The sequence below is a fragment of the Marmota flaviventris genome, chromosome 9 (genome assembly GCF_047511675.1).
Source record: "Marmota flaviventris isolate mMarFla1 chromosome 9, mMarFla1.hap1, whole genome shotgun sequence".
Lineage (NCBI taxonomy): Eukaryota > Metazoa > Chordata > Mammalia > Rodentia > Sciuridae > Marmota > Marmota flaviventris.
Window position 1 is genome coordinate 44931428 of NC_092506.1, and position 72089 is coordinate 45003516.

The 72089-nt window shown below is 40.2% G+C and overlaps 3 protein-coding genes and 1 pseudogene across 3 annotated transcripts in view; 3 read left to right on the forward strand and 1 right to left on the reverse strand.

Moving 5' to 3' along the window:
* The first annotated feature begins 12233 nt into the window (after positions 1-12233).
* On the forward strand, positions 12234-26862 carry LOC114098217 (mas-related G-protein coupled receptor member X1-like). Its single transcript, XM_027942355.2, has 2 exons — positions 12234-12394; positions 24257-26862. Exons 1-2 carry the CDS (start codon positions 12384-12386, stop codon positions 25269-25271), a joined length of 1026 nt encoding a protein of 341 aa, XP_027798156.2. The 5' UTR covers positions 12234-12383; the 3' UTR covers positions 25272-26862.
* Positions 26863-28985: 2123 nt separating this feature from the next.
* Positions 28986-35691, reverse strand: LOC114098144 (large ribosomal subunit protein eL32-like). The gene is made up of 2 exons (XM_034636611.2): positions 35593-35691; positions 28986-29369 (listed from the first exon to the last, which is right to left on the reverse strand). The coding sequence occupies exons 1-2, from the start codon at positions 35689-35691 to the stop codon at positions 28986-28988; spliced, it is 483 nt and encodes a 160-aa protein (XP_034492502.2).
* Positions 35692-35709: 18 nt separating this feature from the next.
* LOC114098145 (rho GTPase-activating protein 29 pseudogene) lies at positions 35710-37761 on the forward strand (annotated as a pseudogene).
* A 33597-nt stretch (positions 37762-71358) lies between these two features.
* Positions 71359-72089, forward strand: part of LOC114098146 (mas-related G-protein coupled receptor member X2-like) — a 984-nt gene continuing 253 nt past the window's right edge. Inside the window, exon 1 of the mRNA XM_027942264.2 lies at positions 71359-72089. This exon is cut by the window's right edge and continues 253 nt beyond it. Coding sequence (XP_027798065.1) covers positions 71359-72089 — 731 coding nt within the window.

Below are 72089 nucleotides of genomic sequence, written 5' to 3' on the forward strand. Positions count from 1 at the left end.
AACTTTTGGTAATATCGCCATTTTGATGATGTTAGTTCTGCCTATCCATGAACAGGGTATATTTTTCCATCTTCTAAGATCTTCTTCTACTTCTCTTTTTAGGGTTTTGTAGTTTTCATTGTATAAGTCCTTCACTTCTTTTGTTAGGTTGATTCCCAAGTATTTTATTTTTTTTGAAGATATTGTGAATGGAGTGTTTTTCCTCATTTCCGTTTCAGAAGTTTTGTCGCTGATATACAGAAATGCCTTTGATTTATGCGTGTTGATTTTATATCCTGCCACTTTGCTGAATTCATTTATTAGTTCTAGTAGTTTTTTTGTAGACCCTTTTGGGTCTTCTAGGTATAGAATCATGTCATCTGCAAATAGTGATAATTTAAGTTCTTCTTTTCCTATTTTTATGCCTTTAATTTCTTTCGTCTGTCTAATTGCTCTGGCCAGTGTTTCAAGAACTATATTGAATAGAAGTGGTGATAGAGGGCATCCCTGTCTTGTTCCAGATTTTAGGGGGAATGCCTTCAATTTTTCTCCATTGAGAATGATGCTAGCCTGAGGCTTAGCATAGATTGCTTTTACTATGTCGAGGTAAGTTCCTGTTATTCCTAGTTTTTCTAATGTTTTGAACATAAAGGGATGCTGTACTTTGTCGAATGCTTTTTCTGCATCTATTGAGATGATCATATGGTTCTTATCTTTAAGTCTATTGATGTGGTGAATAACATTTATTGATTTCCGTATATTGAACCATCCTTGCATCCCAGGGATGAATCCTACTTGATCATGGTGCACAATTTTTTTGATGTGCCTTTGTATCCGATTCACCAGAATTTTATTGAGGATTTTTGCATCTAGGTTCATCAGAGATATTAGTCTGTAGTTTTCTTTCTTTGAGGTGTCTTTGTCTGGTTTCGGAATCAGGGTGATGTTGGCCTCATAGAATGAATTTGGCAGAGCTCGCTCCCTCTTTTTCTATTTCCTGAAATAGCTTGAAAAGTATTGGTATTAATTCTTCCTTAAAGGTTTTGTAAAACTCCACTGTATACCCATCCGTCCTGGGCTTTTCTTGGTTGGAAGTCTTTTGATTGCTTCTTCTATTTCATCTATTGATATTGGTCTGTTTAAATTGTGAGTATCCTCCTGACTCAGTCTGGGCAAATCATATGACTTAAGGAATTTATCGATGTCTTCACTATCTTCTATTTTATTGGAATGTAGGTTTTCAAAATAATTTCTAATTGTCTTCTGTATTTCTGTAGCGTCTGTTGTGATATTGCCTTTTTCATCCCGTATGTTAGTAATTTGAGTTCTCTCTCTTCTTCTCTTCGTTAGCATGGCTAAGGGTCTGTCGATCTTATTTATTTTTTCAAAGAACCAACTTTTAGTTGATTTAATTTTTTCAATAGTTTCTTTTGTTTCAATTTCATTGATTTCCGCTCTGATTTTAATTATTTCTTGCCTTCTGCTACATTTGCTGTTGTTTTGCTCTTCCTTTTCTAGGGCTTTGAGATGAAGTGTGAGATCATTTATTTGTTGGTTTTTCCTTTTTTTGAGGAATGACCTCCAGGCGATGAATTTCCCTCTTAAAACTGCTTTCATTGTGTCCCATAGATTCCGATATGTTATGTCTGTATTTTCATTTATCTCTAAGAATTTTTTTATTTCCTCCTTTATGTCTTCTGTAACCCATTGATCATTCAGTAACATATTGTTCATTTTCCATGTGATGTAGGATTTTTCCTTCCTTCTTTTATCATTGATTTCCAGTTTCATTCCATTATGATCAGATAAAATGCATGGGATTATCTCCACCCCTGTATATTTACTGAGGGTTGCCCTATGGCATAATATATGGTCTATTTTTGAGAAGGATCCATGTGCTGCTGAGAAAAAAGTATATCCACTTGATGATGGTTGATATATTCTATATATGTCAGTTAAGTCTAGGTTGTTGATTGTGATATTGAGTTTTATAGTTTCTTTATTCAACTTTTGTTTGTAGGATCTGTCAAATGGTGAGAGAGGTGTGTTGAAGTCACCCATAATTATTGTGTTGTGGTCTATTTGATTCTTGAACTTGAGGAGAATTTGTTTTATGAACGTCGCAGCACCATTATTTGGTGCATAAATATTGATAATTGTTATGTCTTGTTGGTGAATGGTTCCTTTTAACAGTATATAATGTCCTTCCTTATCCCTTTTGATTAACTTAGTCTTGAAGTTGATTTTATTCGATATGAGGATGGCCACCCCTGCTTGCTTACGAGGACCGTGTGCGTGGTATATTTTTTCCCAACCTTTCACCTTCAGCCTGTGTATGTCTTTTGCAATCAGATGTGTCTCCTGGAGGCAGCATATTGTTGGATTTGTTTTTTTAATCCATGTTACCAGCCTATGTCGCTTTATTGGAGAGTTTAAGCCAATAACTTTTAGAGTTACTATTGATATATGGTTTGTACTTCCAGCCATGTTTGATTATTTATCTTCTTTTTTTTTTATTTAATTTAGTTTGTTTCTCCATGGTTAGCTTTCCCCTCGCCCTCTGTTTTTATAGAGGCACTTTCCACTGATGGTTTTGGTTATTGTTTTTCATTTCTTCCTCGTGTAGTGTTTTGCTCAAGATGCTTTGCAATGCTGGTTTTCTGGCTGCAAATTCTTTTAGCTTTTGTTTATCATGAAAGATTTTTATTTCGTTGGCGTACCTGAAGCTTAATTTTGCTGGATACAGAATTCTTGGTTGGCATCCATTGTCTTTCAGTGTTTGAAATATGTTGTTCCAGGATCTTCTCGCTTTCAGCGTCTGTGATGAAAAATCTGTTGTTAACCTTATTGGTTTACCCCTGAATGTAATCTGCCTCCTTTCTCTTGTAGCTTTTAATATTTTCTCTTTGTTCTGTATATTGGATATCTTCATAACAATGTGTCTTGGCGTTGGTCTACTGTGATTTTGTGTGCTCGGTGTCCTGTATGCATCTAAAATTTGTATATCCGTTCCCTTTTTTATTTCTGGAAAGTTTTCTGTAATTATTTCATTCAGCAGGCTACTCATTCCCTTGGTTTGAATCTCTGTACCTTCTTCTATCCCGATGACTCGTAGGTTTGGTTTTTTTATGTTATCCCATATCTCTTGGATGTTTCTCTCGTGATTTTTAACCAGCCTTTCTGAGTTGGCTATGCTCTTTTCAAGATGTTATATTTTGTCTTCATTATCTGACGTTCTGGCTTCTACTTGCTCCACTCTGTTAGTGATACTCTCAATTGAGTTTTTAATTTGGTTTATCGTTTCCTTCATTTCTAGAATTATTGTTTGATTTTTTTATAATCTCTATCTCCTGATAAAGATGCTTAACTTCTTCTTTTATCTATTTATGTAATTGATTTTCAAAGTGTTCTTTCACTGTTTGGATTTGCTGTCTCGTATCCTCTTTAAGGTTCCATTCCATCTGTCTAAGGTGTTCCTTGAGTTCTTTATATGACCATTTTTCTGCTGACTCTAGGTCCTCCTGAGTATTTAGGCTGTCCTTCATTGTTTGTACCCCTTTTCTTCCTTGCTTTTTTATGCTGCTCATGTTACTTCTTGTTCTGCTTGACTGCTGAGTTACTGTTTACTCTTATAAATTTATTTGATGCTTGGGAGGAAAGATATTAGAAGGGAAGGGAAGAAGTCACTAAAGAGAATGAGAGTAGGCAGGTAGAATTCAAGGAAGGGGGAATAAGAAAATTGAAAAGAAATGAAAAGACAAAAGAAACAAAAACAAAACACACACAAAAAAGTTAGAAAAGAAAGAAAGAAAAGAAAAAAAATTTTTTTTACAAAAATAATAATGATAATAAAAATAATGAAAATTAAAATTTAAAAATTATAATAATAATAATAAAATTTAAAAAAAGTTAAAGAACAACAACAATAAAAAATTGAAAATGAAAGAAAAAAAAGAAAAAGAAAAAAAATGATAATAATAATAATAATAAATGCAGTCATAGAGTTCTATTAATTTCTCTTCCAGTAGGTGGAGCTGTGCCCACTGGGTCAAGCTTCTCCTCTCACTAAGTGGGAACCAATCACTGTGTAGCAGCTCTTCCTCACAGACTGGGTGGGTCTCCAATCCTAAGTGCCTAGGGCCTTCTCTTGTGTTTCCTCAAGCCAGGCTGTGCTCACCTGTGACGCTCACCACAATACTGGCTACACGCCATGTCTGCTGCTCCTGGGAGCCCTGTTGCGCTGGTTTCAATGCAGTTATCTCCTCCGCCCGTGATGTCAGTTCTCTGCCAAGGTGGTATCACATGTAAATGGTGACCGTTCGTTCCCTTTGCCGGGTGACCAGTGCAACGGGTGGGTCCTGACTGTCTCTCCCAATCCCCGTTTCAATTCTGTGGCCACTGCCTATGAAGGCTCGGTTGGTTTTTACCTCTGAAAGTTCCTAAGGGCCAACCAGTTATTTCAGCGGGATTGTTAGTGCTGAGTCACGAGAAGCAGGCGAACCGGAACTTGGATGCAGCCGATCCGGGCTCGGTGTGTGTGTTCTGAGGGGCCCAGACTGTACACCCCAGATCCACGTCAGCTCAGCATTGCCTAGTGATCCTGGGCAAACAGCATTTATACAGTTTACAGCTCCCTATGCCCGCGCAGTTGAAGAGGTCAGAGACTTGATCTCTCCCCGCCCGCTGCCATGTTAGATCTCCTCAATGATATTCATGTTGCCCTTACAGCTTCCTGGCATAGGCAAGTTCTTGGGATTATACAAACTGCTGCTTCTGTTTCTAGTCCAGATTTCTAGAAATTAAACCCTGCCGCCTTCGCCTCTTCCCCGGGGCCACGCTCAGGGGCGCCGCTCTCGTCCGCGACCGTAGCTGCGCCAAAGAACCGGTGCCCAGCCCCCAGGGCCCAAGCGGCTGCCGCGGCTCTCCGGCTCCCTCCTCTGAAGCACGGGTCCCCTCGCAGGGGCATGCAGAACGACCCCAGAGCAGGCTCTGCCCGAGGGTGCAGCGGCCAACAGGCGACCCAGGCGCTCAAGGCTGCGGTCCAGCCTTTGGAGGACAGGGCTCGGCACGCAGCCCAGCTCTAACCTCTAGGTGCGGCTGCCAGACAATGTAGCCATAGCCATCAAGACAGCCGGCAGAAAGCAAATGGCGGCTCCCGCGGAGTGGATTTTCGGCACAGAAACCGCAGCCCAGCCAATGATCCCAATCCACAAACTCTCCCTGTATAAAAAATATTCAAAAAAAAAAAAAAGGCAGGGCGCACTGAGCTTTCTTTGCCTAGGGTACTTACAATCAACTGCTGATTACACATTCACCTTTTCTGCCCGGAGCAAAGCGAAAAAGGAAGCAGATGGGAGCAAAGCGCCCGCGGCTTTGGGCGGCAAAGCGTCCGGGAGCCAAGCGTCTCTTTTTCGATCTCTTTGTTCTTCCTGCTGCTTGGCAAAGTGGTCTGCTACAGATTAACGGTGAAAGGGGTTCTTACACGCTGTGCGAAATCTCGATTAAAGCCGCTGCTCTGAGCACCACGCTCAGCACTTCAGCAACCCCCGTGCACAGCGGCCATCTTCTTCTAAATTCTTTTCAAATGTGTTTTTTATGCAACTTGATTTTTAGTTGCTTGTTTTTCTAACATCATGCTACACATGTAAGAAATGCACACTGATTTCAGAATCTAAGCAAAGCCACAGACAGAGAGGTGTTATAAGGCTGGGTCATTAGTTGTATCCGTAGTTTTATATATTTTTGTTTAAAGAAAAATTGGTAGCAAGTATAAAAAACTATATGCTTAATGTCACTGGTGGGTATATAACTATATTATTTCATAGTCTAAATGTCTAATTTAATGATTTTTCCAGAATCAAACTTGTCTTTCTGTATGGTATCACCAATATCCACCAAGATGGTCAATCCAACATCCTAACCTCTCTATCTTCTAGATACCTCCTTCCTTTAACCTTACCATCCACTCCATTCTAACTATCCAGTTCTGCATTTTGTCATTGCCCACATTGGTGGGACCTCCAACGTCTCAGCTTTGAGATCACCCTCCCTGACCCTTATCCCTAATCTGGACCATGATTTTCCTGAGACACTCCAAAGACTTTCCCACTCCATCCACATTGGATCCAATCTTTTGACACTATTGGCTGTCTCATTAATAGTCTCTCCTTCACTTTCATCCTTGCCAGCTTTAGATTCCAAACCTGCTGTTACAATGGCTACCTTGCTCACACACATTCTTCATCTTCTCACCATAGTCCACACTGAAAATTTACTAAACAAAACCCCATCTGGTTAAACCCATCTCTCACTCTCTGTGAGCCTGTTCACATGACTCCACCTTCTTTATACCTCACAGGAGGAATCTGTTTATACACTTGTTGTAATAATCAATTTGAATTGTCAACTTGGTTGGATTAAGAGATGGCAAGGATTAAGAGGATTATGGGTGTATTGGTGAGGGTGTGTTTAGAAATGACTGGCATGTGGGAGAGCCAACTGAAATGATCTGTCAATGCCCTCCTATGGGTGGGCAGCACTGACCAATAGGATGATGGCTTGGATAGAATAAAAGTTGGTAGAACAAAGAAGCAACAATTGATGCAAGCTTGATTCTTCTTGATCGGGTTCTTGATTCCTGCTGTTCTCATTTGAGGATATTGGTCTCTTGCTTCTTCACTCTTCCAAAGAGTACTCTGACAATGATTCTTCAGAAGACTTAGGTCTCAGACTAGGGCAACACCATTAGTCCCTCTTTTTCTGGGGTTTCAGCCTCTTGGACTGTGCAGCTACTGGTTCTTCCAGCTCTCCAGCATGCAGATGGCCCTTGTTGCCCTCCAGTAAAAGAATGATCTTATTGAGGCCAGGTAATCAATGGAGTTTTGGCCAAAGTCCTATTCATAGTTGGTCCAGTGGGCCCCTGAACACATCCTGTGGTTATTTCCCCAGTCCCAGAATGTATAATTGAGATAGATATACTTAGCACTTGGCAAAACTCCCACATTGGTTTTCTAACCTGTGGAGTGAGGGCTATTATAGTGGGAAAGGCTAAATGGAAGCCTCTGGAGTTGTCTATACCTGGAAAAACAATAAATCAAAAGCAATATCCACCAAGATGGTCAATCCAACATCCTAACCTCTCTATCTTCTAGATACCTCCTTCCTTTAACTTTACCATCCACTCCATTCTAACTATTCAGTTCTGCATTTTGTCATTGCAAAATGCTCTTCCCTAGAGGAAGAGCAGAGATTAATGCCACTATCAAGGACTTGAAGTTTGCAGGGGTGGTGAGTCCCACAACATCTCCATTTAACTCTCCCATTTGGCCTGTGCAGAAGACAGATGGCTCTTGGAGAGTGACAGTTGATTATCATTAGCTTATCAGGTGGTGACTCCAATTGCAGCTGCTGTACCAGATGTGGTTTCTTTGCTTGAGCAGATTAATACATCTCCTGATACCTGGTATGAGGCTATTGATTTTGCAAATGCTTTTTTCTCCATCCCAGTGCATAAGGAACTCCAGAAACAATTTGCTTTTAGCTGGCAAGTCCAGCATATCCATTCACTGTCCTTCCTCGAGGGTATGTCAACTCTCCAGCACTGTGTCACAGCTTAGATACCTTGATTGTTGTTCTCTTCCATAGGGCATTACATTGGTCTATTATATTGATGACATTATGTTGATTGTACCAACGGAGCAAGAGGTAGCAACCACTTTGAACTTGCTAGTGGAACATTTGCATATCAGAGGGTGGGAAATAAATACCACCAAAATTCAAGGGCCTTCAACTTCAGTAAAGTTTTTAGGAGTCCAGTGATATGGAGCCTGCTGCTATTCCTTCTAAGGTGAAGGTAAGTTGTTGCACTTGGCCCCTTCTACAAATAAGAAAGAAGCACAATGCCTGGTGGCATTATTTGGATTTTGAAGGCAGCACATTCCTCACTTGGGTGTGTTACTTCAGCCCATCTACCCAGTGACTAGAAAAGCTTCTTGTTTTGAGAGGAGTCCAGAACAGGAGAAGGCTCTGTAACAGGTCCAGGCTGCTGTGCAGGCTGCTCTGCCACTTGAGCCATATGACCCGGCAGAGCCAATGTCAGTGTCAGTGGCTCAGAGGGATGCTGTCTGGAGATTTTGGTGAATCACAGAGGAGGCAATTGGGATTTTGGAGCAAGGTCCTGCCATCATCTGCAGACAACTACTCCCCCTTTGAGAAACAGCTCTTGGCCTCCTACTGTGCCTTAGTGGAAACTTAACCATGGACCACCAGGTTACTGCCTATTAGGACTGGATATTATCTGACTCACCAAGCCATAAAGTTAGATGTGCTCAGCAGCACTCTGTCATTAGTGGAAATGGTATATAGGCAATCAGGCATGGGCAGGACCCAAAGGCACAAGTAAATTTCATGAAGAAGTGGCTCAATTGCTCATGGCTCCTATTCCTGCTGCAGTACCTTCTGTCCCTCAACATGAATCTATAGTTTCATGGGCTGTGTCTTATGATCAATTAACAGAGGAAGAGAAGACTAGGGCCTGGTTCATAGACAGTTCTGCAGGATATGCAGGTACCACCCAGAAGTGGACAGCTTCAGCACTGTTGATCCTTTCTGGAATGACCTTGAAGGACAGTTGTGGAGAGCAGTGACAGAGAATGGGAGAGCAGTGTCTGAGATTGGGGTCTCTGATGACCTCATGGCTGTGGCAAGCCTAGTGCCTGGGAATATTCTTGTGCAGGGGTGCAGGATACCTAGCTGCTGTGGCAATGCCCTGCATAAGAAGGCTCTGCAGAAGAGTCTTAGCCTAAACCTTGATCACAGGCACATAGTTCCTGAGAATAAAGGAACTCTCCTGCTAGACAACCACAATGTTTCACCAGCTTCACTACTTCTGAAGCTTCCCACTTAACCGTAACTTTAAACAATGAACTTTTTGAGAGCTACACAAAGCTTCTAACACTTACATTGCAACTGTAAACTGCACCTACAGAAAAGCTACATAAATGTTTCCAGCCCTATAACTTTCTTACAAAGAATAGTCTTTAACCTGATAATAAGACATATATAAATTAAGATTGCTGGTGTAACTCTGTAGACCTTCTTCTCCATCAGAGAGCAGCACTCCACCTGACCTCAACTAAATAGGTAAATTCTTCAAAACCCTCATCTGAGAGTCTTTATTTTTCTAATGCCCCCATAACCCTTTGCTGAAACCTGCGAGTTTGGCCAGGCTGGTCATGGCAGACAGTAGTGAAGGGAAATCTTCACAATAGGCAGAACTTTTGGCAGTACATCTGGTGCCTGGGGGGGAAAATTGCCAGATGTGCAACTGTAAACTGACTGATTTATGAGCCATCAAAAACAGGTTGGCTAGCTTGTCAGAGAACTGGAAAAAAACATACTTGGAGAATCAGTGACAAAAACATTTGGGGAAGAGGTATGTGGATAGACCTCTCTGAATGGGCAAAAGATGTGAAGATATTTGTGTCTCATGTAAATGCTCACCAAAAGGTGACCTCAGTCGAGGAGGATTTTGATAATCAGGTAGATAGGATGACCTGATCTGTGGATAGCAGTCAACTTCTTTCCCCAGGCACCCTTGTCATTGTCCAATGGGCTCATGGAAAAAGTGGTCATGGTGGCAGGGATGGTGGTTATGCATGGGTCAGCAGCATGGACTTCCACTCAGCAAGGCTGATTTGGCTACAGTCACTGCTGAGTGCCCAATTTGCCAGCAGCAGAGACTGACACCAAGCCCCTGATATGGTCTCATTCCCCAGAGAAATCATCCAGCAACCTGGTGGCAGGTTGATTATATTGGACCACTTCCATCATGGAAGGGGCAGTTTTTTTTTTTTTTTCCTTACTGGAATACACTTATTCTGGATGTGGATTTGCCTTCCCTGCACATAGTACTTCAGCAACCACCATTCATAGACTTACAGAATGTCTTATCCAGCATCATGGGATTCTGCACAGCATTGCTTCAGACCAAGGAAATCACTTCACAGCCAAAGAAGTGAGGCAATGGGCTCATGCTCATGGCGTTCACTGGTCTTACCATGTTCCTCACCATCCTGAAGCAGCTGTTTTGATAAAATGATGAAATGGATTCTTGAAGATGCAGTTACAGCACAGTTAGTTGGCAATGCATTGCAGAGCTGGGGCAAGGTTCTTCAGAAGGCTGTCTATACTCTGAATCAGCATCTACTTATTGGTACTATCTCTCTTATTGCTAGAATTCATGGGCCCAGGAATGAAGGGATGGAGACAGGAATGGTGCACTCATCATTATCCCTAGTAACTCACTAGCAAAGTTTTTGCTTCCTGTTCCTGCAAGCTATGCTCTAAAGTCCTATTAGCCTTAGTTCCAAAAGGAGGAATGCTTCTGCCTAGAGATACAATAATGATTTCATTAAACTGGAAGTTAAGAATTCCTCCTTGGGCTCCTCATGCCTCTGAGTCAGCAGGCTAAGAAGGGAGTTATGGTGCTGGCAGGGGTGATTGATCCAGATTACCAAGCAAACATTGGACTGTTATTCCACAATGCAGGTAAGGACACACATTCTCCTGGAATGCAGGAGATCTTTTAGGGTGCCTCTTGGTATTACCTTGTCCCATTATTAAGGTCAATGAGAAACTACAACAACCCAATCAGACAAGATGACAAATGTCTCAGACTCTTCAGGAATGAAGGTGTGGGACACACATCCAGATAAAGAGCCAAGACCTGCTGAGGTGCTTGCTGAAGGTAGAGGGCATACAAAGGCACAAGTAAATTGCATGAAAAACTGGCTCAATTGAAGAAGTTTGTATCATAAATACAAACTACAGCCACATGACCAGTTATAGAAATGAGGATTATAATTGCCATTGATAATTCTTCCCTATTCCATTAAGAATATGTTTGGGCAAACTTTCACATGCACTAAGAGGAAATAATTGTTACTCTCCTGTTATTCATCATGTAATGTAATATTGACTGATTTAACATCAGTAATGTTTTTGTTTTTGTTTTTTTTATTCTTGGGAAAGAACTAGTGCATTCTGTTGTAGCAAGGACAGTCATGTTAGGTGGAATTATAACCTTGTTATTGTGTTTATTTGGAGACTGAGTATGATGTAAAGAGTCATATTTGGATATCAAGTTGACAAAGGGTGTAACTGTAATGGTTAATTTGAATTGTCAACTTGATTGAATTAACAGATGCCAAGATTAAAGAGGGTTATGGGTGTGTCAATGAGGGTGTGTATAGGAATGACTGGCATGTGGGAGAGCCAACTGAAATGGAGACCCTCCTAGGTATGGGCAGCACTGACCAATTGGGTGATGGCTTGAATGGAATAAAAGAAGCAGCAGTTGATGCAAGCTTGATTCTTCTTGAACCGGTTCTTGATTGCTGCACATTCATCTGAGGATATCGAACTCTTGCTTCTTCGCTCTTCCAAAGTGGACTCTGATAGTGATTCTCTAGAAGACTTAAGTCTCAGACTATGGTAGCACTGTTGGTCCTTCTTGTTCTGGGGTTTCCACCTTTTGGACTGTGCAGCTACTGATTCTTCCAGCTCTCCAGCCTGCAGACAGACATTGTGAACTATCCAGCTTCTGATCACCTAAGCCACCCTAATAAGTCCTCTTTTTATAATTATATTTCTTGTTCATTATGTTCCCATAGAGAACCCTGATTAATAAACTTGTTAACACAGTCCAATTTAAAAATAGAAACAAAAAATTTACTCTTCAAAAATGTAATCTTTCTTTCATTCTTTTTGTGGTGCTGGGAATAACCCAAGCTCCACACATGCTAGGCAAGTACTTTAACACTGAGTTACAACCAGGCCCCTAAAATAAAATCTAAACTAATAAAAGATAAAATAACAAAACTAACACTAACACAATGTTGCTTCTAACAAATAGAGCTTAGGAAGCCATTCACCTTTTATTTGATATACTCTGTGGCATGGAGAAAGGAGTTGGAAACATGCACATATTAGTGATTTAACAAAGCAGTTTCCTAGTTGGAAGCCTTCCAACATGGCTCATATTGCTTGGCATTGCTTGGCAGGTGGCAGCTAGACTCCAACACAGCAATCATTTAAAGGAAGGAGGGCAGGAAGTGGTGGGCACAGGCAAGAGTTGGGTAGATAGGAGTAGTGCCACATCAAGTGTTGAGAAACCACTCATGATGAACCTGATGCAACAGACTTCACACTCTCACTGCCCAGCAGGTCTCTGCACAGGAAAAACTGGGCTGTCCAGTATCTCGATAAGACTTACGCAGGCAGCAAACTTCCCTCCAGCTCCAGAAGGCACTTCTTCTCCAGCCAGAGAGCTATCCTGTAGCAACTGTCCATCCTGGAGGCTCTTCCTTTCAACACAGGCCAACTTGCCACATCCAGCAAGAAGAATGGAGGAAAGGTAAGACTGCTGTGTCTTTCCTCTCTGTCCATGTCCTCATTGGGTGGAGTGTTCATGGAGCCGTAAGGCCCACAGGAGAAAAGCACATGAAGCTTTCCTCCTGGTGGCTTTGGTGCTTTCAAGCTTTACTGTGGAGAATTCAAAGCTGCTAACCAAGACTATTAATTGGAGTCCATCCTCTTGCATGTAACCTTAAGGCATCTGCAAACTTTTCAACTGATGGACTCAAATGATTGTATTTTCTCACCAGGGAATCCATTCCATGGTCCAGCAACATCTGAGGCAATTGTAGTTCACCTCCAATAGCTGAGCTGATGGCAGATCTCAGCCAGTGGTCTTGAAAAATACCATCTACCTACTTAACCTAGAGCAAAGGCACTATTCCAGTCACATAGATAAAGTGAGAGTATGCTCTGCACACCCAGGGACAGTAGCAACTGCCTATTCAAAACCTAGGCTAAACCATTAGTGAAGGTCTACCCCTACCAAAGATCATCACTAATAGTCAAAATAAAAATATGATTGTCTACACAAATGTATAAAATCGCACACACACACACACACACACACACACAAACACACACACCTTACCAAGACTCAGGAAATCATGACACCTCCAACACAAAGCTCACACAAAAGATGCTAAACAAAGAGATGTCTAAGAAGCGACATAGAAAAAAATCAGAAAACTCGTATTTAAAAGTTCAGTGAACTTAAAGATCATACATATAAAAATTAGTTATGGTGAGGGTGAAAGTAATCATCTCCCACAAAGATACTAATTTAAACAGCTCTTCCTTCACCAAAGTACATTCACAAGAGCTAAGGAAGCCAGAGAAGAGACTGGTTTTAGTATAATAAAAAGAAAGTCCCATTGAAGAAGGCAGGAAGGAAAGAGTTAGCCACATCAAACTTCCTTCAAACTGAGTGTAGAAAATGCCTACCACTTGAAAGAGGAAAAGGAACTTAAGTTCAGGCTTTAGACTTGAAACCCAATACCAGGCCCATCACAGTCAAACATCCTGCCAGACAGAGCACACAGCCCCTGCCCTCAGTCTAGTATCCAAAAACTGATTCTCTGGACTTCATTAGCAAGGGGATCAAGGGACTGTCTCCAACCACCCTCCCTCAATGTCAGGTAACACATCATGCAGCAGACTCCACCTGCTAGGAGGTAGGGCAGCACAGTAAGCACAGGACTTTACCTCAGAAATCAGTGCCAGATGCTCTACAGTGAAACATAAACCTAGGCAGAGCCTAAATGCCCAAGTCGACAGGCAAAACATTGCAGACAGAATGTAGACGTGTCCTGGCCCCAGGCAGAGAGGAACAGACTTTTATTTTGGCCAACATCACCATAAGTCTCAATGTGGGCCTGGAGAACACCCTCAAGATTTTTAAGGTCCTTGAAACTATGACACTCAGGTGTGACCCAGCTTAGAATCAGCCAAGGGAAGATTGCCTTTATCCCCTGCCCCAATCTCAGGCTGCACAGAAGGAAGCAAAACTCCATCCACTGGGGATTAACAAAAGGTAGTAAGCATAGGATCTTGTCTTGGAACTCAGTGTTGAGCCAGTGACAGCTGTCACTGTGCAGATCCTTATAGCCCCTATCTTTAGGCAGGTATCCATAGATAGATGTGTCGACCTGCCCTGCTACCAGACAGAGAGTCAAGTGGCTCAGTTGATTGGACTTGTGTCCTGGCCAGAATCACCTGTGGATATTGGCATGGGTCTCAGCCTTGACTTTACTATAGCAGCAGGCAGCCTATGACAGCATGGGTCCTGGTGTACACCTGTGCTGCACTGTTTTAAGTAGGCTGTGCAGTCTAAGTGTGATCCAATATGGTGGCATTAGAGGGCCACATGATGGCCCACTCTATCGCCACACAATTTAGGCAATACAAACAAAGGATGAATAATTTTCTGTCTGGGGGCAGAAAATGGAGGTAGGAACTAAGTTTTAGAACAGAAGCTTAGAGCTGGTCCTCTATGGTTATGCTCAGAGCTGGAGAGAACCCCACAGTGCCAAACTGCATAGTGTTTTGTTTTGGTTTTTATTGAATTTATTAATACACAACAGCAGAATGTATTATAATTCTTATTACACATATAGAGCACAATTTTTCATATCTTTGTATATAAAGTATGTTCACACCAATTAATGTCTTTATACATGTACTTTTTTTGCATTACAATTCTTAATACACATATATACCACAATTTTTCATATCTCTATCTGTATATAAAGTAGGTTGACACCCAATTCATGTTTTCATACATGTACTTTGGATAATGATGTCCATTACATTCCACCATCCTTGCTAATCCCCTGCCTCCTCCCTTTCCCTCCCTCCCCTTTTCCCTATCTAGAGTTCATCTATTCCTCCCATGCTCCCCCTCCCTACCCCACTATGGGTCAGCATCCTTATATCAGAGAAAACATTCAGCATTTGTTTTTTGGGGATTGGCTAACTTCACTTAGCATTATCTTCTCCAATGCCATCCATTTACCTGAAAATGCTAGGATTTTATTCTTTTATTGTTGACTAAAATTCCATTGTGTATATATGCCACATTTTTTTTATCCATTCATCCACTGAAGGGCATCTAGGTTGGCTCCACAGTGTAGCTATTGTGAATTGTGCTGCTATAAACATTGATGTGGCTGTGTCCCTGTAGTATGCTGTTTTTAAGTCCTTTGGGTATAGTCCGAGGAGAGGGATAGCTGGGTCAAATGGTGGTTCCATTCCCAGATTTCCAAGGAATCTTCATACTGCTTTTAAGATTGGCTGCCCCAATTTGCAGTCCCACCAGCAATGTATGAGTGTATCTTTTTCCCCACATCCTCACCAACACTTATTGTTGTTTGTCTTCATAATAGCTGCCATTCTGACTGGAGTGAGATGAAATCTTAGAGTAGTTTTGATTTGCATTTCTCTGATTGCTAGAGATGATGAGCAGAGATTCTTTCACATATTTGTTGATTGATTGTATATCATCTTCTGAGAATTGTCTGTTCAGATCCTTGGCCCATTTCTTGATTGGGGTATTTGTTTTTTCGATGTTTAGCTTTTTGAGTTCTTTACATAACCTAGAGATTAGTGCTCTATCTGATGTGTGAGGGGTAAAAAATTGCTCCCAGGATGTAGGCTCTCTATTCACCTCACAGATGGTTTCTTTTGCTAAGAAGAAACTTTTTAATTTGATTCCATCCCATTTATTGATTCTTGGTTTAATTCTTGCGCTATAGGAGTTTTATTAAGGAAGCTGGAGCCTAAGCCCACATGATGAAGATTAAAGCCTACTTTTTCTTCTTTTAGACGCAGAATCTCTGGTTTAATTCCTAGGTCCTTGATCCCAAACTGCATAGTGTTGGCCAGATAAGTTATCTATTCCTACATGGCATCTGGCAGAATATTGTGGAGACAAACTATACCTTTTAGGCATTCCCCTGGATCATTCAGAAGAACACACCAACTGTGGTTTTGGGGAAAGCTTGGACTTGGACTAACTACCCCCTAGTGGTGAAACAACAATAACACCAACAACAAAATCACAAACCTGGAAGGAGGGCATTATCTAGTTATGAAACAGAAAAATGAACCACAGACTCAAAGAAAATAAGTATGTCAGTTAGAATTTCTGGAAGGATGGGCATAGTGTCAGATTGTAAAAACTGGAATAAATACTCAACCCTTCAATATGCAGACCATGTAAGCCACCAAGGATCAAAATCCGTCAGGAAGGGCGGAGAGTAGAGTATGTGCTTGGAATGCGTAAGACTTCTGGTTCAATTTCAGGTACAAATAAATAAATAAATACAGGACTTTCATTCTCACCTAATGAACAAAACAAAATTCCAGACAATGACCATAAGGTAATCAACATTTGCAAACTGATAAGTAGGACAGATAATTCAAATGTGGGGTGTATGAAGGAAACCAAGCAAGCTTCAAAAAACACAGAGGAACAATTCAAGACTCAATCAGAGAACAGAGAGAATGAAGTGATTTTTTTAAAATGAAACAAATCTTTGAGCTGAGAAGTACACTACTTAAAATTTTAAAACACAATAGAAGGCATAAATAGCAGGGTAGATCAAACAATCAAAACCAGTGAACTCAAAGTTAGTCTGTATGGTAGGACATAGTTAAAGGAGAAAAAAAGCAAAAACAAAAAATGAAGGGAAATGAGAATGAATATTCATGAGAGCTTTGGGATAGCCTTAGAGAATAAAATTTTACGTTGTTGGGATTCAAAAGGGACATGAGAAGGCCAAGGGGACAGACAAATCATTCAAACAGATAAAAATGAAAAAGTACCCAAACATAGAGATGGTACAAATACCCAAGTACCACAAGGTCAAAGGTCAGGAATCAGAGTCAACTCAACCATGTATACACCAAGACATGACCATCAAGCTTTCAAACCTTAAAGACTAATATAGAATTCTCAAAGGATAAGAAGAAAGGAATAAGCAACACATAAGGGTGTTATAATTTATCTGTCTGCAGACTTCTCAGAAAAAAAAGCTTTACAGGCCAAGAGGAAGTAGGATGAGATTTTCACAGTCCTGAAGGAAGAGAACTACTGACCAAGAATACTATGCATATCAAAGCTAGGCTTGAAAATGAAGGAGACATAAAGGTATTCCCAGACAATCTAAAGCTGAGAGAATTTATGAGCACCAGACTGCCCTACAAGAAATGCTGAAGGGAGTTCTTCAAACTGGATGGAAGAGATAATAATGAGGAAGAGGAAAACATCAAAAGTTATAAAAAAATCCCAATAGGAGTAATTATACAATACAGAACAATACGAAATGTTCTAATATTATAAACATGTTTATTTAGTATGTTATAAACATGGTGAGTAAACCAATCATCTGTTCAGTATGAACACAAAACCATCAAAAATAAATGGATGGAGCTGGAGAATATCATGATAAGCTAAATAAGCCAAACCAAAGTCTGAATGTTTTCTCTGATAAGCGGCTGCTGATCCATAATGGGGGGAGGGGGAGGGAAGAATGAAGGAACTTTGGATTGGGCAGATGGGAGTGAGGGGATAGGAGCCAGTGTGGATGTGGAAAAGACAGTGGAATAAGACAGACATTATATATATATATATGATTACACCACCACTGTGACTCTGCACAGCCAGAGGAATGAGAAGTTGGGCTCCATTTGTGCACAATGTGTCAAAATGCATCCTACTGTCATGTATAATTAATTAGAACAAATATAAAAGTAAAAAAAACTACTAATATTTCAAGAGAAAAATCATACAAAATGTTGTAAATTAGAACACCAAAAACTTAAAAAGTGGAGAGGAATGTACCCTAAGTATAGAGTTTTTATTAGTATTTTTCTTCTTTCTTTGTTTCTTTTACTACCTATGTGATCAATGTTTCGTTACTCATTTTTAAATGTCTTAAACTCAAAAGATGTGTTTCATTAGGCTCATGGTTAACCTAAAGCAAAACTCTATAACAGAGACATCAAAAATAATAAGCAAGTAATCAAATCACACTATGAGACTAAATCACTTAATCACACAAGAAAACTGTAAGAACTGGAGAAAAAAGGAAAGAATCTACAAAAAGAAAATAGGTAACAAAATGGCAGTAGGAACAATGTGCCTACCAAAAATTGCTTTAAACATATATGGTTTAAATTCTATAATAAAAACACACAAAGTGAATGAACAAATTTTTTAAAAGACACAACGATCTACAACTTAACAAGAAATTCCCTTCACTGCTAAGAGTATACATAGAATGAGAGAGAAAGGATGGAATAAGATAATTCATGCAAGTGGAATTCCAAAGAGCAGGAGTACTCAAAACTGTATCAGATAAAACAGACTTTAAGTCAAAAGCAAAAAGAGAAAAGGAAAGTCATTACATTATGATAAAGGGTCAGTTCAGCAAGAGCAAGTAATACTTGTAAATATATGAGCACCCAATATTGAAGTACCCATATATCCAAATCAAACATTAATAGACTTAATTAAAGATAGAAATAGATTCAAATATGATAATAGTAATGAATTTTAAAATAATTAACAGATCATTCAGGCAGAATATCAATAAAGAAATAGCAAAGTAAATCTCTACAAATGGATCTAAGACACATCTATAGGATATTCTTTCCAATACCTACAAGACAGAAATGCATCCAAACAGCACATGCAATATTCTCCAGAATAAATCATATGGTAACCATAAGGCAAGTCTCAAAAAAGTCTTTAAACTTTTATCTATTAGCTCTTGAGATTTTACAGTCCCCATGCTATCATCTTGGTAATATTGTACATGCTTATTATTCATATTTCTCATATTTACAAATTTGCTGACTAGGTATCAATGGTATTTTGTGTTCATTTGTGGATAAGTGGCTGAAGTGTTTGAATTGCCCAACACATGACCCCAGCTGAGGTCAAACAATATCTTTGTGTTTCAATTCATACTGTAAACAAGTGTACTTTTGCTAACTTCTGCTTGTGTGTGTGTGTCATTTGGTGAGGGGATTGAAATCTTTTCATGCATCAACTCTGAGCACAATGCAATGAAATTGTATACCGGTAAAAAAATTTTGGAAAATATAAATATGTAGAAATTACTCAACAAGCTCCCAAACACCAAATGAAGCAGAGATTAAGAAAGCTTAAAACTTTCATTAAACAATTGAAAATGGAAAGACAATACATTAAAACCTATGGAATGCAGCAAAAGTAGCATTAAGAGGCAAATTTAAAGCAATCAATACTTACATCAGAAAGAGTCAAACATGATGGCCTATGGTCTCTGCTATTTGGGAGGCTGAGGCAAGAGGACTTCTTGACCCCAGGATTTCAAGGCCAGCATGAGAAAAAAAATGTGGTTTTTCCCATCTTAGAGAGAAAAAACAGTAGAAAGATTTCAATAACATATCAAGGACTAGAAAAACAATAGCAAACTAAACACAATATTAGTAGAAAGAGGAAAATGATAAAGCTCAGAGCCAAAATAAATAGAGATTAAAAAACACAAAACTTCAACAAAATAAAGAAATGGCTCCTCAAAAAGATAAAGAAAATTTACAAACACATAACTAGACTGAGAAAAGGAGAGAAGAGTTCTTGAGGAAGGACTATCTACAAAGATGGGCAGGACTAGAACAAAAATGGCATACAGGTGAGGTGCCCTAAGGAAAGCAAGAGTGAAACACTATTTCACTCCTAGACTATTAGGGAGGAAGGGAAGGAGCCATTGCCAGGTAGAGCTACCACAACTGTAGCTGCATTACTAGAAGGCGACCAGGCAGGTGGAGAATAACCACCAACGCACAGCCTCACAGTACAGAGCAATATCAAAACTCACATCCCTCTCCCCTTGCCCTCCAGTGTCCTCCTGGTGTCACCTAGTGGCTCAGTTCAATCTGAACTAAGAAGGAAAAGGATATCCCTGATGGGTTTTCAGAAGCCACCTGTTGGGAAATCAAATAAGGCAGAGAAGAAGGATGGAAAGAAAATTGTCCTTCACATCTCCTTGTATCTTCCCACTCTCTGGGGATTTCTCAAACCAAAAATCAATGAAACATTTCTCATCATATCTGCATTGAAGTTATTTTTCCCTGTTTTCATATTCTTTCTCTGTGTTGGTTTGATTCAGCAATCACCCACATTGATCAAAAATGCCCTGAAAGTGGAACATAATTTTAAAAGGGAAAACATATCTTTTCTTGGTTAGAGTGTAGGTGTGGAGACTTGAAGAACCACTAATGACCTTAACAGAATATGTCCTAGACCTTGTTTGGAGGCTCCACAGCTTCAGACCCAAGACATCTTAAAACTTGCTGCTACCCAACCCTAGAAGAGTCCTATCATTCTTTGTGGTCCTAAATGATGCTCAGTAATATCAACATGACAGTCGGGGAGGGAGAAAATAAAGATGAAAATGGGAGCCTGTGCTCCTTCTGTTAATCCCATAACCCAGGAGCTGATCACATCACCTACTCACTTCTCATTGGTCTGTGCCTGGTCACATGGTACAATCAGCATCAGGACTGAAAAACAATAGAAATGGGATCCTTTTTCTGACATAAAACTCAGAGAATTGTTGTTACGAAAGAGACAAATGACTCTTAGGAGACTCTAGCAGTCTCCGTAGCCCATGATGATCTCTTGGATTCTTTATTCATATGATTTGAAAATACCACAGAAATAAGGGGGAAATGGGACAGGGAACAGTGGCAAAGCAAAAGACAGGGCTCCACCAACCTAGATGCCCTTCACTGGATGAATGGATTAAAAATGTGGCATATATACACAATGGAATTTAACTCAGCAATAAAAGAAAATAAAATCATGGCATTTACAGGTAAATGGATGGAGTTGGAGAAGATAATGCTAAGCAAAGTTAGCCAATCCAAAAAAAAACAAATGCTGAATGTTCTCTCTGATATAAAGAGGCTGACTCATAGTGGGCTAGGGAGGGGGAGCATGGGAGAATTCCATGAATTCTAGATAGGGAAGAGGGGTGGGAGGGAAAGGGAGGGGGCAGGGGATTAGCAAGGATGGTGGAATGTGATGGACATCATTATCCAAAGTACATGTATTGGATGTCAACATACATTATATACAAACAGAGATATGAAAATTGTGGTATATATGTGTAATAAGAATTGTAATGCAAAAAAAGTATATGTATAAAGACATGAATTGTCCTGAACATACTTTTTATACAAAGATATGAAAAATTGTGCTCTAAATGTGTAATAAAAGTTGTAATGAATTCTGCTGTTGTGTATTTAAAAAAATAAAATCAATTAAAAAATTTTTTTTAAGAAAATACCTGAAAAAAAAAAAGACAGGGCTCCAGGATACCAGAATCCTGTATTGAACCTGTTCTTGAAGATCCAATTTCAGAGAAGTTTGTATGTTTAAGTCTGTTTCTTTTTTTTTTTAAAGAGAGAGAGAGATAATTTTTTTAATATTTATTTTTTTTAGTTTTCGGCGGATACAACATCTTTGTTTGTATGTAGTGCTGAGGATCGAACCCGGGCCGCATGCATGCCAGGCGAGCGCGTTACCGCTTGAGCCACATCCCCAGCCCAAGTCTGTTTCTTTTTAAGTGAGAATATTACAATAGATGGTCTGTAAAAACACAAGCTAAATCTTGGGATATAGTAGTAAATAAAACAGACATGGCATAGTCTTTAGAGAGCTTCAGTTTTCATTAGAAAGACCAATACACCACACTCTAAAAACAGAGGTACAAACTGTAAAGTGCCTTGAGTATGGCAAGCAGAACTTCTGTTTTTTTCCCCTTATTTCCTGTTCAAGCCAAGCAATGCTGGGGGGAATGGTCTTTCAAAGAAAATTCAAGAAGGATCTTGTCTGAGGTTCCTCTGCACACCAAAAGAGGAGAATGTGACCTTTTTCTACTCAGAAGCCTCCAGCCCCTCTGAGTGCTCTGTGTTCTGAAGTCATGGCTGCCTTTGTGAGACAGGAGAGGGCTTCTCATTTCTCATATCTTCTCCTAACTGCCTTTCACCCACCTCTTTTGTTCTCTGTTAGATTGACTTCTCTTCTTGTCTATTTCTGAAGTTTTTGTACATTAGATTTTATCTCAGCCACAATTTTGATTGCCATCTGGGATGTAACCTGGGAGTTACTCCTCTGCTTTTCCCTCATCCACATATAACGGACACACAGTAGTGGTGGATCCAAAGTATTGCTCAAAGTGTAGAACCTGGGGTTTCAAATCTACACTGTATGGGGAAAAAAGGAGGGCGGCTATTGCTCATCCTGTTTTGCTCTGATTCCATTCATGGTAAAAAATGTGAAAAATACTAATTCTTACCTCATAGCTCTTGAGAGAGTTCAAAGAAAAATTATCCAATAAACTTTCAATCAGCTCCTGTTAATCATTACAGTATGATCTTGTCCTCTTTCCTTAATGGAAATCTCCTTGAGCAATCACTTTACACTCCCATCCCTCAACTTTTTCTATTACCCACATACACTCCTCTCACACAAAAGCTTTTTTCAACAAAGAAAATGTAAATAAGGATCACCTGGGAGAGAACCGAGTAAGTTTATATTGTATCCACCACTCAGTAGTCCTCCATAGATATCCCCTTATTTAAACACTTCTTTTCAGTGGCTCCAAAACCTCATCCATTATTATACCCTCTTCAGAGGGTAAGCAATTTTGCTAAAACACAAATCTGACACATACACTGTGAACCAAAATGCCTCTAGGTGCTGAAAAAGTCATTCAAATGTCACTTCAAAGGCATATCAGCCATCAACAGCAGTTATTTGGGGACATGCAAGTCATTGTGAATATGCCCACTGTTGTTCACAATAAGAATTATGATGAATGATATTTCCTTCATCTCATTATATGCACGTCAAAGGATTTTATTCCCAATTTTACTTTCTATTTAACCCAAATCACCTAACACTTTAAGCCTCCTCATTAATATATTCATTCTTCAATGAGTATTGAGAATATGTGAGCCACACATAAAGCTAAGCACCAGGGATTAAAAAGCGATTCTGTCTCCAATGTCTGACACAGTGAGGTATTTTTAAACCTAGCCATCCTCTCCTGTCCTACCAGAAGCTCACATTCCCCTCATGGATATAAATCCAGGTCTTCTTCTCCTTGGATGGAACACTCATAGGCAAGGGGATGTCATGATCTGGGATGTAACCTGTGTCTATCTCAATTCCTGCACCTAATAGCAAACTTTAGTGCCAAGGCAGAGCAGTGCTAACTAGTCCTTAACTCTACCCCATGAGTGGAGGTTTGGATCATAATATATTTCCATGTCATTTAATTTCAGGTCAGAGAGCTCAGAAACTTTTTAGACGATCTGTGTTGAATTTGAATCCATATTTCAAGAATCCCCCACTCTTTGTAGGTTCCTTCATTTCTGCAATCTTGTTTTCCTCTTCTTTAAAATGGAGATAACTAATTTCCACATATCAGGGTGATCTGATAAACTGACCTCATGCAGGAAGTGACGAGTCTTGCTTTTTTAATATTTTTGTATTTGTTCTATTTAGTTATACATGGCAGCAGAATGCATTTCACTTTATTATACCCAAATGGAGCACAACTTTTCATTGCTTTGGTTGCACCATATTTCCTACCCCCATGCTCCCTCTCCACCTCCCTTTTGTCCAAACTTCTTCCATTCTTCCCACATACACACCCCATTATGGATCAGCAACCACTTATCAGAGAACATTCAGCCTTTGTTTTTTTGGGGGGGATTGGCTTACTTCACTTAGCATGATATTCTCCAACTCCATCCATTTACCTGCAAATGCCATAATTTTATTCTCTTTTAATGTTAAGTGATATTTCATTGTGTATATGCACCACAGTATTTTTTATCCATTCATCTATTGAAGGGCATCTAGGTTGGTTCCACAGTTTAGCTATTGCGAATTGAGCTGCTATGAACATTGATGTGTCTACGTTACTATAGAATACTGATTTTAAATCCTTTGGGTATAATCCAAGGAACAGGATAGCTGGGTCAAATGGTGGTTCCATTCCAAGTTTTCTAAGGAATATCCATACTGCCTTTCAGAGTGGTTGCACCAATTTTCAGTGCCACTAGCAATGTATGAGGGTGTCTTTTTCCCCACATCCTCACCAACAATTTTAAATTCTTGTGTTCTTGATAATTGCCATTCTGACTGGAGTGAGATGACATCTTAGAGTAGTTTTGATTCACATTTCTCTAATTACTAGAGCAGTTGAGCATTTTTTTTTCATATTTTTGTTGATCGATTGCTTATCTTCTGAGAAGTGTCTGTTAGTTCCTTAGCCCTTGAGTCTTGTTTTTTTCCCAGGGGCACCAGTGCAGAGATGGAGAGCCTGGATCCAACCATCACAGCCTGGAGTACAGAAGCCACACCAACCAATGGAAGTTACCAGCACCTTCCTCCAACTTGTGACAGGAATAACCTTCTTCCAAAAGTGCTGGCCCTCCTCATTGCCCTGGTTGGACTGACAGGAAATGCATCTGTGCTCTGGCTCCTGGGCTTCCGCATGCGCAGAAATGCCTTCTCAGTCTATATCCTAAACCTGGCTGCCTCTGACTTCTTCTTTCTCTGTTTCCATATCACTGCTTTCCTGGTGGACATCGTCAAAATGTTCTTTCACTTCTCTGTCCCTACATATGACATCGCGCGAACTGGGGGAATCATTTCCTACATCGCAGGCCTGAGCATCCTTAGTGCTATTAGCACCGAGCGCTGCCTGTCAGCCCTGTGGCCCATCTGGTATCGCTGTCGCCGCCCTAGACACATGTCAGCAATTATGTGTGCCCTGCTCTGGGCCCTGTCCATGTTTTGGGGCGTCCTGGACATGGTCTATTGTTCTACCTTGATTATTAATAGTGGAGTTCATTGGTGTATAAAAGTTGATTTAATCATAACTGCATGGCTGATTTTTTTATTTGTGACTTTCTCAGGGTCCAGCCTGGCCCTGCTGTGGAGAATCCTTTGTGGTTCTAGGCATAAGACACTGACCAAGCTGTATGTGACCATCCTGCTCACATTGCTGGTCTTTATCCTCTGTGAACTGCCCTTTGGCATCTATTTATTTCTGTCAGACTGGATTTCAGTTGATTTTGATGCATACACTTGTCTTTATCTGGTTTCAAATGTCTTTTCTTGTGTTAACAGCTGCACCAACCCCATCATTTATTTCTTTGTTGGCTCCTTTAGGCAGCGGCTGCAGCGTCAGAACCTCAAGCTGGTGCTTGAGCGGGCTCTGCAGGACACTCCTGAGGAGGATGAATGTGGAGACAGCCTTCCTCAGGGATCCCTGGAGATGTCAGGCAGCAGAGTGGAGCATGGATGAAGAACCTGTGCTCTGGTCCATTAGATGTATTTTGGGGAGTCAACCCTGCCCCCACCATTTTAGAGCCTGTGCCTCTAAAATTACCCATGGTCTTCAAATGTATTTATTTTAAAATGGATTGTCCTTATCCTATCTTCCTCTGAATCTTTTCTTTGTAATTTTAATTTCAATGGAAAGAATTTTGTTCAAAATGCTAAACCTCTTATTTATGATTGTTTTCTACCAAAAGTTATTAAAAAAATTAATGATTCCTTATTTCTCTCTCAGACTATGTTCTGAGAATCATGTTGCAATTTCTCTCTCACTATGTTCTGAGAATCATGTTGCAATTGTTGTACAAAGAAAGTTTGGTTCTGATGGAGTTCTACTACTTTTAAATGTTATTGAATTCTTTGGGTTTGGGAAAATAATGTCCTTACTGCCCTACATAAAAAAAAGCTCACAAAAAATGGTAGAATTTGTCCATGGCATGGTGACTAGTTGGCCATGGGGGGTTTTTTTAGTGGTTTAAATTAGAGCCTTTCATCCTGAGAACTGGCAAGCAGTTATTTACCTCTTGCCCTGACCAGTATTCCAATAGTTGAAATCTTGGTATTATGATTTAGATATGAGGTGTCCCCAAAAAGCTCATGTGTGAGACAATGCAAGAAGGTTTGGAAACACTTGGGTTTTAAGAGTGGTAACTGAAGTCAGGTAGGCTGTGGCTAGAGGAGGTAGGTCATTGGGGTATGATTTGGGAATACATATTTTTTTCTTGGAGAGAGGAGAACTCTCTGCTTCTGGCACCATGTTCCCAGTGGCTTTCCTCTGCCACACACTGTTCTGTTGATGTCCTGTCTCACACCAGGCCCCAAGGAATGGAGTCTGTCATCTATGAATTAAAACCTCTGTAACTGTGAGCCCCCAAATAAACTTTTCCTCCCTAAAATTGTTCTTGTCAGATCTTTTGGTCACGGAAGTGACTAAAACACTTGGGACACATTGTGATACAGAACCTTTAAGCACTAGATTGGAAAGAGCACTGGACATGGGGTTGGGACACAGGGATTCTCAAGCTGACTCCATGACTAAACTGGGTCACAAGATTAAAATATGAATCTTAAAACATTCATCGTCTGGAATCTGTTTTCAGAATAAGACAGTGGGGTTTGACTTCACCATGGCATGGACTAGAGGAAACTACCATTGTGAGTCCAGCAGCCTCTGAAATCACAGTATTCTTTCCACCTATGTGGCAGCTATCTGTCTTGGGCACCAATATTGTCAATACATCAACTCAGGTGTAAAAATAGATGTAATTTCATTCCTGTTCTGCAGAAGATTTGTACAGAGTTTATAAGAAGCGATCTCCTTAGACATGCCTGTCATATTGATGCTAACTGGTCAAAATCCTCTCTGCATGCAAATTCTGAGACAGGGATCAGAGTGCAAAAAGATCTCACAAGTAAGTGTGTATGTGGTGGCCAATAGACAGGGAAGACTTCTTGAACTACTTGGAATTGGAACCAATGATTCTACAATTACTAAGAGTGTGCCTCTGCCACTTCTACAAGCCACATCAATTTTTTTTTTAAGTTGGCAAGGAAAGAAAACGTGGACCTGAACAAATGGAAACGGAAGAAGAGATCATTTGTAGTGATGTTGTAAATAAAAGCATAGAAATGTAAATGAGTTTCCAAGTGTTTAGTTTTGATTGCAAAATCCCTTTAAAGAAAAATCTTAAGGCTAGAATGCTGTAAGAAATAAGCAATGACTATATAGCCTTGAAGTGATAGGAGTCAGCATAAGTTTTGTAAAATTAGTTGGAATCAACTCTACAATACTGGCAAGTGCATACAGGAGCATTCAAGTCACCACAGCAGGACAAGCAAAAAGCAATGTTCTGCTCTCTATACCATCCTCTCAGGAACATGTCCAATACAATGGTTTAGAAACAAAGATACAGAGGGATATAACAAGAAGAAGAAGTAGCAGAGAAAGAGAAACAGTAGAACACACCTACTTCTCTTGTAGTCTTTCTGCCTTCAAAAGGCCCAACTGGAGCAGGGAAGATAGTTCATCTATAAATAGTTCAGCATTTTATTACTCACATAAAAAATAAACCCCAAACATCTTTATAGCCTTGATATTGATGGTGGCTTAAAAATTGCTAATCAGTTATCAGAAAACTCATATTCAGAGTCTGCATGTCACTTATACCTCTTTTGAAGTGCGATATTTTGATATTTAGAATAAACTGCTGTTTTAACATAATGTGTTAGAATAATGTATATCAGCCTCTAAAATTCTTAATTGTACATTGAGAAGAGATGCAGAAGTATGCTTTAGGGGTACCTGTAGAATTCTATTTATTCACTTCTAAAGAGTAATTGGAAGAAATATGACAAAAATTTAATGAATGCTTCATTTGGGGAGTGTGTATGTGAATGCTTATTATACACTCACTTATTGCATCCATAGGCAATTTCATCTTTGTACAAACATATAGAGTTGACTTAAATAGTCTTATATGGTAACAGAACAGCCTATTAAGCAAACAACACAAAATTATATCAAGCACAAGAGAAATGAAGCCATTAAGAGAGCTGATTAAGATGAGATGTATATGGCTGCTGCCAACATAGCATGCATATAATTTTACAGTAAAACAACATATATTCCATGCTTTTATAGTTGTTCCAGAATGGATTCTACTGTCATGTGCTAAAAACCCACAAGAAAAAACTGGTACCCATGTCACTCTCTCTTGGTAAATGCAGATAGTTGTGTTCTACAGGAGATGTTGTTTTATGCAAGAGAAATACTAACCAAAGAAAAGATAAGTAGCCATATACGTATAGTGGAAAAAAAGCAGACTTTACAATCGGGAATATTATGGGGATCAAGAGGGTTATTTTTTAATGATAAGGAATTACTACATCAAGAACACATAAGAATTCTAAATGTGTATGTACATAATAAATGATCTTTTTAAAAAAAACATTTATTTTTAGGTGTAGAAGGACACAACACAATGCCTTTATTTTTATTTGGTGCTGAGGACCGAACCTAGGTCCCGCCCATGCTAGGCGAGCGCTCTACTGCTGAGCCACAATCTCAGCCCATAATAAATGATCTTAAAAACACACTAAATAAGGATTGATAAGCTGCTGGGGTTTTGGCCCAGTGGTAGAATGCTTGCCTGGCACATGTGAGGCACTGGGTTTGATCCTCAGCACAGCATTTTAAAAAAATAATAAATAAAATAAAGGTATTGTGTATATCTACAGCCAAAAATTAAAAAAAAAGAACAGATAGAACTGAAATGACTAATGGGCAAGCCAGACAAAAGTGGGGTTTTCAGCATTTCCTCTCAGAAACTGATAGAACAAATCAAAAGAATCAATAAGGATAGTGAAGACCAGAACAAGAGTAACAACCAACTTGACATTTTGAGAGCAATCCATCCAAGAGTGGAATACACCTTATTTTCAAGTGCTCATGAAATATTCACCAAGACAGATTCTATTATTACCATGTTATTTGACATCACAATCGATATAAAAGGATTAAGTACTCCATATATACATTTTATATTACTAACAAAGTTTAAAATCTAACAAAATGATATTTGGAAATTAAATAACATAGTTTCTGAGGCAGGATGGAAATGCCAGATGGCAGATTTTGTGATTTCATTTAAGCACACACAAAAACAATGTGCATGTGATCTGTCTATCCATTTCCTTCACTGCACAGCCTGGCATTGGGAGTGGTGACTCTGATGGCCAGTTGGGCTACTTTGCTTTCCCTGATGGCTTTGCAGTTCTTGGAGAAAACATTGTGGGTAATCTCATCACAGTAAGATTTGCTGCATGTCAGCAGCACTTCCAGCTCCTTGACATTATGAACAAGAAACTTCCAGAAGTAACTGAGTAGCATGTGCTTTGTTCTCTTATTGTTCCCATAACCAATGTTTGGCATCAAGATCTGACACTTGAATCTTCTCTGCACCTTACTGTCAATACCTCTGGGTTTCTTCCAGTTATGCTTAATTTTGCCATATTGGTCTGACTGGTGCCAGATGAACTTCCTGGTCCTCTTCTTGACAATTTTGGGCTTCACATAAAGACTTATTCAAGTGTAAGTCCTGTTAAATTTGGCTCTGAAAGGTTGATGTCTGTTCACTGTTATGGCTTGAGTTCTACAGGACAACCTCAAACCAGAGGCATGGGCTAAAACCCATGAGAAGATCTGAGGACAGCCATTATGCTGAATAGAGTTGGCTGGCACTTTTGTAGGCAGTGCTAAGGAAGGGAGAAACAACAGTTTTAAACAAATAGTAGTCAAGAAATAACTGAAACTAAGAATAAGAAAATATTCTGACTGAAAATAGAAACAACATCAAATGGTGGAATGCACAAAATCTTACAGGGAAATTTTTAGCTTTAATTATTAGACAAGTAGAATGTAAAAATAATAAATATACTTTAACCTTAAAAATTAGAAAGATAAGTGCTTATTAAATATATGACAAGAAAGGAAAGAAATCATTGAGATATGTAAAGTAATGGAAATGAGAACAGATGGGAAATACAGAAAATAAGTTGAACCAAATTTGAAAGATCAATAAAATTTATAAACATATGATTATATAATCAAGGTAAAATATAAATAAGACACAAATTGCTAATGACAGGAATAAAAGTCAGGGCATTGCTAATGATAAATTTCAGAAACATAAAAGAAAAAAATGTGAACAAACTGAGGTCATCATATTTGATTACACTCACTGATAGATTTCAAAGAAATATGTCAGCCTCTAACAGATTCCACAACTTTCCAGTATTCTGAAACTTAGCTACAAACAGATTAAGACCTGATTCCACAATCAGAGAATGGAATACCAAAAAGAGCAGAGAAGCAAGGGGCCAAAAAGTGGAAATAGTCTGACTCAGAAGGGCTCAGTATCTACAGAATACTCAGGCTTCTTCTCCAACTATATCCAGGTTGCCTGCTGAACACGTTGGGAAATCCCTCAATGTGGAGCAACCAGACTGGAACAGCCAGTCTAGGGGCAACCCTCCCTGGAGCAGTCAGGCTTGGTACTCCCAAGCCAGAAACAATCAAGCCTGGAATAATCCATTTCACAGTGGTGGAGAGGAATCTCTACAGCCCTGTATGCATCTCCAGCGAAATTTTTTTGCAAGTGATTTGGTACCCATCTTGGAAACTGCTTGGGAAACTCTATTTTCTAGCTCCTCTAAAAACTGAGTGTTTATTCCTAATTACTCGATAAACAAACATACCAGCTGAAGTTGTGTGAAGGTGAGTGTTTTCAATTTCATTCTGGGCAGTGGCTGAATTTCTTTCTTCCTTATAAGATTCTTTTTGTTTTAGAGATATGTATCCCTGCCCAATATTCTGGCTCTAGTTGTGCCTGTGTGTCAATTTGGAAGGTGGATATGACTGGAGCCTAATCAAAGAGATTTAAATAACTTTAATATAGACTAGAAGTTGTCTCTGGCTATACATAAGTAGAAGTAATACTAGTTTGGTTATATTTACAATATAAAATCTAATCTCAAAAGTATGAAGTAAAAAGTAAAATGATGTGTTAAAAAAGCTCTTTTATATTTTCTGAGATTTGGAAAGATTTACTTTTAGAAGCTCAATTGCTGGGTCAAATGTGGTTCCATTCCAAGTTTTCTAGGGAATCTCCATACTGCTTTCCAGCAATGTATGAGTGTGTCTTTTCCCCACATCCTCACCAACACGCTTACTGTTGCTTGTATTCTTGACAACTGCCATTCTGGCTGGAGTGAGATGATTGCATTTCTGTAATTACTAGAGATGTTGAACATTTTTTCATATATTTGTTGATCAATTGTATATCTTATTCTGAGAAGTGTCTGTTCAGCTCCTTAGCCCATTTATTTATTGGGTGTTTTTTTGGGGGGGGTTGTTTTTTCTTTTTCTTTTTTTTTTTTTTTTTTTTGGTGTTAAGTGTTTTGAGTTCTTTATATATCCTGGAAATCAGTGCTCTGATGCGCATGTGGCAAAAATTTGCTCTAAAAATGTAGGCTCTCTGTTAATCTCCTTGATTATTTCTTTTGCTGAGGAGAAGTGTTTTTTTTTTTTTATTTGAATCCACCCCATTTATCATTTGACCCACTCCTTGGTCTATACTAAAAGGACTTAAAAACAGCATACTATAGTGACGCAACCACTTCAATGTTTATAGCAGCACAATTCACAATTGCTAAACTGTGGAACCAACATAGATGCTCTTCAATAGATGAATGGATAAAGAAACTGTGGTGTATATGCACAACGGAATATTACTCAGCATTAAAAGAGAATAAAATTATGCCATGTGCAGATAAATTGATAGACAGAGAATATCATCCTAAGCAAAGTAAGCCAATCCCAAAAAACCAAAGGCAGCATGTTCTCTCTGATAAGTGGATGCTGATCCATAATAGGGCAGGGGCAGGGGGGAGGGGGTACCGGGAAAATGGAGAAACTTTGATTGGGCCAAGGGGAGTGATGGAAGGGTAGGGGGCATGGGAGTAGGAAAGATAGTGGAATGAGATGAACATCATTACCCTAGGCACATGTGTGACTGCACATGTGCTGTGACTCTGCATCGTGTATAACCAGAGAAATGAAAAGTTGTGCTCTATTTGTGTTCAATGAATCAAAAAGCTTTCTACTTCAATGTATGACTGATTAGAACTAATAAAAAAAATTTAGAAAGAATTGTTTTGTGCTTTTGCTTCACAGCAGAAGCTGAGTGGTGAACATTCATTAGTATTACCATATTACGTTTAATAAAGGACACTTAACATGCTAAAAAAATAAACTAAAAATAAAAAGCTCAATTGCTAAGGTCAAGGGTTAAATTATGATGTGTTTCATTGATATCCTCAACCTTTTTGGCCTCTGTGCCTTACACCACCAAATATTTGCTCACAAATATTTGTAGATATTTGGCTGCAATGTGGTGAATAAGTACCAGTTTGGCTGGTTTGAGCACAAATGAATGAAATATCCACTTTATCTTTTAAAATCCTTTAAAAAATATTTGCCAGCCAGGGAATGATATTTGTCAAATTATATTGTTACATTGTTTCCATGTATAAATATGTAGCAAAGAATCCCACTATATGTGCAATTATAATGCACCAATAAAAACTGGAAAACATATTAACCAGGAGAATCTGTCAATATATAAAAAGAATGATATATCACAACAAAATGGGGTTTATTTTGAGAATGCAATGTTCTTTCAACATCAAGAAACAATACACAGGACTGGCCTAAACCTGGGGCTGAACAAGTACAAGAGAGCACCACCCCCTGCTTCCATACAAAGCCTGGCACTGACTAGCAATCAACAGTAGTCTACCATGGGGGTTGACCATGCTCATGCAGACTGACATTAATTGTAGTAAAAACATGTAGTACAAACAAGGCTGAAGGCTTAATGAGTACCAGGAACAGTGAGAAAAATCCACTGACATCTCAGACCTCATCCTAAACACAAGACAACGGCAGCAAATCATTACAAAATTGAAGCCCACAATACAGTGAGCTACCAACACTAATACCACCACCCAAACTCATTCAGCTCCTGTCTAGATTGGCTCCACCACACTGAGAGAAAGGCATGACCCTTTCCATACTCAGCACCTTTTATCTCAGTGTCTATTGGTTTACAGAGAGGTAGAGGATTGCCAGAAAACATAAGAAAGGTAGAAGTAACAAATGAGAATGGTAAGATAAGTAGGAAACTATTAAATGTCAGAAGGTGATTAAACATTGTTTTCTGTGGTTTCCAGAGATCCAAAGAAGGCATTTTTATTAATTTGAGTAATGGCAAACTATGTGACCTGTACTTGCATCTCTAGCAATTGAAAATGAAAACTCAGTACCAATTTCATGACCAATGCACTGACTGATTCTTGTGCACCGACTCCTCTCAACTCTCCCTTCTGGACCACCTGAGGTTTGCATCACAGCAGTTGATAGATATAAAGATTAAAGATACTTGCCCTCCAATAAGAAGAGGGCTGTGGTCACACCACTGGTTGCAACTTTTTATCTCTTCCAGCTCTCTGGGGTTCTCCATGAGCTGAGGGCTGAACAGAATCCTGACCTCAGAGTAAATTCTCATCAACAGAGTCACCCCACAGAGGTACAGTCATTTGTTTCAATCACACTGCCCAAGGAGAAAGACTAAAATTTTTCAAGTACTTGTAAACATAACAGCCCTTATAACAGTAATGATGTGTGTATGTTGATCTTGAATGGAAAAAAAATACTTGTTACTAAGTAGCAACTAATGACCAAGATGCTCTACTTATTTGGTCTGTATTCACTACCCAGGGTATTATACAGTCCCTCTGTCCCTGACAATTTTCCATTTTAGAAGCAGGTTCAAAGTCTTAATAGTAAACCTTTCAGCTAAACCAGATCATATACAAAACACTATATATGATGCTACAATATATCATTTAACCCATAGTGCAGTCTGAGATTGCACTCCATAATAAAACAAATTAATATTTCTGCAAAGTATTTACTATGCACAGTAAAAGAGATTAAAAAGACAACACTCTGCCCCCACAGAATTTCTGGCCAATAAGCTTTGATAATAGTTACAAAACAAACTTTAGACTTTCGAAGTTTGGGGGATTTCGGAATTGCAGTTAGAGAATATCTGCCTATATCTGGGAATAAATTACATGGTTTGAATTGGTTTTATGATCATGGTGGGGAACACTTCCTCCTGCTTTCCTGGGAATCAATGAGCTAATGCTGTGGCTAAACTTTAGGGAAAGGCTTCTCCTGCTGCACTTCTTTCAAGAAAATCTTTCCATCAACAGGCTGATATCATTATGTTCATCTCATCATCACTGTCACCACGATTATCATCACATTAAACATTTGATGAACATTTTATGCATTACCTCCTTTGATCATCATATTATTCCTATAATTTTTAGGTCATTACAGTCCTAAATTAATATTTAATTTTCAGGAAGAATTAAAAAAATAAAACATTTCCCAAAGTAACACAGCTAGTAACCATATAATATCCAACCCATATTTCTCTGACTCTAAAATCCATTTATAACACTGTTTGCACTCTCTACCTGACATCTTTGTTCCCATGGGAAGATTTAATGGGGAGAGATTAATAGTGAATTATGTTGGAGAAGAAATCCTAGTTAGTCATCTCAAAGTACTTGCTATCATACTGATCTTACAGGTTGATTTTAGGGATAACAATCACGGCAGTTATTGCCTTAGCTCTATCTCCAGCCCACACCTCCAGGAACCTCTGTAGAATTGACTCAGAGCTTTTCCATAATTATGGTGCATAAAAGAGCCAACAAAGAAATAAATGATGGGGTTCAATCAGTACAGGAGGAACACTTATCAGACAAGGCTTAATGCCCTTGAGATAGACCACTGCCCAGTGAAATAGGTACCAGTAGATGCGACGGGTGAACCACAGAGGAGAAAGACCAGAACTATGAGCAAAAGGGTCACATAAAGCCTCCCCAATTGTATCTTCTAAGAGACACTGGACCCTGATCAGCAGGATCAAGCTGTACCTATGGAGAATCAGGAACATAAAGACCACCTACTTGGCAAGGATAGAGTTAAAAGCCTGAAAAGTCTGTCTTTAAAATCTCTTCACTCTAAGCCCAAAAGAGTCTCTTTCAGGATGTTCTGCATTAGGGACAGAACCTATGTGGGCTGACATGTACATCAAGAGGCAGCAGTGGCACCAGATGGGTCACAGGAAAGACAGGAATGCTCAGTGGTAAAGCCGACGAAACAGAGGCATTTCACAATATTAATTTTAAAAATAGCATGTATACAAGGAGGACATGCAACATGCAGATGAGCTCCTCCACAGATTACAAGGCCCAAAATAGGAACAGCATAATAGCTTTAGCCAAGAAAAGGATAGGAATGAAGAATGCATACTTCCCTATGCAGAAGCCCAGGAGCCAAAACAAACTCTATCCCTACCAGTCCTTCCCACTGAGGGCAATAATGAGGGTGTGCAAGTCCAGGATCAAGAACCTGAATAAGTAATTGGAGTAAAGTCCATACAATGTGAAGTCATCAGCAGTTGCTCTTAACATGCTCCAGGACCTTCCAGTGGTGCCCCTGGGAACACATATAAAACCTCATAACTGCAGTGATTGTTATCCCTAAAATCAACCTGTAAGATCAGTAGGACAGCAAGTACTTTGAGATGACTAAGATTTCTTCTCCAACATAATTCACTATTAGTCTCTCCCCATTAAATGAAAGATACAGGTGTGATCGTGGCGATGGCTTGGCCGGGTGTCTGCGGGCTTTGCGTGTGGGATTGGGGCGGCGGGGGCAGCTGCTGTGGTGAGCTTTGGGCAGGCATCAGCGTCCGGGAGGTGGAATGGAGCGCTGCGGTGAGTGTGGGACAGCGGTGCTCGCTCTGGCGCCTGATCGGTTCGGGACTGCAGAGCCTGCCATCTGCCAGTTGCGGTCTCGGGTCTCGCCCGCCACGCAGTGGGCCCCAATGGGGGCAGCTACGGGCGAGCGGAGCGAAGTCCTGCAGGATCAAACCACGCGACAGGCGCCCACGAGCGGGGACGTCACGGGCGCCCACGAGCGGGCGCTGTTGGAACGTTGCGGAGCTCAGATTTCAGTTTTTCTGACTGTTAAACGAGAGGATGATTGCTTACAAAAAGAAAAAGGCAGAGAAAAACGTGTTTGGGTATCAGGCCACCTTCTGAAATGGGGCTCAAGTCCATAAGTTCCAACTCTACTTTTGATCCGGACTACATCAAGGAGTTGGTGAGAGATACCAGGAAGTTCTCCCATGTGTTACTATATTTGAAAGAGGCTATTCTTTCAGACTGTCTTAAAGAAGACATTCATAGACTTCTGGATGATCTCCTCCATGTTTTAAAGTCTGTAATGATAAGCATCAGAATCTCAATTCTGTTGATCTTCAAAATGCTGCAGAAATACTGCAAAAGTGAAAGCTGTGAATTTCTCAGAAGTTAATGAAGAAAACAAAAATGACCTATTCCTAGAAGTGTTTTCTTCTATTGAAACTTTGGCATTTAACTTTGGGAATATCTTTATGGACTTCCTTATGGGAGATGTAGGCAAGGACTCATTGTTACAACTGCCTATTTCTCGGGAAAGTAAGCCTTTTGAAAACTTTTCTGTGGACTCAGTGCTGAGTCCACAGAAGGAAATTTTTCTCCTATAGAATTGGACCATGTGCTGTTAAAAAAAAAAAAAAAAAAAACTAACTTTATTGAATTTGCCTTGTTATATGCTAACATATGGTCAAAATGTACAAAGAACATAGTGTCATGGGTTGAAAAAAAAAGCTTAACTTGGAATTGGCATCCACCAGAAATATTGTAAAGTTGACAGAAGCAACTAGAACTAACATTGGACTACAGGAGTTTATACTCCTACAGTCTCTATTTACCGGTGCTCTCCTCAATGGCATAGAGAATAGTCACCTTTTACAAGAAAGAGTTGCAGCTCTCCAAGTCAACAATTTGTACAGCCTCCACTGGAGAGGAAAAATGAAATGGAAAAACAAAGGAAAGAAATAAAGGAACTTTGGAAACAGCAACAAAATAAAATGCTCAAACAAACTGCTCTCAAGGCAAAATTGTTATGCATGCAATGTGAAGATGAAAATGAATATGCATGTTTCGTGCAGAGGAGGAGCATCAGTGTTCAAGTGGTAGATTAGCAAAAAAAAAATCCCAACAAGCAACTACCGAAAAAAAAAAAGGAATGTTGGAAGAGGAAGTGCTTCAAAAAGTAGAAGCAGCAAATGAACTCTACAAAGCTTGTGTAACACATATTGAAGAAAGACAAAATTATCTAGAAAATACCAAAAGAGAAATTTTTTAAACATTTTTTTAAGTATTTATTGCTTAGTAGTAGTTGGAAACAATACTTTTGTTTTATTTATTTTTATGTGGTGCTGAAGATCAAACTCAGGACCTTGCACACGCTACGCAAGCACTGTACTGCTGAGCCACAACCCCAGCCCCCCCCCAAAAGAGAAATTTTAACACAACTCAAGACGCTTGTTTTCCAGTATGATCTTACCCTTAAAGCTGTAACAGTTAACCTCCTCCAGATGCAGCACCTGCAGGCTGCCTCCCTTGCAAACAGTTTACAATCTGTAATAACACCAAACTTCATGATCCAGGCCCAGAGTACAGTGAACTTGTGAAGGCTAAAAAATTCAACTGAAGAAGAAAAAGTTAATGGGAATGTAAATTAACCATTAGCAAATAGTTCCCAGATGTCTAGATGTGGCCTTGCTGATGCTTTAGAGGATATTGTGCACCTTCCTGACAGTTGTACTAAAATTGAAGAGGACAGATGCTCAAACAATGCAGATGTAACAAGTGCTTTTCACTCTGAAGAGAATACAGATTTAAGAAGAAGCAGATTGCTCATTTGATCATTAAATGAACTGGAGCTCTGGAATTAGAAAATCGGGCTTTATAGTATATGAGATGTAGTCACAATTATAAACCCCCATGCCTGCCTTAAAATCCATTGGTCATTGTTAAAGGAATTTGAATCATTTTGTTTTATATGATGTCAGTATTTTACCTTATGAAATCCATCTGTTAGCTAAGTTTTAACTTTTATTATTCTTAAAGATTCTTATTTCATGGGGCTGGGGATATAGCTCATTTGGTAGAGTGCTTGACTTGCATGCACAAGGCCATGAGTTCAGAGTCTATAAGTCCAGGTACATAAACATTTAAGTCTAGTGGTGAAAAATCAATGAAAATATTAAAACTATAATTCAGGGAGTATTTACAACTGCCTTATTTTTATAATGAACTGTCTCAGGTATAGAAATGAGAATGTACACATATATGAACAGTTTAAAGAAAAAGAATGAAACAAATCCTCAATAAAAAAATATTAGTACATTAGAAGCCCCCTGGATACTCCTTCTTGATAACACTGCCTTAGCTCCCACCAGAATAAACCATTATACTATTTTTTAAATCATGCTATAGATATTTTAAATGTTTTCAGTACCTATATGTAGTGGAGTTTTGCCCTCTTCTGGAAGTTCTTCATATTCTATCATACTATTTTATGACTTAATCCATGCATGTTGTGTTAATGTGAGTAGTTGCCTTTATTTTTACTACTATATTCTAGTCTATGAACTTGAATATCATGATCTATCTTTTGAATTATTTTGCAATAATTGCTATAATAAACAATTTAATTAAGCCAAAAAAATCAAAGATATGTATTACTTCAGGGAAGGTGTATTATTTTTATCTCTGGAGCAGAGCAGAAAACAGACAGCTACTTTTGTCTTTCAAATTGAGCTACTAAAAAACAAATCCTCTGCTCCTTTCCATAGATGCTGAGAAGTCATATGACAATATTCAATTATTCCTGATGAAAACACCCAATAGAATAGTAATTAATAAATACTTCATTTGTAAATATGAGGTACATATATGTAGACTGAGGGGCAAAAGACATTGAATAAGTTCATGCTAATATTAGAAAGGCAGCGAGGATGTCAAATATTGTCAGTAAAATACTGCACACTTTAGAAGTATGCAATAAACAATCAATTAGAAGCATGAGAATCAAAAATGAAGAGGCCAAATTGTCTCTATTGCAAGAGATACGATAGTTTTATTGTATCTGGAAAACTTAACATTATCAATAAAAGCATAACCATATGATTAAAAACTCAAATTATATACTTATTAATTTGGTAAGGTTAATTAATATACAAACTCAATAGCCTTCATATATATAGTCATGATTGGCAGAAGATAAAATGGATAAGATCCTATTTCCATAGCCAAAAAAAAACTGTAAACTACTTAGTAGTACACTTGACAGGACTGTGTAGAATCTATTTGAGGGAAATAGTCAAATTTTGCAGAAAAGGGCTGGGGATGTGGCTCAAGCGGTAGTGCGCTCACCTGGCATGTGTGCGGCCCGGGTTCGATCCTCAGTACCACGTACAAAGATGTTGTGTCCGCTGATAACTAAAAAAAAATAAATATTAAAATTCTCTCTCTCTCTCTCTCTCTCTCTCTCTCTCTCTCTCTCTCTCTCTCCCCCCCCCTCTCTCTCTCAAAAATATTTTGCAGAAAAACACAAAAAATAGTTTTGAATAAATTCAAATACATATTGTATTGTTGGAAAGGTAGCTTAAATATCATGAAGATGTTAATTATCTCCCAAGCTAAAATGTAATAGTATGATTCAAATAAAAATACCAACAGCATTTTATTTCATTTAAATTGATTCCAAGTATACATAAAAATAATGAACAAGTAAAGTTGACCCTGAAGAAGAGTGGAAGAATTCCTAAATGAAAAAAAAAAAAACATAAAACTTCTATCATCAAAACAGTATGATTCTAGTAAATGAATAGGCACACTGTAACTAGAACTACATGGAAAGTTTAAAAATAAACCCAAATACATATGATAATTTAGCATATGGTAAAGAGGAGATATCAAATCACTAAGAAAATTATTTTTAAGTGTTTCTGAAAACTAAATCACTATTTGGAAAATGATATAACCAGATTTATAGCTTATACGATCCTCTAGAATATGCTACAAAGACAACATGGTTCCAACTTTATAAATACTACTTAGCACTAGAAGAAAGCAAGCATTTATCACCTCAGACTGGGGAAAACTTTCTAACTATAAAAATATATACAAATCTAGATGTATTACATATGGAGGAATTTCATTAAACTGATAATTTCAAAAAATGTTATGGTAAATAAACACAGTAAATGAAATTAAAAGACAAACACCAAAGTGGGAAAAAGTGCATCTCATCAAAAAGATATAATTCCCTGTTACATAAGGAGTTCCTGGAAAACAAGAACTAAAGCACCAACAATACAAAATTTTTAAAATGAGAAATTCTTAGAAAAAATGAGAGTGTTTAAATATGCAAGATGGTTAAATCAATCATAGTCAGGAAAATGATTTAAAAAAAAAACACTGAGATACCATGCCTCACTTGTTAGAGTTATCAAGATCCATGTCATATAAAAACTTCTGTTGGTAAAACTGGAGAAACAGGCATTTCCATACTAACCATTGCTGTTGAAACTGATACAATCTCTGTAGAGCACAATTTGAAAATATCTACACTTTTTTAAAAATATGTACTAACACTTTAATACAGAAATCTAACTTCTAGTAAGAAAAAGTGAAATTGTAGAACAGAATTTGAAAATAGTTCCTTTTGATTAAGAGGAAAAGAAACACTACATGTATATATTTGTTTTTATTTGAAAAACACATCAGAAGAATAAATCTGAAACTAATAAAAATCTGAGGATGGGAGAGAGGATAAACAGAGTAAACAGGGAAGCAAAATTACCCTAAGAATGTTTCCTTATATAAATTTTCACTTCTGAACAACATGGAGTTTTTACATATTTGAAAATTAAATTGAGGAGCAAACTCTAAAGTCAGAAAACAAACTGGAATAAAACATGACTAACTGCATGTCAAATCAAAAAAATACCTCTCAGTAAAAATTCTTACAATAGAACTTACTACACAATAATTTGTACAGGAATGCAAGAATGACAATCTACAACTTTATTTGGCAATTTAATTAGAAGTAGCCGACAGTGTTTGCATTTCAAGTATGTTGTAGAATAATGCTGATGAATTTTTATCAGTGTTCTTAGGCAAAATACACAAAAATAAAATCAAGGAGGTTAAGTAAAAACCCAATAAATTTAAATTTAAGTTGGAAATTCAACACTAATTCACAACAATTTTTTAATATTCATTCCCTAGTTTGTCTATTCAAATGATACCCTGGTGTAGATTTTAGTTTTTCTAAATTACACTCTCCATTAAATGAAACCACATTAGAGAGTGGAAAGAAAGTTACAGACTAGGGATAAAGTATGCATTAGTATTCTCCAGAAAAACAGAACCAATGTGTGTGTGTGTGTGAATTCATTCTTTAAAATTTGGCTGTCATGATTATAAGAGCAAGGAAATCCAAATTCTGTAAGGCAAGCAGGAAAGCTAGAGACCCTTGAAACAGCTGATGTTGCAGTTGGTACCTGAAGGCAGTCTGGAGGCAGAATTCTCACTCAGGGGACCTCAATCTTTTTTCTCTTGAGCCCTTCAACTGATAGAGGCCCACACACATTATGGAGGGTATGCTGCTTTACTCAAAGTCTACCTATTTAAATGTCAACCACAACTTAACAGCAACATCCAGACTGTTGTTTAACCAAACATCTTCACAACATAACCTCAACAAGTTGACTCGTAAAATGAAAAGAATCACTGTGTCATCCTTGGAGAAAAGGAGGATCGTAAAATACCAGTTCCCTTGAATGCGCCTCTCACTTCCCAAGAACCTAACCAAGTTAAGACAACAATGACAGCACGTCTGGGCCCACATAATCAGATAAATATTTTTTCTCAGAGGACACCCGCTTTCTCTCATATATCCTGGGAAGTAGGGCAAGTTAGTGCTATCTTAGAAAGCTGCTTTCTTGCATGCATACGATGGATCTGGGATGCTGTTCACACAGTGGGAAAAATTATGCTAAGCTGATGATGTCACAGCTAATGTAGTCTAACTTATAAAATTCCTCTCCCTGTGGTGACTGGTACAGAATTAAGAACACTGTGGACAGAATAACTGTCACTCACCCAGCCGGACATCTTTGGACAAGGAGTTATGTGGGCTAGAGATTCTATTTTTTGGTGCAGCATTAAGAGGAACTGAGGTGTTGTTTGTCCAGACTGTCACCATTGGACTTCCTGGAATAGTGTCAAGAGAGACAGAGGCATTACTTGGGTGGGGTGACATCTGTCTAGCCTATTGTCACTGAACATTGCCCATAAACATTTTTCAATAAGACTTATATGTTGCTTGACATATCCAGGTATTTTCTTTTGTCTTGAGATGTAATACAATAAGGGAAAAGACAGAGGAGCCCAGCACCATAGTGACAGTAGTACAGAAAATAGACACAACAGGATTTAAGACCATATGAAAAGGGTGAGGGAGAATGAAGAGACAAGATGTCTCTGGGGTTTGGAGCTTGAGCAACCAGAAAGACAATATTCACCACTTCTCATGTGGATAAGTCTATTGAAGGAAGTGGTTTTCCTATGATTCAGTGAGATCAATCTGATGTATGAACATTTTCTTGTTCAAATTGATATAATAACTAATATTGTATGAAAGATTGAGTGGGTGTCTCTGAAACACTACTATCTTTTAGTCAAAATAGTAAATATAAATAATATTGCATTATAGGAAAATGGCAGAAATTAGTACTATCCTCAAGGGTTGTCCTGATGATATACCCATTGACCTCCTTGGTCTTACCCTGGAAAGAAAAAAAAAGGAACATGTCCAATGGTGGCTGACTGACATCTATCAAGTAGTAGTACCAGTTGCAACTCGGGAGTCAGATTAGGCATCATAATTACAGCACAGTAACATGGTCTCTGGTATAGGGTGTTGCTTTTGATGTAACAGATGTATTTTTTTTAACAGCCATCAGGAAAGAAGATCAGAAACACTGTGTTTCAGATGGAATGGGAAAGAGTATGCAACACTTAGGAACTCCGTCAAAATATATTCTAAAGATAGAAGTATTATACTGGACCCACTATATTAATGACATCATATTAATATAAACTGATGGTTACCAAATAGAAAGTGCTCTGCATATCAAAGAAATTAACATTACAAAGATTCCATGTCCTGACCAAACATGAAATTTTCAGGGAGTTGGTGGTTTTAGGCAAGGATGGATATCTCTTTCAAAGATATTGTATCCCACATTAGCCATGGTTTGGGAAGCTTTTGGACTTTTGGAGACAACATATTGCACAAATATATATATATATATATATGAGATGTATTCATTGAAACATGTGGAAGGATATCAGTTTTGAAGTGAACCAAAACTAAGAAAAGATTCTGAATTAGGTGAATTCTGAAATGAAGATAGCATTGCCTTGGGCTGTATGACCTTCAGGTCCCATGATACTAGAGGTATCTGTGGTAGAAAAGGAGGACTTGTGAAGAGTAATAAATGGCTGGCAGGAATGTAAAATAGTAACCACTGTGAAGCATGTTGGAGGTTCTTCAAAATACTAAACATAGAGTTAACATGTGTCCCAGAAAATCCAACACTATGCATATACCCAATCTAACTGAAAATATATCTTTATAAATGTTCATAAAAGCATTATTCATAATGACCAAAAAGTGGAAACAGCCTAATTATATATCAACTAATGAATGGATAAACAAAATGTAGTATATCCACACAATGCACCATAATTTCTTAGTAAAAGATAATGAAAAACTAATACTTGCAGCAACATAAGTAAATTTAGAAAATATCTTGCTCTGTGAAAGAAGCCAGATATGAAAAACACATTATATGATGCCATTTATGTAAAATGCATTCAATCAATAGAGGTAGTCACTGGGGATAAGGCAGAGGGAGTGGGTGAGGAGAAAGCATAGGGAATAATTTTTGTTAAAATACACAGGGTTTCTTTCTGAGGTGATGAAAAAATTTTAAATTACATTGTGATGATGGTCATAACAACTTTGCGAATATACTAAAAACCACTGCACCATAATATGCATCATACATTAATACCCACTAGAGGGCATCCACTGCTAAAAAAGGATGAAACACCAAATGAACAGATCTACTAGATGTCAGCCAGCCTCTATCTTTGACTACCCTAAAGCTGATTCAATGGTATCATGATAGAATAAGCCATGCTCCCAGACATGAAAGTTATGCATACCCCTACAGAATGATCTCACTCTCACCAAGGTAGATCTGGATACTGTACTGATGCTGAATGTCTGACCTCTCAACAAAGACTGTCAAAGAGGCCCCCAGAATGGTACCATGACTGGGGAGGCCAGTGAGCCACATATTGACATCTAGAAAATAATTGGAAGCTTGCATCCTGGAAATGCATCAGTTCATCCTGATGAGAGTTGACACACATTTTGGATTTAACCATTTTCCTCTCCTCCCCACAGTGCCTCCACCAGCACCATTATCCCAAAGGCTCACAGAGTCAGACCAGGAGCAAGGTGAGGCCAGTGAAACACCTGGTACCAAACAGTAAGTATCATCTTAAAGTTGGTATGAAGGCACCTTATTTACCACTCCCTAGTCCCAACCTTGCACACAGTAACTGAATAACCAACATGAAACTATATGCAGCATTCTCTTGGGCCAAAGGACACATTCACTGGGCAGAGGAAAGTGGTATACATGTGGAATATGCTGGTCTTACCATGTACAACATCATATAAGACTGGTAGTAGTGAAAAGGCCTCACAAAGACAAAACTGAGATATCAGGTATCCTTAAACCAGTAACCACTGTAGTTGGAAGGACCTTCATGGGTACAATACTTGTGTCCAGGAACCAAAAGTAGATAAGAGTGGCCCTTCTCACCATAAATTAAAGTGACCCACTCAGGGAACTTAGGCTTCCCACACATGAAACTCTGGATAATGGATATTTAGAAGTCCTGATTGCTAAAGGACACACTTATACAATGGTACAGAACAAGAGTCTCCCTGATCTTCACAGGATGGCTCCCTATAGTCTCATTGTACTGTTCGTGACAGTAGCCCACCAGTCAAAAAAAAAAAAAAAAAAGCATCACTATACTGAAAAGAGAAATTTATCTTTATCATCATGAGGTTACCACATCACAGTAGGAACATAGAGGAATGCATTTGCCCTAGGTCCCATGCCAAGCTTTATTGTAAATGGGCAAAATATATACACAACAACCCGATAAAACCTGACAAAAAGCAGTTCAGAGCCATGTGTGGTGGCACATGCTGTAATCCCAGCTCCTCCAGAGGCTGAGGCATGAGGATCACAAGTTCAAAGCCAGTCTGGGCACCTTAATGAGTTTACATACCCTCATCCCAGGCTGCCTAGAGACAATGAATGACCAGTATGTGTGGTACACAGGAGCCGAGCTCCCTGACTCAAGGAGAGACAAACTCTCTGGTACAATCTAGACTCCAGAGTCTCCAGCAAGATCACAATGAAGTAGAGAATATTATTTTTAAAAAATCATAATCTGACAAATTTGAAAACCTAGAAGAAATGGTCAAATTCCTGAGAATTATGAAAAATAGAAAGCTCTCATTACTGCTGATATTTTGATAAATGCCCTTGAATAATAATCTCTCCTAATGGAATCTAGACTGAGCAAGCATTTCCAGGATGTTTCCCATTACTTTGCCCACATCCATTAGATAAATCAGTATGTATAGTGGCTATAGCCTTACAAAATAGATTTATTTAATAATAAGGCTTGAAAGTAACAATTATTCAATTACTCTTGGATCCATTGCTGAAAGATGGAAATTGGGTTAGCAGTTATAAGAACAACATTAATCTCTTTGGACATGACCATCAGAGCTCTTGGGGGAACCATGTACATTTTTTAAAGACAGGGGCAGGTACAAGAAATTGAACTCAGGGACACTTGACCACTGAGCCACTTCCACAGCCCTATTTTGTATTTTATTTAGAGACAGGATTTCCTTGAATTGCTTAGAACCTTGCTTTTGCTGAAGCTGGTTTGAACTCCCAATCCTCCTGCCTCAGCCTCCCAAGCCACTGGGATTTCCAGGTGTGTGCCACTGCACCCAGTTGACCATGTACTCAATGAACAATAATATATTGAAAGAAATCTCTTCCTGAGCAGTGGATCTCAACAGTGAGCTTAAAATAATTAGAAAACCATGTACTGGCAAACAGATATGCTGTCATCCAGACTTTGTTGTTTTTCAAAGAAGTTTAGTAGAATTAATAAGGGTAATTAATACACCAGTAAATTTGGTGTAATTAATAAGGGCCATAACATATTCAGAATGGTAACTACTAATGCATTGGTTTCAACTTAAAGCCACCAACTGTAATAACATTGTATTAGATCCCTAATGAGAAAGGCAGTGTGCCCCTGGAGTCTCTGAAGTCAGGCACTAACATCTCCTGTCTAGCTATGAAAGTCCTATATGGCTTATTTTTCCAATACAAGGCTGTTTGTCTACATTAAAATTCTGAGGTTCCATGTAACCATGTAATCATCATAGCTAGATTTAGATAACTTTCTATGGCTTTTATATCAGCATTTGCTGTCTCATCTTGTGCATCTGTATTGTGGAGATGGCTTCTTTGGTTAAAGCTCTTGAAACAACTCCTACTAGCATCAGACTTTCCTTCTGCAGTTTCCTTACTTTTCTCACTCTCCATGTGATTAAAGAGAGTTAGAACTTGGCTCTGGATTAGGCCTGGGTTTATGAAAATGTTGTGATTGGGAGAGCCGCCCCCTCCCCCCGCGCCAGCAAATTAGACGGAACTGTGACCACCCACAGAACAGGCCCAGCGGGCCTGCTGAGGGGCAGAGCCGCCCCCTACCCCACCCTACCCCCGCGCCTGCCAGGTAGGCGGAACTGTGACCACCGTCAGAAAAGGCCCAGTGGCCTGCGGAGGGGCAGAGCTGCCAACCACTCCTGCAAGGTAGGTGGGCCTGCAACCCACCGGCAGAACAGGCGCAGTGGCCTGCTGAGAGGCAGAGCCACCCCCTCCCCCCGCGCCGGCAAGGTAGATGGAACTGTGACCACCCACAGAACAGGCCCAGCGGCCTACTGAGGAACAGAGCCGCCCCCAACCCCCCGCACCTGCCAGGTAGGCAGAACTGTGACCACCAACAGAAAAGGCCCAGTGGCCCGCGGAGGGGCAGAGCTGCCAACCACTCCTGCAAGGTAGGCAGGCCTGCGACCCACCGGCAGAACAGGAGCAGCGGCCTGCTGAGAGGCAGAGCCACCCCCTCCCCCCGCGCCGGCAAGGTAGACGGAACTGTGACCACCCACAGAACAGGCCCAGTGGCCTGCTGAGGGGCAGAGCCGCCCCCCACCCCCCGCCCCTGCCAGGTAGGCGGAACTGTGACCACCGACAGAAAAGGCCCAGTGGCCCGCGGAGGGGCAGAGCTTCCAATCACTCCTGCAAGGTAGGCGGGCCTGCGACCCACCGGCAGAACAGGCACAGCGGCCTGCTGAGAGGCAGAGCTGCCCCCCCCCGCGCCTGCAAGGTAGACAGAACTGCGACCACCCACAGAACAGGCCCAGCGGCCTGCTGAGGGGCAGAGCCGCCCCCACCCCACCCCACCCCCGCGCCTGCCAGGTAGGCAGAACTGTGACCACCTACAGAAAAGGCCCAGTGGCCCGCGAAAGGGCAGAGCTTCCAATCACTCCTGCAAGGTAGGCGGGCCTGCGACCCACCAGCAGAACAGGCGCAGCGGCCTGCTGAGAGGCAGAGCTGCCCCCCCCCGCGCCTGCAAGGTAGACAGAACTGTGACCACACACAGAACAGGCCCAGCGGCCTGCTGAGGGGCAGAGCCGCCCCCTACCCCACCCCACCCCCGCACCTGCCAGGTAGGCAGAACTGTGACCACCTACAGAAAAGGCCCAGTGGCCCGTGGAGGGGCAGAGCTGCCAACCACTCCTGCAAGGTAGGCGGGCCTGCGACCCACCGGCAGAACAGGACCAGCGGCCTGCTGAGAGGCAGAGCCGCCCCTCCCCCCGCGCCTGCAAGGTAGGCGGAACTGTGACCACCAACAGAACAGGCCAGACCTGCAACCGACAGAAAGAACAGGCCCAGTGGCCTGCGGAAGGGTAGAGCCGCCCCCCCCCCCGTGCCTGCAAGGTAGGCGGACCTGCGACCCACTGGCAGAACAGCCCCAGAGGCCTGCAGAGGGGCAGTGCCGCTGCCTGCGCCTGCAAAGTAGGTAGAACTGCGACCACCGACAGAACAAGCCTAGCGGCCCGCAGAGGGACAGAGCCGCCTCCCGCGCCTGCAAGGTAGGCAGACCTGCTACCGAGCGGCAGGACAGGCCCAGCGGCCTGCCGGGGTGGTAGGCACATTGCCCCAATTGGAGGAGGGGCAGAGCCGCCGCCCGCGCCTGCAAGGGAGACTTTGCAACTATACAAGACCAATATAAATATATAGGGGGAAAATTCAATAGCACAAAGTTTCACCAAGCAGAAAGAAACGCGAACAGTATGAAGAGACAAGGAAAGAAAGGACCACAAGCAATGCAGGTCAACTCAACGTTAGAAGAGGTAATAGCTGCAGCAGATGGAATGTCAGATAAAGAATTCAGGATATACATGCTTCAGATGATCTGGAGTCTCAAGGAAGACATCAGACAGCAAAATCAGACAATGAAAGATCACTTCAACAATGAATTACATAACCAAATCCAAGAAGCAAAAGAGCAACTATACCGGCAGATAGAGGTTATAAAAAACAAACAGAAATCCTAGAAATGCAGGAAGCAATAAACCAACTTAAAAACTCAATGGAGAATACTACCAGCAGAGTAGAACACTTAGAAGATAGAACATCAGACAATGAAGACAAAGTATTTCAACTTGAAAAGAACATAGACAGCTCAGAAAGACTGTTAAGAAACCATGAGCAGAACATCCAAGAAATATGGGATAACATACAGAGACCAAACTTAAGACTCATTGGGATACAGGAAGGGATAGAGGTTCAAACCAAAGGAATGAGCAATCTATTCAATGAAATAATACGAGAAAACTTCCCAGACTTGAAGAATGAGACAGAATCCCAAATCCTAGAAGCCTACAGGATGCCGAATGTGCAAAATCATAAGAGATCCACACCTAGACACATTATAATGAAGATGCCCAACATACAGAATAAGGAGAGAATTTTAAAAGCTACAAGAGAAAGGAAGCAGATTACATTTAGGGGTAAGCCAATCAGGATAACAGCTGATCTTTCAACACAGACTCTGAAAGCTAGAAGATCCTGGAATAACATATTTCAAACACTGAAAGAAAATGGGTTCCAACCAAGAATTGTGTATCCAGCGAAATTAAGCTTCAGGATGGAAGATGAAATTAAAACCTTCCACGATAAACAAAAGTTTAAAGAATTTGCAGCTAGAAAACCATCTCTTCAAAACATCCTCGGCAAAACATTAAAGGAAGAGGAAATGGAAAATAACAATGAAAACCAACAGTGGGAGGTAGGACAGTAAAGGGGGGAAAATAATCAAAGAGGAAAACAAACCATGTTTAGTAACATAATTAAACAAATATGGCTGGAAGAACAACCCATATCTCAATAATAACCCTAAATGTTAATGGCTTAAACTCACCAATTAAGAGACACAGGCTAGTAGAATGGATCACAAAACAAGACCCAACAATATGCTGCCTACAGGAGACGCATTTGATAGGAAAAGACATACATAGGCTGAAGGTGAAAGGTTGGGAAAAATCATATCACTCATATGGACTTCGGAAACAAGCAGGAGTGTCCATACTCATATCAAATAAAATAGATTTCAAGCCCAAGTTAATCAAAAGGGATAAAGAGATACACTACATACTGCTCAAGGGAACCATACACCAACAAGACATAACAATCATAAATATATATGCCCCTAACAATGGTGCAGCTATGTTCATCAAACAAACTCTTCTCAAGTTCAAGAGTCTAATAGACCACCATACAATAATCATGGGAGACTTCAACACATCTCTCTCACCAATGGACAGATCTTCCAAACAAAAGTTGAATAAGGAAACTATAGAACTCAATAACACAATTAATAACCTAGACTTAATTGACATATATAGAATATACTACCCAACATCAAGCAGTTACACTTTTTTCTCAGCAGCACATGGATCCTTCTCAAAAATAGATCACATATTATGTCACAGGGCAACTCTTAGACAATATAAAGGAGTAGAGATAATACTATGCATCTTATCTGATCATAATGGAATGAAACTGAAAATCAATGATAAAAGAAGGAAGGAAAAAGCATACATCACTTGGAGAATGAACAATAGGTTACTGAATGATCAATGGGTTATAGAAGACATCAAGGAGGAAATTAAAAAATTCTTAGAGATAAATGAAAACACAGACACAACATATCGGAATCTATGGGACACATTGAAAGCAGTTCTAAGAGGAAAATTCATTGCTTGGAGTTCATTCCTTAAAAAAAGAAAAAACCAACAAATAAATGATCTCATACTTCATCTCAAAATCCTAGAAAAAGAAGAGCAAAACAACAGCAAAAGAAGTAGAAGGCAAGAAATAATGAAAATCGAGCTGAAATTAATGAAATCGAAACAAAAGAAACAATTGAAAAAACTGACAAAACTAAAAGTTGGTTCTTTGGAAAAATAAACAAAATCGACAGACCCTTAGACATGCTAGCAAAGAGAAGAAGAGAGAGAACTCAAATTACTAGCATATGGGATGAAAAAGGCAATATCACAACAGACACTTCAGAAATACAGAAGATAATCAAAAATTATTTTGAATCCTTATACTCCAATAAATTAGAAGATAGTGAAGGCATAGATAAATTTCTTAAGTCATATGATCTGCCCAGATTGAGTCAGGAAGATATAGACAACCTAAAAAGACCAATATCAATTGAGGAAATAGAAGAAACCATCAAAAGACTACCAACTAAGAAAAGCCCAGGACCGGATGGGTATACAGCAGAGTTTTACAAAACCTTTAAAGAGGAACTAATACCAATACTTTTCAAGCTACTTCAGGAAATAGAAAAAGAGGGAGAACTTCCAAATTCATTCTATGAGGCCAACATCACCCTGATACCTAAACCAGACAAAGACACTTCAAAGAAAGAAAACTACAGACCAATATCTCTAATGAACCTAGATGCAAAAATCCTCAATACAATTCTGGCGAATCGGATACAAAAACATATCAAAAAAATTGTACACCATGATCAAGTAGGATTCATCCCTGGGATGCAAGGCTGGTTCAATATACGGAAATCAATAAATGTTATTCACCACATCAATAGACTTAAAAATAAGAACCATATGATCATCTCGATAGATGCGGAAAAAGCATTCGACAAAGTACAGCATCCCTTTATGTTCAAAACTCTAGAAAAACTAGGGATAACAGGAACATACTGTCGCGACCCCTTGCCCGCAAGGAAGACGCAACTCAGGAATCTTCTTTCAGTAGTTTATTCAGGTCCTTGATATTTCTTCTTCTAACCCTCGGATGCCCCTCCCAGCCTTAATAAAGCATCTCAAGCCCCAATGCAAAGCTGCCACGTGGAGCTTTCTCATAGGGTGGTGAACAACCATGCGCCAACTCTCCCAAATAAGGAGTTGTTTGTTACAGACCACAGCGGAGCCAGCGCCATCTTGTAATGGCGACCACGGTCTAATTAGAACGGCTCACCACAGTTCCCCCTTTCTATTTTCTTAAAACAATACAGGCGAGAGTAGAGGTCCTATCCCACTGTGCAGAAGTGGCTGCATAGTATGGCTCAGTCCTAAGGAGGGCCCTTCCCCAGATCTGAGGCCATATCAGCCGACGCCTTTTTTCGTGGGGCGGGGCGTGGACGCGTCTAACCCGCATGCAATAGGACATGCTCTCCTTGAGGTCCACGTCAAGGATCACTCAAGTGCAGTGCCTTGCCTCGCATCCTGTATCGTGACGATGGTGGACGAAGGGGGATAGCTGAGGCCGAACTGTGGCTGTTAATAACAACAAACAAGTTGACAGCACCCTGAAAGAAAGGCACGGACTTTAAGGCGATAGAAAAGCACTAGTATGGAAACCCATCTGCGTGCAATGGCAGTAAGACCGGCAGAGTGCAAGGGCTTTCCAACACTAAGAGAATAACAAGGAAAGTCATGTCGATCCCAGTGCAATGTTATAATAACTTGGGGTGCAACGACCATGACAAAGGTTTACTGTTTAAGATGCGCAAGCCAGACTTGAGGTGAGTTGCCATTTTCTAAAGCTGCAAGAGCTTGTATGATCATAGCCTTATCGTGAGCACTGCGGGCCTTAAGGCGACAGAGAAACCACAAACAGAGGAACATACCGAAGCAACACATTGCACCAAAAATGCCTACCCTCACCCACTCTTTGAAGAAGGAAAAAGCAGAAGATATCCAATCGGTGAATTGACCCAAAGTCACGGGATCGACACGGGTACTGTTTAAGACAGCTATCTGGGTTAGTTGAGACTGGATCAAGTCTTCCGCTGCCATGGACCAATTTCCAGCCAAATATTCGCCAATGATGCGGGAGGCATTCCTGGAATCATTAAATCTGACAGAGGTTATGCATAAATGTGCACGTTGGTCAACACAACCCAAAAGCACCAAGTCGGCCAATTCTTCTACCTGAGCTTGGAGTAAATCTATTCTTTGGTTGGCAGCTAAAATCCCTGACAAAATATGTTGATTAATTGTATTTTGGGATTCAAGTATGGTGGAAGTTTGTTGAACAACTTGATTAATGGTGGCAGCAGTTTGTACTTGACTGGCCATGGCCACTCCGGCCGTGACCGCTGCAGCAGCAGACACTGCCACAGCTGTCACTATAGCTGCCGTAATTCCAAAATCCCTGCGGACTCTAAGTAGCTCAACAATGGGGAATTTATCTGGGTCCGCAGTGACTGAGATTGGGACAAAAGTTGGAATTTTCATAACCACTGCTACAGTCCAAGAACCATTCCAACACTCAGATAAGAGACAGGTAACATTAGAACAATCCAGCATCCCCGACGAAGTGTCATTAGCCAAAAGGAGCAAGAACGGGGATTGGACACAGACCATTGCAGGGGGCAAGGTGGCATTATATAGCAGAGAGTTGAACGAAACAGATGTAAGTCTATTACCTCGTTCACTCTCCCTAACAGTACCAGAAACATTAGCTAGCCAGCTTTTGGCTCCCAGCAATTGAGCCAATGCAGAAATATCAGCTGAAGCCCCCTTCTCATTGGAAATCAGCCATTGAAACCAGGACCAACCTACTCCTGTAGAGGAGTTGGCACTGTTATTAAAGTTATAAACATGCCTCTTAAGAGAGGGGGAAAGGGAGAAACCTTTAGCAACTTGATGTTTCTCCCAAGAATGATCCTGACAAGGCGTAAATGTTGGGGGGAAACCAAGATTAGGGGTACAGTAAGGGGAGGCCTTGAAATGAGTGGCATTGTAAGTACTATTAGAAGAAGGAGGCACTGGGATTAGTACCTTGGAGATAATAGCCAAGGTAGTTATGTTTAAAGCAGAGCTATTTGCGGGGGTCCCTGAGCCTGATTGCTTCCCTGAAACTACTTGGCTCAGTACGGCACTGATAATGCTCCCTGAGACCTGACTGGACCGCAATGGGTCCTCCCAGTTAGTCAAATTTTTGGTCTTAAGGCTGATGCAATTAGCGTTTCCAAGGCTGAAACAGAAAACTCCTGTGAGATTAACTTGAGATTGATTAAAAATGCTCTCCATGTCCCCTCTAGGAGAGGCACAGGGAGCAGACATCTCACATGAGGTAGAGAAAAGAGTGGGGAGGACACTAGAATTACTATGAACCGGCATCGGCATTGGCCAAGCCCGTGCCACTGCCCACCACTGCATTGGTGTCGTCTGTGCCATCGGCACCAGCACCAGAACCAGAGCACGTAGCAGAGTGAAGATCCTCATCACGGGATTGCTGTGGTATCTCTTGTTGCTGGTCGGTTGATGTCAAGACTCTTCTTGTCAGGCGTTCAGGGACCCACAACGGTTCCGTGCGATCCTGGGGAAAAACACATACAGATCCTCGCGCCCATGTCAGCACGGGGTCGGGGCCATTCCATTGGCCCGTAAGAACATCTTTCCACTTAACATAGCCAATCACAGAGGGCTTAGGGGACACATGTCTATCGGCCACAGAGCGACCATGAATATCCAAATTCAAAAAATTAATGGTAAAGAGAGCTAAGGACAGGCGTTCTTTAGGAGTGTGTTCAGCTCCTATTCCCCCTTTTTGTTTTTGTAAAGTTTCCTTTAAGGTGCGATGAGCACGCTCAACAATGCCTTGTCCTTGAGGATTGTAAGGCAGACCATGAGTAAGTTGCACTCCCATGGTAGAGCAAAAGGATGTAAATTGTCTGCCAGTATAAGCAGGTCCATTATCAGTCTTAAGGGATGCAGGAGCACCCCATGCTGCCCATGCTTCTAGGCAATGAGTAATAACATTACGTGCCTTTTCTCCCGATAAAGCAGAAGCATGAATAACTCCAGAGCACGTATCAACAGAAACATGTACATACTTGAGGTTACCAAAGTCAGGTATGTGCGTCACATCCATTTGCCAGACAACCAATGGCTTCAATCCCCGTGGGTTCACTCCATAAGTAGGGGGATGAAGAAATGTGACACAATGGGGACATTGTAATACTATCTGACGAGCATCCGCTCTTGAAATAGAAAAACGCCTGCGCAGCGTTAAAGCATTAACATGGAAATTCTGGTGAAATAATTTAGCCCCCTCTAAGGAGGAAACCAAGCATATCAACTGACCTCTAGTGGCTGAGTCCGCACAGGCATTACCCTGTGATAACGGACCAGGAAGAGAGGTGTGAGCCCGGATGTGCATTGGATAAAAAGGAGCAGTGCGGTTACAGATAAGCTGTTGAAGCTGATTAAAATAAGCAGATACATTATGGGCATTACTAATAGCTCCCACGGCCTCCAGGACTTTTAGTGCTTGTACCACATAGATGGAGTCCGAAATAAGATTAAAAGGAAAAGAACATTGTTTAAAAACCTCAATAACAATTTGCAGTTCCACCCATTGTGGATTTCCAGGAGCAAATTGATGCTGAACAGGGGGAGAATCATTAATTACATAAGCTCCCATTCCAGACTTGGAACCATCAGTAAAAATATTAACAGCCCCCGGAATTGGATTGGGTGAAGTTACCTTAGGGAAAATGATGGGATGTTCTTTAACAAAATGGAGTAATGGATGGGAAGGGTAATGATTATCAATATCCCCTTGAAACGAGCAACATAAAATAGCCCAGTTGTCAAGAGTAGCACACAAAACATTAAGTTGAGCTTTAGTATAGGGTATAATAAGAGAAGAAGGTGATTGTCCGAAAAATTGAATGCTTTGTTGAATCCCTTTAAGTGCTAACGCTGCAACAGCATCAGGATAGTATTCTAAGGATTTTCCTGGGGATACATGTGGGTGGATCCATAATAAAGGCCCATCTTGCCACAGTACTCCAGTAGGCTGCCGCATAGTGGCAAGCACACATAACTGGAAAGGTTTATCACTCTGGAGCCTGCATAAAGTAGCATGTTGTATGGCTTCTTCTACTGTTATAAGGGCCGCTCTAGCCTCTTTGGTGAGGCTACGAGGAGAAGCAAGATCTGGATCACCCTTAAGGGTAGCATACAAAGGCTGGAGCACACTATTAGGAATATGTAAATATCCCCTTATCCAATTAATATCTCCCAGCAGTTTTTGAAAATCATTTAGAGTTTGGAGATCTTGAGTTCTTATGGTGATTTTTTGTGGTTTTAATTTGTCATACCCAATTATCGCTCCCAAATACTCAATAGAATTCCCCGTTTGAACCTTTTCAGGTGCAATATGTAGCCCATATTGAGCTAACAGCTTTACTAATTCTTTATAGGCCTCATTAACTGTCTGCTCTAACTTAGCGGCCAATAACACATCATCCATATAATGAATGATCTTGATGGAGGAATACTTATGTCTGAGAGGTGCAAGTGCCTTCCCCACATACATCTGGCACATCGTGGGACTATTAGCCATTCCCTGCGGTAACACTACCCACTCAAACCTTAGATCTGGTTCCTCGTGGTTACATGAGGGAAGGGTGAAGGCAAAACGCTGTGAGTCTTTAGGATGCAAAGGAATAGAAAAGAAACAGTCTTTAATGTCAATAGCAATAATATGCCAGCCCTGAGGAACAGAGGAGAGCAGAGGCAGCCCTCTTTGAATGGGCCCCATAAGTTGCATTTGAGCATTAACTGCTCGTAAATCATGCAGTAGGCGCCACTTTCCTGATTTTTTCTTAATAACAAATATGGGAGTATTCCATGGAGAAGTAGAAGGTTGGATGTGACCCAAGTCAAGTTGTTCTTTGACTAAATTATGGGCTGCTGCCAATTTAACCGAGGGAAGAGGCCACTGAGGCACCCAAACAGGCTCCTCGGTGAGCCATGTTATGGGTATTTGAGCCCCAGTGGCCCCTAGGAAAAACCCAGACCAAATCTGTTAAGCTTTTGATGACCTTGCACAGGATGCCTACGCCCCTGGAAGTGTTTTCCTAGTCCTAGACCTGGCCTATACCCCATATTTTGCATAATTTGTTGAGACACTGGGGAATAGTCATTACTAAGAGTGAACCCCATGTCTTTCATCAGATCACGGCCCCATAAAGAGATAGGTAAATCAAGTACATAAGGTTGAAAGGTGCCATTGTGCCCTTCTGGGTCCTTCCAAGATAGATGTCTACAGCTGATTTGAGGTGCTTGGGCATATCCAAGTCCTCTCAGGGATTGATCAGAAGTCTGCACTGGCCATCCCTTAGACCAGTCCTTAAAGGCTATGATACTACGGTCTGCTCCTGTATCCAGCAATCCCACAATAGATTTACCTTCTATGCTTAATTCCAAAGTGGGACGATTGCTCATATCTAATGACAAATAGGCACAATTCCCTCCGGTGGTTCCAATCTCACTTCCCATCCGTGACCTTGAGTCAGCAGGGAAGTGATTATGTAAACTAGGCAAAATTAATAATTGAGCAATCCGATCCCCTGGGGAGATAGACACAATGCCCTTTGGAGCCTCCACCATAACCTTTACTGCCCCTACAGTATCAGGGCTAATGACTCCGGGAAAGACATGAAGACCTTGTAAAATAGAGGATGCACGTCCAATCAGCAAACCTACAGTGCCAGGTGGTAAAGGCCCTTTGAACTCAGTTTCCACCAATTGGATTCCCATCTTAAGTGTTAATACGAGTCTGGAGGTGGAACAGAGGTCCAATCCCGCGGCACCTGTAGTGGCTCTCCGCGTCTCATGGGATGGCGTAGAGATGGCCATGTCTCGGGTTCGGGTGTGACATTCTCCACTGCCCCATATATTTGTGGGCCCTGGGGTCGGGGGCCCCTTCGGCCGTTTTTTGGCCCAGCTGAAATAGGCTGTCCATGGATGTCCTTCACTGATCTACACTCTTTTGCCCAATGCCTCCCCTTTTTACATTTTGGACATAGCCCCGGTTGACGAAGGCCATTGGAAGGGCCACCGTAAGGAGGTCTAGTAAACTTGTCTTTTTGGGGACATTCACGTCTGAAATGACCGGGTTGACCACAATGGAAGCATGTTCCAGCACCAGGACTGCCCCCTTTTGCAATCCGAAGGACAGCAGCTGCAAGACCTGCATTAGTTAAAGGTCCTCCAATCTCCCTACACACTTTCATCCATGCTTCTATGCCCTTATTTTTATAAGGAGTGATTGCTGCTTTACATTCCTTGGTACATTGCTCAAAAACCAATTGCTTGATAAAGGGCATGGCTCTATCAGGATCCCCAAAAATCTTTCCAGCGGCATCCACCATCCTTGCTACAAAATCTGAAAAGGGTTCTGTAGGGCCTTGTAGAATCTTGGTCAAATTACCAGACACCTCTCCTCTATTTGGAAGTGACTTCCATGCCCGAATGCAAATGCTGTTAATTTGATCATATACCTCAGGAGGAAATCCTGTCTGTTGATTTGCAAATCTACCCTGCCCCAAAAGTATATCCTTGTCCCAATGGGGGTGTCCCGCCGCATGGTTTTGGGCGGCCTGCTCTATTGTGCCCTCTAGCACAAATGCTCTCCAGTCCAAATATTTACCCGGGGAAACACAAGCCCGAACAAGGCTAGCCCAATCAGAGGGAGTCATGCAGTATCTAGACAGACTCTCCACCTGAGTTAGTGTGAAGGCGGCATCCACCCCATAAGTGCGCACGGACTCCGCCAGGGTCTTCACAATTTTAAAATCTAAGGGTTCATGGAATCTTCCCCTGTTGTTATCCTGAAAAACTGGATAAGCAAGACCCATCTCAGTGTTAACAGCCCTCCATGTTTGGGCATGGAAGGCTCTCCCCGAAACACCCCCACCATACGGCGGTAGATCCGGGGGATCGTTTTTCTTGAGCCCCTGTTTATTTTTGTTCCCTTCTCCTACAGCCAAACTCTCTAGCTGACGAGACAGCCTCCCGAGCTCTTCCTCCTCATCTTCCTCCTCCTCTGACCCACTTTCGCATGGGGGTGTGCGCAGTGTACTAAGATCTGGATACAATCGTCTCCTCCCCTGCTTCACGCTCTGCACACTCCCATCCTCCTGAGGCACCTCACTTCCTGCCGTCTCTGATTTCTCCTCATGTAATTGCTCTAGAACTTCCTGTCCTTTAGTAAGTGCTTCCTGACATCTGCCATCTGTAAGGCAACTACGGACCATTTTCCAAAGGGGTATCACCCCACCCTCTAATATGCCCTGCTCAGATGCAAAGTCAAGATCTTTGCCTAATTTATCCCAACTAGGTATAGTAAGGCTGCCCGAAAATGCAAACCACGGTGCAGCGATATCTATCTTCTGTAAAAATCTCTGTAAAGTACTATGTTTCACTTCCAGGCCCTTGGAACGTAACAGGCCATCTAGGGCCAGGAGAAGCGGACTTGAAGATGCGGCACCCATGACACAACAACAAAAGAGGCACGAAAACAAAAGCGAAATACAACAAGAAAAACACAGAAAACAAAAGCGAAAGTACACAATGCAGCTGCAATAAAATGTAAGGCTCTCTCTTTCTTTACAGAGGAGCTGCCCCGCTTTGGTCGCGGATCCCACTTACCAGGGACTATCCCCGCTTTGGTCGCGGATCCCACTTACCAGGGACTATCCCCGCTTTGATCGCGGATCCCACTTACCTGGGACTAACCGGTGCACCACCCCTGACTGTTGAAAGTTCTGATTCCCGGGTTTCGGCACCACTTGTCGCGACCCCTTGCCCGCAAGGAAGACGCAACTCAGGAATCTTCTTTCAGCAGTTTATTCAGGTCCTTGATATTTCTTCTTCTAACCCTCGGATGCCCCTCCCAGCCTTAATAAAGCATCTCAAGCCCCAATGCAAAGCTGCCACGTGGAGCTTTCTCATAGGGTGGTGAAAAACCATGCGCCAACTCTCCCAAATAAGGAGTTGTTTGTTACAGACCACAGCGGAGCCAGCGCCATCTTATAATGGCGACCACGGTCTAATTAGAACGGCTCACCACAACATACCTCAATATTGTAAAAGCAATCTATGCTAAGCCTCAGGCTAGCATCATTCTGAATGGAGAAAAATTGAAGGCATTCCCTCTAAAATCTGGAACAAGACAGGGATGCCCTCTCTCACCACTTCTGTTCAACATAGGTCTCGAAACACTGGCCAGAGCAATTAGACAGACGAAAGAAATTAAAGGCATAAAAATAGGAAAAGAAGAACTTAAATTATCACTATTTGCTGATGACACGATTCTATACCTAGCAGACCCAAAAGGGTCTACAAAGAAACTATTAGAGCTAATAAATGAATTCAGCAAACTGGCAGGCTATAAAATCAACATGCATAAATCAAAGGCATTCCTGTATATCAGCGACAAATCCTCTGAAATGGAAATGAGGACAACCACTCCATTCACAATATCTTCAAAAAAAATCAAATACTTGGGAATCAACCTAACAAAAGAGGTGAAAGACTTATACAATGAAAACTACAGAACCCTAAAGAGAGAAATAGAAGAAGATCTTAGAAGATGGAAAAATATACCCTGTTCATAGATAGGCAGAACTAACATCATCAAAATGGCGATATTACCAAAAGTTCTCTATAAGTTTAATGCAATGCCAATCAAAATCCCAACGGCATTTCTTGTAGAAATAGAGAAAGCAATCATGAAATTCATATGGAAAAATAAACGACCCAGAATAGCAAAAACAATGCTAAGCAGGAAGTGTGAATCAGGCGGTATAGCAATACCAGACTTCAAACTATACTACAGAGCAATAGTAACAAAAACAGCATGGTACTGGTACCAAAACAGGCGGGTGGACCAATGGTACAGAATAGAGGACACAGAAACCAATCCACAAAACTACAACTATCTTATATTTGATAAAGGGGCTAAAAGCATGCAATGGAGGAAGGATAGCATCTTCAACAAATGGTGCTGGGAAAACTGGAAATCCATATGCAACAAAATGAAACTGAATCCCTTTCTCTCGCCATGCACAAAAGTTAATTAAAAATGGATCAAGGAGCTTGATATCAAATCAGAGACACGCCGTCTGATAGAAGAAAAAGTTGGCTACGATCTACATACTGTGGGGTCGGGCTCCAAATTCCTCAATAGGACACCCATAACACAAAAGTTAATAATTAGAATCAACAAATGGGACTTACTCAAACTAAAAAGTTTTTTCTCAGCAAAAGAAACAATAAGAGAGGTAAACAGAGAGCCCACATCCTGGGAACAAATCTTTACTCCTCACACTTCAGATAGAGCCCTAATATCCAGAGTATACAAAGAACTCAAAAAATTAGACAATAAGAGAACAAACAACCCAATCAACAAATGGGCCAAGGACCTGAACAGACACTTCTCAGAGGAGGACATACAATCAATCAACAAGTACATGAAAAAATGCTCACCATCTCTAGCTGTCAGAGAAATGCAAATCAAAACCACCCTAAGATACCATCTCACTCCAGTAAGATTGGCAGCCATTATGAAGTCAAACAACAACAAGTGCTGGCGAGGATGTGGGGAAAAGGGTACGCTTGTACATTGCTGGTGGGACTGCAAATTGGTGCAGCCAATTTGGAAAGCAGTATGGAGATTTCTTGGAAAGCTGGGAATGGAGCCACCATTTGACCCAGCTATTCCCCTTCTTGGTCTATTCCCTAAAGACCTAAAAAGAGCATGCTACAGGGACACTGCTACATCGATGTTCATAGCAGCACAATTCACAATAGCAAGACTGTGGAACCAACCTAGATGCCCTTCAATAGATGAATGGATAAAAAAAATGTGGCATTTATACACAATGGAGTATTACTCTGCATTAAAAAATGACAAAATCATAGAATTTGCAGGGAAATGGATGGCATTAGAGCAGATTATGCTAAGTGAAGCTAGCCAATCCCTAAAAAACAAATGCCAAATGTCTTCTTTGATATAAGGAGAGGAACTAAGAACAGAGTAGGGTCGAAGAGCATGAGAAGAAGATTAACATTAAACAGGGATGAGAGGTGGGAGGGAAAGGGAGAGAGAAGGGAAATTGCATGGAAATGGAAGGAGACCCTCAGGGTTATACAAAAGTACATACAAGAGGAAGTGAGGGGAAAGGGAAAAATAATACAAGGGGGACAAATGAATGACAGTAGAGGGGGCAGAGAGAGAAGAGGGGAGGGGAGGGGAGGGGAGGGGGGATAGTAGAGGATAGGAAAGGCAGCAGAACACAACAGACACTAGTATGGCAATATGTAAATCAATGGATGTGTAACTGATGTGATTCTGCAATCTGTATATGGGGTAAAAATGGGAGCTCATAACCCACTGGTGAAATATGATATATCAAGAACTATGTAATGTTTTGAACAACCAACAATAAAAAATTTTAAAAAAAATGTTGTGATTGGTATGGTTTTCTCAACAGTCCACTAAAGTTTTCTCCATATCAGCAATCAGGCTGTTTTATTTCCCAGTGTTCACTGAATAGCACTTCGAATTTCCTTCAAGAACTTTTCCTTTGCAGTCACCACTTGGCTAAGTGGAACAAGAGGCCCAGCTTTCAGCCTGTCTTGGCTTTTATCATGTCTTCCTCACTAACCTCAATAATTTCTAGCTTTTCATTTAAAATGAGAGATGTGCAAACCTTCCTTTCACTTAAATATTTAGAGGGCTTTTAGAGTCATTAATTGGTCTAATTTCAATATTATGATGTATCAGGAAATAGCTAGGCCTGAGGAAAGAAGGAGGGTTAGGAGAACCACCACTCAATGCACTAATCAGAACACACAACATCTATTATCTTCTTCTTACGTAGGCATGGTTTTTAGCATCTTAAAGCAATGACAACACTAAAATCCAAAAACAAAACTCACAATTCACCACAACAGATAATGTTATTTAAAATGTTGGAAAAATTACAAGATTAACAAAATGTGACACAGACATGAAGTCATCATGTGCTATTGGAAAAATGGTACTGATAGACTTCTTCAAAATAGAGTCTTTGATAATTGCAAACTTTGAATTAAAAGAAAACATTTAAAATTTTAAAAAGGTGGAGGAGGAAAGTAGGAAGGAAGGAAGGAAGGAAGAAAGGAAGGGAGGGAGGGAGGGAGGATGAAAGAAAAGTGGTTCACCACCATAAAGCAAAGTTTAATAAAAATGAGGTAAACCCAAACTTATTTATTAATAATTATTTTTAATGTAAATGAATTAACTTCTCAAATTCAAAAGCATAGAATGATCAAGTGGATTTTTAAAAGAAACAAGAACTACTGTATGCTGTCTTTAAGAAATCTGAATCACTGTAAATGGCACACATAGATTCAAAATAAAAAGATAAAGTCTGGAGATATATCTCATTTTCAGAATGCTTAGCATGTATGAGGCCTTGGGTTCAATTCACAATACCTTCAACACTTCAAAAAGATGGGAGAGAAGAAAAAATTATATTCTATGTAAATATAAACCATATGAAAACAGGAGTAGCTAAACTTACAACAGATTAAATAGGTTTTACATCAAACATGTAAGAAGAAACAAAGAAAAGCACTGTATAATGAAAAGTGGGTCAATTAATCATGAGGACTTAATGATTATAAGTATATATGCAGCTATCAGTGAAGCATATAAATATACAAAGCAAATCTTAAAGAATCCAAAGGAATAGACAGATTGCAATAGTGAAAAATTTCAATATGGCATATTCATTCATTCATTCATGATCATTCTTTCATTCATGATTCATTCATTCATGATCATTCAGACAGAAAATTAATAAAGAAACATTGGACTTGAATTCCACTTTAGACCAAATGGATATGCAAAACATCCCATCTAATGGAAAGGCAACACATAAATCTTTTAAGACTCAGGATAGATCGTAAAGTAGGCCCTAAATAAATTTTGGCAATTCTAGAAATATTAAAATTAACAACAGGAATTTTGGAAAATTTATAAGTACATGAATATTAAACATTATCCTGAGCAACAAATGTGTTAATGAAGAACTTGCAAGATAAATTATGAAGCATATTGAAAAGTCAAAAAAATGTATGTAAAACACCCCAATGTTTTATGTAGGATGCACAAAGGTATTTTTAAATGCCTACATCAAAAAAGAAGAAAAATTGCAAATAAACAGCTTAATGTTATGCCTCAGGGAATAAAAAAAAGGAACAAATAAAGTAGAAGAAAAAATACTGATGATCACAGAAGAAATAAATGAAACAGAGATTAGCAGCTCAGACCTGATATATAATGTTGCGGGCTCTGAGGTCCCGTGTTGGTGTCCAGTCTCCATCTAGGATCTGAGTAAAGTTCGTAACTGGATGTACAAAGGGATCAACATGGTCCACAGAGGTTCAGGTCCTGGGAAGGCAGGTTCAGCAATCAACTACATGAGTCAATGTAGCCAAGGTCTGTGCTATTCTAAACAAACTGTTGTCTTCCCAGTCTAGGAAGAGAATGAGAGGAAAAAACAAAGTTAGTAAAAACATAAAATCTCTCATTATATTTTCTTAAACAAGTATTTTAGGTCCCCCAAGGGTTGTGATGTCCATGCAGGAGAGGCAACTGCTGGCAAATCTCTTAGACCTTTTTCACTCTAGTATGGTGGGCCCAGAATTTTATTCCAGCAAGTTTCAAGGAAATGTGGGTCATCAGAAGCATGCCATAAGGTCCTGTCCACTTCTCTTCCAGTCTTTGCTCCAAATACTACTCTTTCCAAGTCTTGGGTAGCACTTGGTCCCAGACTGGAAGGGATGAAGAAGTGATTTCAAACTTGGAGGGAACCTGAAAGAACCACAGTCATGCACAGTGGTTAATATTAGACTGATTGGTTGTACCTACTGTTTTAGTATGGTTTCTCCTGCTATAGTCACATAGTCCACTCTTCCCCAGGTTCCAAGAAGAGTCTCCTATATACTATTTCATAGGGGCTCAATTTAAGCATACATCCAGGGCCACCCGTATTTGGAGGAGAGCAACTGGCAACATATTATCCTGCTGCAGGTGGGTCTTAGCATAATTTAGCCATTGTTTCTTTTTAAGATGTGGTTCAACTTTTCATCTACAGTATTCTCCATAGAGTGAGGTCCCCAGGATGCATGTAGCTTCCCCCAGGTATCCAATGCTTTGTTCACTTGTTGGGTCCTTTTGCAATGAAAATTTTACATGGAGGAGGGGAGCCCATATCTTGGGGTCAACTCCTTCAAGAGAACTCTATTGAAATACAGAGGATAATCAGAAACTATTTTTGAAAATATATACTCCAATAAAATAGAAAGTCTTGAAGACATCGACAGATTTCTAGAGGAGGAGATTTTCTTACAAACAACTAAAATGTTGGCACAACTGGCTCTGAATCCTTCCAGAATATAAGATGAGATAGGAAAGCGAGAGGAAGAATATCTCATTAGCAAGTGTGTATATGTAGGTGAGTAATCAGGGAAGGCTTCTTGAGATGTCTGAAATTCAAACTGATGACTCTACAGTTTTACCAACCACACGACATGCAAGGATAAATAGACTGGACCAAAAAAAATGGGTGAAGAACCATAAATGCATATGGTTCTTTAGGGAATCATTATAAGGAAACAAAAAGGCTGTGCCTCTTCAGGTACTTCATCTTAGTTCTTAAGAGACCCCTCTTATGAAGCTAGAGGGCTGTGAGAAATGAGCAATGTCTGTCAAGAGCTTGAAATGATAGCAATTGGCATAAGGTTTAAAAATTAGTTGGAATCAGCTCCAAAATACTACCCAACCAGAGAGAGACAGCCAGGTGAGCCCAGAACAGAGTAAAAAGGCAGTGACTTGCTCTCCTGACTCTTTTCACAGGGATACATCTAAAATACTGGGTCAGAAGCCATACTAAAAACAGTGAGTGAGGTCTACAGTGAAAAGAACAAGAGAAATAGAACAACAGAAAAATAGAACAAGGAGAAGTTTGGAAGGTGGGATGGAGAAGCAGGGCAATACACTCTCTAGTGATTTCCATCTGCAAAAAGTTCTAGTTGAAAGCAGGAAAGATAGCTCTTCTTCAAAATAAATTCAACTATTATGCCTCACATAAAAATTCAACACTAAACCTCTTTGTAACCTTGACATGGGTGATGGTTTAAGAGCTGATACAGAGTTATCAGAAACCTCATATTGGAAGCTGCACTTGGTGGTGTACAATTTTAATCCCAGTGACTCAGGAGGCTAAGGCAGAAGGATTGCAAGTGCCAGCCAAGCCTCAGCAAGTAAGTGAGATAATGTCTCAAAACAAAAAAAAAAAAATTTAAATATGGAGGATGTCACTCAGTGGTAGAGCACCCCTGGGTTCAATACCCAGTACAAAAATAAAGAAAGAAAGAAGCCTCATATTTGGATTCTGGATGTCCTCTCCACCTCTTTTGGTTTATAGTATCCATATAACCTTTTTTTTTTCAGTACAGGGCCTCCTGCATACCAAGCAATTGCTCTACCCCTGAGCTACACCCCAGGTTATATTCTCTTGACATTCAGATTAAACTCTTCTTTTAACATCCTGTTACACATGTGACTGAATAATGATTCCCAACTTGAAAAGTCCTAATGAGTATAGTGGGAGAAGAGATACAGACTTAACCCTGTAATCTACCTATAAATTTTTATTTATTGCTTTTAAAATCACCATTGAAATAAAATACAATTTTAACACTTGCTTATTTATACTGGAGGTGAGTAAATGCTTATGATATATTTTTCTGACCTAGATACCTGATTTATAAACTTCACTCCAGCATCTCCTATGTCCCCATTTACAGTTGACTTCAATATTAACATAGGTTATTCATCCAATAAACCAACCATTCAAATATTTTTTAGTATTTCCTTCTGAATTATAGACTAATCAAAGTTGTAAAAATAGTACAGTTTCTATATACCCACTACCCAGACTACACCAATGGTGATATTTTCCACTAATACAGTGTATTATCAAAACCAGGAAGTTGATGTTTTTGATAGAACCAAATCACTTAACACTACAGATATCATTTGGGTTTCATCACTTTTTACATGCACAAATTTTAGGGGATTATGCATTTTTGTAAAATTCTATGACACTTTATCACATGTATAGACTCACATAACAGCAACCACATTCAAGGTATGAAGCTACTAATTCACCACAAAAGAACTGGTTTGTGCTTCCCCTTTATGCCTCACGCCCACCACATCCACTTCCCAAACCCCTGGCAATCACTGTCCAGTTCCCTATCTCCCTATTTGTCACTTTATAAATGCTGTGAAAGGAATCACACATTGTCTAACTTTTAAGTTTGTATTTTTCTTCTCAGCATAAGGTCCTCAACAGTCATCCAAGTAGTACCATGTATTAAAGGTTTGTTGTTGATTTGCTTCAATTATGGAGCAAGATTCCATTCTAAGGATTTATTAAGCTTTGTTTCACAAATTATGATTGAAAGGACAATTTGTTTGCTTCCAGTTTGGCTATCACAGTAAACATGATACAAACATTTGTGAACAGATTTTTAAGTGAACATCATCTTCCATTCTCTGGGCTAGATGCCAGGAGTAGGATGTTGGGTGGAAGAAGAAGTGTAAACAATTTTTTTAGAAAATGCAACCGAATTTTTCTGAGTAGCCGAATTATGTCATTTTCCACTGGTGATGTAAGAAAAATCCAGTTTATCCAAATGCTTTCCAATTTTTGAAATTAAAAACATTTTTTATTTTAGTTATTATACAAGAAGTCTAGTGGTCTCTTATGTCAGTTTCTCATGAGGCCTTTATCCATGGTTTGTAAATGGAATCCTCTTCTCTTTTTGTCTTCACAATGCCCCACCTCAGAGTGTGTATGTCCTAATCTCCTCTTCTTATGAGCACACCATTCATACTGAGGAAGGCCCACCCCAATGGCCTCATACTAATTTAATTAGCCCTTCAAGGACTCCGACTTCAACTACAGTCATATTCTGAGATCATGGGAATTAGGACTATTACTTATAAATATTAAAGGGACTCAATTCAGCCCATAATAAGGTCTTATTAAATATTTGCTGAATTAATCCACCAAATAAAATTTCTAAATATTTTAAGTAGATTCTTTATTAGTCAACTTTGTTATGATAAAAATACCTGGCATGGGCTACTCATAAAGAGTTTAAATTCACTCTGTTTTTAATGCAATTTCAAAAGTCACAGTTCAGACTCTGGGCCCAGCCTCCTGGGAGATGATGGGAGCATATGTGGGGGAATGGTCACATCTCCAGTCAGGAAGCAGAGGGCTGAGTGGGGCCAGGTTCCCACCTTTGTAACAACTGTCTCACAAGAAATAAAGGGGTTGTCTGAGTACATTCTAAGTACATGCCCCAATGACCTAAAGACCTTCCACTAGGCCCCACCTCTTAAAGACTCCACAGAACATCCCAGTACTGCCACTCCAAGACCAAGCACCAATCACATATACCTTTGGGGGGACACTATTAAACCATATCCAAACCATAGCATTCCATCCATGACCCCTAAGGTTCATGCCCATCACTTTTTCTGATTCAAACTATGTTTATAAACAACAAGTAGACTAATAAGACAGTTACATGAAGAACAAAAAGGAAAGTCATAGGAGATGATTTAAAATTTTGAGTAATGTCACTAAATGAAAATAAATAATAAAAAATTTCATAAAGTGGAGAAAGAAACAAAAGTGTTATTTATGCTGAACACTTCCTATTTCATAAGGAAAATCAACTGTCCCACTTTTTCGTAATGATAATTTAAAAATAAAAATATGGGTTTGCTCTTCAGAGAAAGAATTAAGAATAGGCAGGGGGCTGGGGATATGTCTGAAGCTGTTCGATCCTCAGCACCACATACAAAGAAAGATGTTATGTCCGCCAAAAAAACTAAAAAAATAAATATTTTTTAAAAATTCTCTCTCTCTCTCTCTCTCTCTCTCTCTCTCTCTCTCTCTCTCTCTCAAAAAAAAAAGAATAGGCAGAGATAGAAAGTGGTGACCTCTGGAGAATGAAATTCAGTGAGATATCGACTCTATGAACATTTATCTTTCATTTGGAACAAAAGTCTACAAATGAATGCATTGTTGCTAAGACAGAATACTGAAAAAAACAAGTGGAGTCAGGACATGATGAGCTTTGAGGGACCCAATGATATACTTTATTATTTACTTAGAAAGTTCCACTTTGCAAGTTCATATTGCTTGATGTTGCTATCCAGGATTATAGTTGGCAATAAATGGACTGAACAGATACTATTTACAGGGAAGTGGATGAAAATGGACAGGATGAGAGAGGCTGATATGCAAGTAGAAACTGGGCAGATGCCAAGAAACATCTCAGGGGAGGATCAAGTCTTTAATGACTCTAGTCTCCAATTTGCTCCAAGTTCCAGGACAGAAAATTACAAAGACTGTCCATAATCTTTATAAGCCTCACTTGGTCACCAACTTTTACGCCAGCTCTTGTAGGCATCTCCTGACTTGGAGAACAAAGAAGTATACTCTGGGGTCACCCATCTGAGAAAGGCTCTTCCCGGATAGCACAGTTCAGCTCTCCACCTCTGGACAGGAGAAGGGAAGAAAGGTAAGGGGGCCTTCCATTCTTGGTATATGTGGTGTTCGCTCTGAGTTCACATCCCTGTGTTTCTACCATTGATTGCTAAATAGAGGGAGTCATGGTACTTCTCTCAGGGAAAGACAGGAGATAGAATCATCCTTTTGAAAACTGGGTGCTGGAAGCTCCTGCTGTGGAAGTTTAAAATGGGGATAATCAGACCTTTCTCCCTTCTGAGCCAACTCTGCATATTTTTCCCTTTATTTCAGTCATTCAAATCTTCTGTCACAGAGAGATTGCTGCCTCTTTTATTCATTTAAAAAGCAAAGCCCCACGTAGATATTGTTTGCCAGAGCTGAGATGCTGTACAGTAGGTTTCATTGCTTTTCAAAATTACTCTCTTTGTGTTGGGCATGGTGTGCACACCAGTAATCATAGTGGCTCGGGAGGCTGAAGCAGGAAGATCACTAGTTCAAAGCCAGACTCAGCAAAAGTGAGGCACTAAGCAACTCAGTGAGATCCTGTCTCTAAATAAAATATAGGGCCGGGGATGTGGCTTCATAATGGGTGCATTACTTACGGAATGCCCCTCAGCAAGTCTAGAGGAGAATATATCCTCTGTCCACTTGAAAGCCTCTTGTCTCTGTGAGCCTTCTGGATTCTGAAGTCATGGCTGCCTTGGACACTGGAAAGGGCCTTTGGGTTCCCATATTTATTGCTTACTGACTTCTACCACCTCTTTTGTTTCTTTTTTCACTGGCTTTTCTCCCTCTTTGTTTCTCAAGTTCACTTTATGCCAGATTTAATTTCATCCACGATTTTGACTGCCACGTTGCATATAAGTTGGGAGTTACTCCTCTGCTTTTCTCTGATGAGCACACAGTGATGATGGGCCAAAGTACTGGTCAAAAGTGTAGAACCTGGTGTGTTCAAGTCCACAGTGTATGAAACAGGGATCAACCCCTCATCCTGCTTATTCTCTATGAAATGGGGAAAATCCTAATTCTTACCTCATAGACTCTTGAGAGGACTCAAAGGGAAATTATCTGGTAAATTCTCAATCAGCTCCTGTTTATCACTAAGATATGATCTGGTCTTCTTTCCCCAGTACAAATTTGCATGAGAAACTAAACACTCCAATCTTAGCACTCTCTTCTGTTTCCCCTCACAGGCTTCAGTGACACAAAAGTTTTTTTGTTTGTTTGTTTTAGCAAGAAAGAAAATGCTACTAGGATCTTTAGGAAGAGAGAACGCAGTAGGTCTACATTATACACACCACTCAATAGTACTCCATAGAGGGTCACCCACTTCAAATACCTCTTTTCAGTGGCACTCAGACCTCACTCCTACATGATACTTCCTATCCCACACTGCTGAGCAATTCTGCTAAGACACAAATGCTACCCCCACTGTGCTCCAAAACTGTCCTCAGTGCTGAACAAAGCCGTCTTGAATCCTTACTCCAAAGGCACTTCTGTAGTCAACATGCTATTAGGACGCAGGTGATGAATTATAAAACACCCAGAGCTGTTCACAATAAAAATTACGATAAGTGATTTTTGCTTTCTCTCTTTTATGTGCGTGTTCTAATGCCAATTATGGTATTTATCCCAAATCATCTAACACTCTAAGTCTCCCTCCCCTTTCATGCGTTCATCCATTGAACGAGTATTGAGAACCAGTGGATCACACATATCTCAGCACTGCAAATGTCAAAAATGACAATTTTCTTCTATATCTGACACACTGAGCAGTTTCTAGACCCAGCCATTCTCTCTCCTGTCCTAGTAAGAGCTCACATTTTCCTCACGGTCACAAAGCCAAGTTCTTCTCCATGAATGAAATACTCATGGTCATGGGGGTATCATGACCACCCTTGCGTCTGCCTCAATTCCTACAACTGAGAGAAAACTTCAAGGACAAATCAGAGCTGGTCCACAGCTCAAGCCCATTAAGTGGGAGTGTTTGGATCATAGCATATTGCTATGTCATTTATTTTCAGGTCAGAGAGCTCAAGCTATTCAGATGATGAGTACTGAATTTGAATCCATATTTCAGAACCACCCTCCCGAGCCCTTGATACATGAGTTCATCTCCATATTCCTGGTTTTATTTTTCCTCTTTGAAGTGGAGAGAGTAATTCCCACATAGCAAGATGATACTTAAAATCAGATCTCATGCATCAGTGCTCAAGTCTTGTTTTGTTACCAGGGTCACCAGTGGAGAGATTGGAAGCATGAATTCAACCATCCCAGTCTGGAAGATAGAAGCCACACCAACGGATAGGAATTACCTGAGCCCTCATCCAACTTGTAACATGAATAACATGACCTCAAAAATGCTGACCCTCATCATTTTGCTGGTCGGACTGGCAGGAAATGTGGCTGTGCTCTTACTCCTGGGCTTCCGCATACGCAGGAACGCCTTCTCTGTCTACATCCTCAACCTGGCTGCTGCTGACTTCCTCTTTCTCTGCTTCAATACCACTGCTTTTGTACTAGATGTCATCAAAATGTTCCTTCGCTTCTCCGTCCCTACTTATGGCATCATACGAACTGGGGGAATCATGTGCTACATTGCAGGCCTGAGCATGCTCAGTGCTATTTGCACTGAGCGCTGCCTGTCGGTCCTGTGGCCCATCTGGTACCACTGCCACCGCCCTACACACATGTCAGCTGTCATGTGTGCCCTGTTCTGGGCCCTGTCCATGTTACTGAGCATCCTGGACAGGGTCTATTGTTTAAAACTGTCTATGAGTTTTGCGATTAATCGATGTAAAACTGTTGACTTTATTATAGCTGCGTGGCTGATGTTTTTATTTGTGATCCTCTCAGGGTCCAGCCTGACCCTGCTGGGCAGGATCCTCTGTGGATCCCGGAGGATGCAACTGAGCAGGCTGTATGTGACCATTCTGCTCACATTTCTGGTCTTCCTCCTCTGTGGTTTGCCATTTGGCATCTATTTGTT

Excerpts from the sequence above, each read along its gene's own strand:
- LOC114098144 (XM_034636611.2), bottom strand. The coding sequence starts at position 35,691 with ATGCCTGCCCAAAGCTCACCACAGCAGCTGCCCCCGCCGCCCCAATCC. Across the intron at positions 29,370-35,592 it reads CCATCGCCACGATCACACCT|CCCAAAATTGTCAAGAAGAG; the intron begins GTATCTTTCATT and ends CTTTATGTGAAG.